A 72,089-nucleotide genomic window follows, 5' to 3' on the forward strand; every position below is an offset into this window, starting at 1 on the left:
CTGCATGCCTGATGAGTTATCAGCACTTGGCCAGTGGACTAGGGCCTAAGCCTTTCTCATTCTGAGAGGTAGACCCCATGATCTTTTGTTGGTAGTAATGGGAATGGGTTGATGATGATCATGACTCTTCAAACCGAAGATTAAGTCGTGGTATCCTTTCCCTACTCTGCAATGCCAACAAGGCTTGCTCTATTTCCTTCATTATTTATTTAAAGGTTTCGGATTAGATCGATTTTCTTAACTTCGTTAGACTGCATTTTAGCTTAGTATCATCAAGTGAGATTGGCGTCAGAATTGACAAAAATAATTAAAACGTTTAAAAGGCCCAATTTGAATAGACGATTTTTCAGTTAGAGCGATTTTTCTTAATCAAAAATTAAGACTATTGCAAAAAATGTATGCCATAAGATTTGAATTAGGACCATAAAGCGGGATCACTATAAAACACAAGTCACCGCAATAACATAAGGACAACATTGGCACGGAACGTACGGTTCTCCGAAAGTCAATTTCACGGCGTATTTGGAGCAACCACAGGTTACGATCTTATGACAACCGATCGACCGCATCAGTCATACGGAGTCATAGAAAACCGAATAGAAGAGAAAGGCGAAAATACTCTGTTTTTTACGAGAACCGATTCAAATTAAAATTCAAATTTTTTTTATTTATTCACTTAGGACTATAACAGACCGAAGCGTTCTTAGACTTAATATATATGTTTTAATTGTGAGGTGATGGTGATAACACAATTGCCAACTTAAACCTTAAGTTCCACACGGCCTGGTCTAATAAGTGCCTACAACAAACATATCCAGGTTTTTTTTTGTTATGACCATCTCCAGTGAAGTGCCTTCTATATATCATAACTAGACGGTGACCGCGCGGTTCCGCATAAAATCTCTGTTACCTTATAATATCAATGCGAAAGTGTGGGTTGTTTACTTGTACTAAGGCTACTTTTATCCTGGAAAATTTAAAATTTTCCTAAAATTTTTTTTTTGTTTATCCAGCTTTTTCTCATTAAGGTTTTTATGCTGTCTCCTCAAGGTAATGTAATGGAAAGATAGCATGCATGTATCTTATACGTACCTTAAAATATCCGTGACATATAAAAACTATGCTTCTCATTAATGTAGGAAAGCGGGAGTTTAAATAACTTCATATTATAATGTATAACATATGCATAGACTCATTCAAGTACAACTATCAGGTATGAGCCCGTTGTGCATAAAAAATCGCTCGGTAGGTTTGCAAAGTTTGTCTTCTCTACTGCCCTATACTCTGCGTACGTTACAACAATAAATACATGACGACGGCTTTAATAATACATATTTGCGGCTACTTGAGTACATAGTACATGCATTTAATTTTTGCTTTGAGTATAACTTTGAGTACAACTTTTTCGAATGACTGGCTGTTCCCCGTGGTTTCATCCGCGAGTGAACTAAGTGTTGCAACGTTACGTAATATACATATGAAACACAAACCTACTTAAAGACGTAAACTTACCACTCTGACTTAGTCACGCCTAGTGCAAACCACGCGACCGAGCCCGAAAGATTTAATACGAACTTACTCCGAATACGATGCATCTAAATAAGATGCTGTGAAGTAATAATGACTGTATAAAAGCATCTTTTAATTTCGTATTAAATCTGTAGCGTTCTTTCACGCGATTTGCACTAGGCATCGTTAAGTTAGTCGAGTGGTAGTTTACGTAGATGAGTACCTACACAATACTCAATTATAATAACATAAAATTACATTACGACTTAAACTTAACGCGGATGAAACCGCAGGAAAGAGTTTGTATTATTACTAATTTGTCAAAAATTCATGAATATTATGACCTTTCAAAATAACAGCTCACATTATGCCTCTGAGCTAATTAGGAAATATAAATAAGATTAGAACAACACAACCGACAGTTTTATTTTATCGATTTATTGCGCATTCTTACCCTAGAAGGCTAGTCGTATTTCACAATCGCGATGCTTTATTATCAATCCACTTGACTAATGAGTGTAGATTAGATATATTCAGATTAAGATACATCATCATCATGTCAACCAATTGGCGTCCACTGATGGACATTAAATTTACATTTTGTTATTATTTTAAGGGGAGTTCCAAGTTCCATGGTCTTGTGCCGCTATGATCCAGCGGCTCTCTGCGCTTGATGTTATCCGTCCACCTCGTAAGGGGTGGGTCTACTAACGCGGCGTTTACGAGTGCGAGGTCGCCTATCCAGCACCTTGAGAACCTAATGTACATCAGTTCCATTTTAGCTACGAAACTCTTTGAGCTACGTCAGTTCTTCTGCGGTTTTTCTAATTCCTGATTTGATCAAGTAAAGATACTCCAAGCATATTTGTTACCGGGCGCTGTGTGACCCTGAGCCTTCTTATGAGATCCATAGTTAGCGACCACGTTGTTGTTCAAATACTAATAGATACGTAGTTTAATTACTTAACCTAACATTCTTTAGCTTGAACAGGGAATCGATTCCGGAAACCTCGTGTAACGACACAGTAACATTTTATTATCATTTTATAATATTTCATTATAAAATTCACAAATTAAATAATAAATTATCTCAGGGAAAAGGTTGAAAGATAGAAAATATTTGGTTTACTTAAAGAAGAGAGGTCATTCCTTTTGATCCTGATGATCCGTTGCAAGCTTGTTTATCATCCCCTTATAACAAACCCGAGTCCTAGTTAGTACAACAGTAACAATGATGAAATAGTAAACTTAGCACCAATTCGGAACGCAGATAATACTGAGACGAAGTCGTTAAGAAACTAAGCAGCCATTTTTTTCAAAAACAACATTTTCCTATTTTACCATTTTATTCTTATTTTATTCTATAACTAATACCAAGCAATCATGTTTTTAAGAAATTTGTCAATAATTTGTCAGTAATTTTTGTAATAGTCAATTGTTATTCTTTGGTCGATCGAAAATAAGCTTAGGATTAAAATAAATATTAGCATTATAAGAACTTATTCAAAGTTTGCCAAATAAATCCAATCTACCTCATAAATCGAAGATGTTCAACTAAACAATAGGTAAATTATTGTGACCTATCATAGGAATCAATTAATTATATTAATATTAATAAAATACACAAGCAATAATTCATTTATTCATCAGATTTATCTCCTGTGAAGAATTCGGAGGATATTGACACAGCAAATCGTTCTTTATTATACATATTTAATGACTCTGAGCACGCAAACCATTGAAAACTCGATCCATCTGGACCATTCACGGATCTACCATTGATAAATGCATACTTCCTAAGGAGCATTTACATGCGTGAATAAAAGACACGTCAAACGTTGTCGATTTCCGAATAAACAACCTTAGGTTGCTCTCATTCTGAAAAAACTCAAACAAGTCCTTTACAATCCAGACGATCATCTTACTATCGACTATGTGTCCGAATTAGGTAATACACACTCAAAGCCTGCACTTTGTCTTTGACGGCGAAGACGAGGGCTTCGATTTCTGACGTCATCCAGAATTTGGTCCTTACACAGTCACGGGGGCATTCTTACAAAAAGCCACCTGCTGCTGTTTTATACAAGGGCTAAAAATAAAAGAGTCCAGTGGACTCTTACAAAGGAATAAGTAAAGCAATGGATCAATTTCATATCATAATCAGATAGATTGGGGATGGACAGCACCCATTGAACATCAGCTGCCGCAAAACCACAACTAAAGCGAAAAGTACAGTTCTTTCAGGTTTTTGTCGTTAAGAATTAAAAAAAACACAATAATAAACTAGAATATTCGACTGAGTCTATAACCGCTTTACAAGGAGAAGTTCTTTTAGAAGGTAAATCATAAGTAATCCTAATAAATAAACATGTAGGGCACTTATTGGCACTTGCGTCCCACCACCAATGTAAAAAGACCTTTAGTATTTTTCTGTTCCATAAAACTATTATCTACAATTATAGGTTTTCAAACGTGGAATCTGTTTACAGAAAATCTATGAAATAATCGATTATAAAAATTTATTGTCTTTACGACTATAGAAGGAAGTATTTTGAATTTTAATATTGTTATAAGCTAATGATTTCTGAATACGAATAACCAACTCGGAAATTTATGTTTCGTAACTAATTTGTCGGTGTTTGGTTTTCTGTATCAAAGGGTTTATATTGTTATGGCGCGAGATTTATACATTGTAATGCGAGTATCTTTTTTTTACAAAATTCGTGGTCTTGAAGGTTACCGCAGTGGATGCATCACTAAGGCAAGCGTAAAATCTATGCCATGGGTTGAGGTCTAGGGCTCAAAGAAATTGGAACGTTATTGTGTTACCCTTCGGCCGTGGCTAGTTAGTAGTCGGCACCTTTATGCTAAAGACAAGCCGCAAATTTAGCCTTACGGTTAGATGCCGCATAGATACAGGTACAGGTAACAGGTGAGCCTGCTTCCAGCTTAGATTATGTCACCTCTTACCACCAGGTGATATTGCAATCGAGGGCCAACTTGTAGTGAAATTAAAAAAAAAAAAAAGTGCATCATCACTTTCAGATTTCATTTTGATTTTGGATGAGGATTTGGAATGAGTTTAGCCTTCCGCCATTTAAGTATACCAGTGGTAAAATTAAAAAAAAAAACTCAGAAGGCAACATGACAAATTGCAGATTTCATTCTTGTTACGTAAACTTTCACTCAAACGACTAAGTAGTCAAAGGATTCGTGTAAAAGAGTTCAGCACCACCACCACCAGGTGAGATTGCAGTCAAAGGCTAACCTTTAGTGCAATAAAAAACATTTTGAAGTCAACATCACATATTGCAGTTGCATACAACGTGTAACGTAATTACGAAATACTGTTGAAGGGTACATAAGTATTATTTCATAAGGAATCATGCAAAAATAAAAATATTAAATCAAAAGAAGCATATTTATTTTTCTATATAAAGTAATTCAAAACATTTAAAATGTTTACTTATGACAACCCTATTGAAAATAAAAGACCGACACTTGTATAGTACCTACGCTACGCGACGCGTACTCCATAATGTGATAGGAGTTACTTGATTTTACTTTTGCATGTGATGTTAGGGCTGTATCTGATTTATTTCAGTAAAAACTGGCAGTGGTTTACTTAAAACTACTAGCGTTTCGGTTTAACAGATAAGTTTCAGAGACAGTAAATAATGTATCTCCAAAGCCTGTGAAGTATTATTTCGGTCTTCATTTGCCATAGAATGCATCTGTAGGAGGTTAGCCTGTTACCATTTTAGACAGCATCACCACTTACCAACTACTTACAGGTCAAATTTCAATCGAGGGCTAATTTGGAAACATTTTGAAGGCAACACCACACATTGCACATTCAATTTTGGTCAAGTTAACATATACGTAATCATAGTAAGTGTGTGAAAGAGGCTCATTAGCGTAACACTTACATTCGCCCACACGTAGAACGGCCCTTGTTATACAATCCTACACTCATTGCTGACCGTGTACTTAAATCCTTATTGAATGAATGAATGAATGAATAAACTTTTACTGTCCACCGCAATAAAAATACAGTAAGATTGTAAATATTTTTTACACAAAATTTACAATTTGGCAGCCTTTTCGCTAAATAGCGATATCTTCCAGACAACCAATAGCGTAAAACACAGCTCAAGAAGTGAGGTAGGTGGTGCACGTAAATATACATAAATATTTTAGCTTATTTAATATAGTTAAAGTTGTCGAGGGTTGTGAGACCTAGTCAGTATCACAGCTATATCCCTAAATAGGACTGCTCGAGGCTTTACCCGCGTTATACTGTATACGTACTTCACTCGTAATCTTGGGTACAAATAAAAATATTTTAGTGTTCTGACAATTAAGCCACTATTATGAAAAATAAGCTTAATTTGCTAAACATGGGGTACGTTGCCGAAGTTCTCCTTGGTGAAGTATCAAGATTGAAGAAATTATAAATTACACCGTACAAATTCTCCTGCTATATAGCAAATTAAGCTTAATTTTCATAATATATCATGGAATTCGTATACGTAAAGTGTGCTTCTATCCAATATTCCACGCCACGGTTCTCATACCACTGATGCCGAGATTATTATCAGACTCTTACGACATCGAGTAAGAAACATTCAGTGTGCATAAAGTCGATCTACTTTCAAAAGGTCCATATTACATTATAATTTATAACACTTAAAATTCAAAATACAAGTAGGCCTATTATAAGCACTTTTGAAACGGTAAGCATGTATGTTTATAGTGACTCTACCACCGGTTCGGATGGCAGATACTACCGAGAAGCTGGCAAGAAACTTTTTCAACATAATTTTATAGTTTAAAATTTTTTTTCATCTTATATATATCAGCGCAGCGGTATTCATGAAGAGATTCATCAATTGTACAGTAACATCGATGTATTAAATATGTTTTGATACATTGGTGAAACGAATGAGAGGGTATATCTAATATGACTTTTAAAAGTAATTAAAGGAAATAAGGCATAAATTACTGTTTGTTAAGATTTATCGTTTTCACCGTTTTCAACACTAGAAAGATCTACATAAATTATAAATAACTATAAGACAAATGAATAAAATATGACATTAAACATAATAAATGACATGATATTATTATTATATTGTACTATAGTGATACTCTGCGAATATTGAAGTAAAGGTCATTCAATATTGGATATTGGATAGAAGCAGGCGTTACTTTGCGGAAATCCATGGTATATTATGAAAATTAAGCTTATTTTGCTATAGTCCGCGAAAAACAGGAGAATCGGTATGGTTTAATTTATAATTTCTTCAATCCTTATACTCTACACCAAACAGATCTTCGGCAATGTACCCTCTACGCACGTTTCGCCCCGAAACCGGAGCATCCTCAGGAGATGTTGACTTTACAATGAATAATTGTTAAGTCAAATAAGGTCATTCAATATTCTCAAAGTATCTACATCAACAGTTCACGGAACAATGCAATTATGTGGATAACAATGCAAATATGTTCTTTTCTCAGACGATATGCAGATATCACCAATTTAGTTTATATTAAGTCGATAACTTATATCCACTTTTTTGATAAAGACTAATATTGTACTGTTTTACAAAGATGATAATATTATAAATAAATTTAAAGTTACTGTAAATTGGTATAAATATTTTTCTCGCCAAGGGAGTCGCAAGATAAACAACTTTGTTTATAAATCGGACATCTTCTTTCTGAAATATAAATATACTTAGTGTCGGTATGAACAACACACATTGCTTTTTTATTATTTTTGTATTACTATGAAAGTGTTTATGAAGAAATATTATATACTATATAATGTCAGAACCCACATCTATCCAGCATTTGCTTAATATACGCGGTTTGAGAAATTGGTAAGCTAAGAATTATTACTAAAGAGAAAACCCCAATACCAAACCACTTTTAAGCCCGTACCGGGAACCGAATCTTATAGACCTATTTATCTGTAGTCGATCAGTATTTCGGTAGTGTAAGTTTAGACATATGATAAACGGTTAAGACGCCGAGAGGTATCTTTGCATCGTCCGAGTCCATGTAGGATAGAAGTACCTATATCGATAATACAGTTGTATTTATATCGAAATACCCAGCAACTCAACGTCTTGATTTGTTGTTTAATTGTTTCTTGAAAACTATTATAACAATCCCAATCTATTTGATATAATAACTGGTAAATATTAATTTATAGTGATCAAAAGTTTAATTATTTTCCAACTTTATAAAATTACAGTTAACACATATAGGTACATTCTTTCATTTACGATTTATCCACATAATAAACGTACCCGATGATGAAAACGAATAATCGGAACAAACAATAATTTATGACTAATTTCCACTGATGACTTATGTTGTATTACGTACGATAGTCATGATTGCGACGTACCTAAGAACCTCGTGGGAAGCTAAGTGAGTTACAGTATAAAAATGTAGCTTTCCCGCCGCTCATGCTTCCGTAGGACACTGAGATTACATCTGAGATGAGATCTTTGCGAAACGGATGACTCACGTCTTCGCCGTTAAAATTATGTTGCAATGGTCCTACTTAACGAACTTAGTTGGAGATACAATGTTAATGTAGCAGTGTCTAGGTCTGTGTTAGCACCAGTGTTGGATTTTGTACTAAAATTCTACTATTATTTCACGTTTACAGTATCGAATAGAATTGTACTTACTATGATAATATTATACTACTACTTATATTATCAAGAGGAAAGATTTTTTTATTGTTTATGTGTAGAGTCGGAGTTCTGGACAGATTTAAACCATTTCTCCGCCAAAAGAAAGCTTAACTATCATAATATAAAGCATACGCTATAACTTTAAAAAAATATTAAAACTCTCTTAATTGCTTGTTTTTGTTTTTGCAGCATGTTTTCTTGTAGAAAAAAAAAATCATTAATTAAGTTAATTCTTGTAAACACTTTTGTCATTTGTTTTGTTTAGGTGTAGTCCTTAATTTTATTAAAGACAAAAGCTGCTATTGCGACCTAACTATGATCAGTGGCGTGCACTTCATACATGCGCAAAAGCACTGCCTACCCTAAAATCTATATATTAACTGGTACAAGAGGAGGATTTTTGCCTATTGTATGCATACCCTGGTAAGAAACCTAGTGCACGCCACTGACTATGATGTATCTCCTGACGGACTTTTTTCTAGTTAATAATGAGTACTTTAATTATGTTGTACATAATTTTTATGTTTCATTAATAGTTTGAATTTTATAGGAAAAATGTTGCTACTTTTTCTTACATTGTTGCAAATTCTTTTGTTTTTTTGTAAATTAATTATATCCTTATGTTACTTCGTGGTAGTTAAGCTTTCTTTTGGTGAAGTGCAATATACTAGGTTACATACAATTTATAATTCGTTTAAAGGAAATTGCATACAATTCTACAATAAACTACCCATTGACATCCTGGAGATGTATCTTAAAAAGTTCAAAGTTTGTATTATACGTAAGCTAATAGAAAAGTCCTATTATCGATAAAAAAGCTTGGGTGTAAATTATTCCTCTAACCAGGTTGCTCTTCTAATGATTTAAAATGACATTGTGAGATGGTGATAACAAAAAAAAAAAACACCCGGCCAAGTTTGTTGTGGGCTTCTTCTTAGACCAGTACGCGTTTGGAACCCTCGTAGTTTTAAGTTTACGAATGTGATTATCGCCATCATCTCACTACCGTGTAATTTTTATGTACGCATCAAAGGTGCCACCTATGGGCCTTTTTGAATAAAGATATTTTTGACTTTGACTTTGAAGAAATGTTTAAAATCAGTCCAGTACTCTCTGAGCCTATTGGGTACAACCAGCGTTATGGACTACGGCCTAAACTGTTCTCTTTCTGAGAGGAGACCCGTGTCCTTCAGTTGGCTGGTAATGGATTTATGTTGATGAGGATGATGATGATACGTCCTTGATAAGCTTAATAAAGACAAACCAACAATAAATCCACAATATAGGTCGTTCTAAACGGAATAGGTGGATGCAAACTCTTGTATAGATTCATTCGTGCTTCCGAATCGTGGACTACCCAAGACGCAGTCGAATAAAATAAATAACATCGCGAGTTCACGAAGAGACCTCATGGGACTAATTTCGCTCACGGCGCGTTGATACAATGCTCGGAAGCAACGCCGTTCAGCGATAGAAGATAAACGTGTGCTTTTATGGTTTAAACCTTTAAGCTGCTGACTATCATTATAAAGGGTGTAAGCGACATGTTAGCGGAATCTGAAACCAGGGGTTCAGTAAATTTTAACTTTAAAGCGCGCGCGGGCAGCTGTTACTCCAATAGTACAAATACTTCTGACATCCTGTTATTGGTTTCTGAGCATTTTTATTCCAAATATCAAATAAAAGGCGGTATTAGCCTAGTGGTTAATAATGCGGCTCCTATTCGGGGACCGAGATCGATTTCCTTACTTTTCCGAGTTATGTGCATTTTAAACAATCAAATAAAACTTGCTTTAACGACTCTTTTATTTTTTTTATAGCAGTAGATTGACGGGCCAAGCAATCGACCCACCTGATGGTAAGTGGAAAACCTATAAACAGAGCAGCAGTTCGCAGGGTATGCAAGAAACACGTCCTGCAACGTGCAAGCCTGTGGCCATCAAACTGAGGCGTAAATGTTAAGCCATGTATGTGTTTGCAATAATTGTTCTGTATTCGAAAATTTCTTCCCAGTACTCTAGGTACTGGGAAGAAATTTTCGAATTTCGAATTCGTTATTTAAACTCAGATCTTAGATTACGTCGGACAGGCGATGACTAACTCAGGTACAGCCAGACTGCCACCGCGTTACGCGAAAACCTGTTCGCGCAAAAACAACCGTCCGATACACGACTTTGTACAGATTATACATTCGATATTCGTCGATATCTTCTATTTGACAGGTATGATAGTAACAGTTTTTTATTCATATCCTTATGTAAGAGGTCTATTCAATAATGCACATAAACCAATAATATACTTACAACCAATTATAAAAATATCCTCACACGGTTTGTAACATAAGTACCTAAGTAGCAGGTGAATGAAAATAATATAATAACTGTCCCCAATACCAGGTAGGTTTAGGCAGGTCTAACTTTCTACATGCGTGTTAATTCTCGCAAAGCTTAAACACCATTAAATAATAAATAAACGTTTAACTTGACGTCTCGTTACCAGTAGGGCCAACATGCGTGTCACGAGATAAATATCTCTACTCGATTATTAAATAAATAAATAAATAAATATACTACGACAATACACACATCGCCACCTAGCCCCAAAGTAAGCGTAGCTTGTGTTATGGGTACTAAGATGACTGATGAATATTTTTATGAATTATATATACATAAATACTTAGAAAATACATATAAACACCCAGACACTGAAAAACACTTAATGCTCATCACACAAACATTTTCCAGTTGTGGGAATCGAACCCACGGCCTTGGACTCAGAAAGCAGAGTCGCTGTCCACCGTCAATTATTGTATTATTTCTATAGTGATAGACGAGATGCAGGGTAGACTAAATTTTTTCTTGGTTCGCATGCTTGCCCAACAATGCTATCTTTGATCTTCTATCTTCGATGATAGGATGTCCCTTGGTGATCTCCCATGGTAATGGGACATCCTATTTCCACGATTTGTCCATCAAGGCTACCATCTCTAAACACTTTTAAGATTAAAACTACTTCCATATCAATTTTTATAGCACAAAGAATAAATAAAATGCTGAATCGGTTATTTAGGAAGCGGACAGTGCGGTCAAAATTAAAATTAAAATTTAACATAAGCTATAACACAATGAATGCTCTTGTCGAAATGTCTCATTGTTGAAATGTCTTTTGCTTTCTCAAAAATAAAGAAAATTTATTAGCACGATTACCAATGGTTTTCTCGTTAAATATCCCGAGAGTCCACCTTTTTATAGTTTCCTATTTCATAGAGTGGCAGGCAGAAGAAGGCCTGGCCGAAGAAGAATATCATGGCTCAAAAATCTACGACAATGGTTTGGAAAGAGCACCAAATCATTATTTAGAGCAGCGGTGTCCAAGGTAGAGATAGCAACCTTCGTAAGGAGACGGCAGTCTAAGAAGAAGAAGATTTCATAGAGTCATGTATATTATTGTTTTAATAAAAATTCAAGTTTATGGCAGATAGGTACATCGTGTTATACCTACTTGTAGTAAGTAGAGGTGGTACCTCAAACAGTGTAAGGCAACAACACTTTATAAGGCATAAACATCTAACAGGTACGTAAAACTGTCAATGGATTTAGAATATCTTAAATACACGTCATATTTATCACCTCACAGGATACTTCACTGTAATGTTACAGGAACTTAAATTAATACTTGTCCTGACCTGGTCCTGTACTAACTGAGGTAGGTAGGTAAATGTTATACCTACCTCAATAGTAGTTTAGTACTAGAAAATGTTTAACCAACATACATTTCCTAGATCGTTGTCGTCAACGTTGTGTTACGCTTGAGTATTTGTGCACTGATATAGACTGCTACCCTTAACCCTACTTCGAATGTTCCTCTTATTTATCCATGCATATATATACACACACACACACACACATACACACTCACAAACACATGCGCACACACGCACACTCGCACACACACATGCACCGACACACCCACAGACATACAGACACGCACAGGTACACACATTAGTTAGTTGTTTCCATATTTCATTTCACTTTCTTTGTTTTTCTCTTTTTGTATTTAAGAAAATCCGGAGGTGGGCTTTAAGATGTAACACAGTTTTAAACTAATGCAGTTGTTACCGTTCCTTAGATTATAACAATCCGTTGTGTATGAGACACCAAACATCCATGTAAGCATTCGCATGTCAGTCACATTTGCTCTTCCATATTCGATACTCACATACGACTTTACGTTTGCGCGCATGCTGTTCATACTAGGGGTATTGATCCAACCATTCCTCATTAAAAGTTTTAAATCTAAGCGTAGGTGTGACACCAATAAATATTTATTGTCATGTTGGTGTGATAACTATAAAAAGGGGAAATGAAATATCAACAGTAAAACAAAGAACGTCATTATACATTATTTATTATCATCGATCTACACAATGTAATGGATAACATATATAATCATAACATTAATGAAATATTATTTTATTTTTATACAACTAAAATCTAGATAAAATATGGCTACACGACAGATATGCCTGTCACATATTGGCACATGGAATATTTTTTAAGGCCCCTATTCACAATCAAGCATGCTGTGGTCAATTTGTTTCCTTCTATGACAAATTCTTATATAAGCTGATGGAAAACTATGAAAGAGTCTTATGGAAAAGTACGATAACCTATTATGTTAGTTTACTAAGCTCACACTTACATTATTACATGACGTCGTGCCGTAAATAACAGACTCCCACCAGGCACCTCATACGATATAGAATACATAAAAAATGCGCTGCTATAACCTCAAGGCTAATCACAATCCATCCACCCGTCTATCGCGTTGAATGTGGGGCTTGTAGAGCTTCCACATAAAGTTTATAACATTATAGTATAAAGTGCTATACCAAAGTCTAATTGTGTCCTTTGACCTACGCAGGTCGCACAAAATGCTTGATCGTGAGCCAGGTCTTTAAACCACCGCAACTTGTCAGCAGAATTATTAATTATATGTTTTTAAAGCATACGATTGTTCTTAGCTTATATACTTGCTTGACAGACAGACCAAATGTCATAAACTTTTTTTACAGTAAGGGATAGCGAGGATTCGGTATTGAAAGTACTTATATAAATTGGTAAGGCTTTGCAATACCAATGTTGAATGTTTTATTATAGCTTCTAAGGATTATGGAAATCATGTAAGGAAAGAATCCGAGCCTATAGTAGCGGCGCAGTTTTAAAACTTCCTTAGATGTTTCCAGAGTAAATTTCTTGATTAAACTTGATTCTTGTCTTCTGTCACAAGTACATAACCTAAGCTTATTTTAATACGTACAAGCGATCGAGTCTCATGACAGTTCATATATAAACTTTATATTTATATATTTTGTAAAGACAATTGTTAGACGCATATATTATAAAACTTTACCTTTATTATTTCGCTCTGATATCGAAATAAAGGTAGTTCCGGATAACATACCTACTATAGTGTATTCTTATTATTTTTCTGTTTTAAAACTTTGACAAAAATATGTAAATATTTCAATGAATAATATGCAAGTTAAATTATTTTACTAAAAGACACTAACTATACTCCAAAGACGATGCGCAGCTTGAGTCTTAACTCTACGTCGCAGGGTTTACAACTGTAAAATGTTTAAATGCGAGTACAATCAAAGCCAAAAAAATATTTTTTGTCTGTTGATTTTTGAGACGGTTACTTACCAGTGCATTTATAAAAAAAAACATTTTTTTTTTAATTTGAAGTCTTTAAACAGAAAAATATTAAATAAAGTATTTCGACTTACATCTATTACTGTATATAATGTTATATAATTCGACAAGAAAACTTATGATCGACCTTGTAACTTAATTTAACGAGTTAGTAAAATATTCATCAACATTTTACTCGATAGCAAAATCTTACTTAAAATATAATAAGGCCAAGCCGTGTCAATATTAAAATTAAAACAAAATATACTCAATATTTCTAAGCATTAGGAACAACCCTTACAATGTACATAAAGCGATAGGGAATGTTATATAGAAGCTTGATATACTATATAAAGAATAAAGACGATTCTGTTTTGGAATACCCCTAGAACAACATATGACTTGGCAGAGAAAAATCAAGTTACACGCAAACTGATGAAAAACTTGAACGCTGCAGTACTTCTGCCACATACATATATGACACAGATCTAAAATTTAGATAACGTGTGAAAAAAGTGTAATAAATCAGTAAAAGATACCACTCTTATTGATAGTTTAATTGCCTCACTTTTGAAAGAACTTTGGAAATAGGTATGGTATGTGTTATTATTCTAAGGCAATCCCGACTTAAGAAAAGCTTTGGAAAATACTCCATCACTTTCACTTTTCTCATTTCCTCATTCTTCATTTATCATTTCAATACCAAAGTTACGTTCTACGTAGAAGATTATATTAGTAACAATATTTTAAATATAATATAAATATTATTTTACATAAAAAATAGCTAGCACTTAATCCGTTTACATGCTACCATCACTTATTCTAATAAATACTATTTACAAAATACCAGAATGTTTTCAAGCAAATACAGAGTTTGTAATGTTATTAGCTGTTATAATTACGCAAAAAGATAAATAAAAAAGATATATCTAATTTATCTATAATAGTGGAATTATGACGGCTTCATCAATTGTATCTATCTAAAGGAATTTACAATTTCTTTTTCCTACGGTCCAGTAAACCTTTGAATGGAAAACCATTTAAATTTTTTATTGTAGATTTAAAAATAAACCACAACAGAATATCATTTTTAACTTTTTGTTCTCTCTTAGATGTTTAAAGGACGGTAGGTGTTTTAAATTATAAATATATATTTTTTAATGATTGCAATATCCCATTCTGGTGTACAACAATAGAAGCAAGAATACTGTTAAAATTCCCAGGTGGTTTAGTACCTACGTCACGCAGTTCTTCGAGTGATAGTAATGTCAATCACCATCTCATATTCATGGTCTCCTTGTTGGAATTATAGTGTATTTCTCTGTAACAAAATAATAATTGTTATTTTAGTTTCTCACATAGCCACATTTCAATGGGTTAAACTTCGATAAATAATGTACTTTAGATATTACGTAGCCATACAAAATGTAACAAAAAGTGTCCGGCTTTTGTTTATATCTGTTAAAAAATATTCAATATCAATTATTACGTGAGTTGTATAACATGAAGCAGGTCTAAAGTTCAGATATTCCATCATTTTTATTGCTGAAGTGCGTACGTTAAGCGCACACACATAAATTTTCTCACTAGCCAACTACCAATTCGTGTGTGGGCATTCATTTTTCTCGGACACTTTTTAATGATGATCCCTAAATCTCAAGGGAAATACATCAATATATTTTCAACAAAAGCAAAATGCTTGTGGATTTTAAAATAAGCACGATCTTGTTCTAAATTATAACTGAAAGAAATAATTGAAAATTATAACATTGGAATGATATGCGGTCTCTGTATAAGTCATTTCAAAGTTCATTTTTAACGTCCTGTTAAACATGAACTATTTTTATTAATTCTAACCGTATAGATTATATTTGTTGTTTATCAATAAAGATAGGTATATGGGCATGTTGTTTAACCTTACTCTATTGTGTAAGAGAGACCGCTGTTGATGATCGTGCTACTCCATCACCTCACCGCCACAAGCATTGGCTACATCTATAACAATTGAGAAAAACATCATTAGTGTACAGTGATATTTTTGAAAATTGTTAACATTATGTAAAACAAATGGTTTTACCTAATGTTGTTACATTTTGTTAACGGAGAATTTAATTAAAATACACAATCAAAATATCTGCATACTAAGTAATCATAATTTTAAAAGATACAATACAAACATTCTCAGTTATCCAATGTTAACATTAAAGACATAATATAAAACTAGAAATCGAAGGTTAGTGAAGCGGTAAAAATTTCGGCCATCTTTTCGGGGGGTGGACTTATGTGTTATGTGTGTTATGTTTCGGAGTAACGTGACTTTCAATTTAAGCAATTAATATATCACTTGCAATGGCTAGGTAATATGATTTTTTGTGATATACTCGTACACTACAGGAAAAGTATAAGGGACATTTTCTATTTATGAGATACCAAGAAGTTCCATTATTCCAGCTTACAACACAAAGTTGTACCAAAATGTTAGTAAACTTAAGTAAGGATTAAAATAAGGAATTCCTATAAAGGAAAAAACCGCAAAACAACAGAATTAGTGAATCGTGTTAAAAAACCGTTACAAACAAAAATAAGATTAAAAGCTATCCGTGCAACAAACAGAAGATTTGTCTCCCAAAATCCTAGCTTATGTATACAGATCATGGTAGTTTAATCCTTTTAAATAATTACCTACGCTTCTATACGGTATTCTTTATCTGTGATGAATGTAGATTAATACAAAAATTTGTATGTGGGTAGATTAAAATAAATACAGGCCCATCTGTCACAGATTAAGGATCTACTTTTTAACTCTTTTTTGTTTTATTTGCTACAAGTTATTTCTTGGCTGCAATTTTACCTCGTGGTGATGTTGCAGTTATAAATAAATAAATATACTACTACAATACACACATCGCCATTTAGCCCGAAAGTAAGCGTAGCTTGTGTTATGGGTACTAAGATGACTGATGAATATTTTTTTTATGAATAATATACATAAATACTTATAAAATACATATAAACTTTCAGACACTGAAAAACAATCCTGTTCATCATACAAACATTTTCCAGTCGTGGGAATCGAACCCACGGCCTTGGACTCAGAAAGCAAGGTCGCTGCCCACTGCGCCGATCGGCCACCCGTAAAGACGGTAGCGAGAGCGGTTACCTGAGGTATGGAAGAAATGTTACTTAATCAATATCGGTTTATACGCGGCATCGTAACGAAGTACGCGAGTTTAATTTTCGATTAAATCGTGTTAAAAGTTCTTGTTCTAGTAATAATCGCCCCACCCGTGGGCGTTTTTGTTAGTTAGTGTTGGCAACAATAACAAAACTCCAAATAAAAAAGATTGAAAATTCTAAATGAAAATTAATTTATTTCAAGTAGGCGTTTGAAAAGGCAAAGTCTATTTGCCTGTAGAGTTTCAATGGAAATTTCAATGCATTAACATATTAAAAATTTACGATAATTTTTCCAACCATAATTTGGATACGGGACATTTTGATATAGAGACCTACAAATTTACCTACCTAATAGAAATATAGAGTACGACCTTCGATAGTAATGGTTTGTACTAAGTATGTACGATTATAGAGTAATAAATTGTGTTAAGTTACAAAATGAATTCATAATTAATCATTATAATAATAATCAATCAAAAGTAAACTACACTGAATTGATTATACCAATATTCTGCATGTCGTCACCTATTAATTATGTAGTCGTGATAAAGTTATTAATTATCTGTTAATTTGGCCGTGAACTCAGCAGGACTTCCTACACTCGACGTTAAAATATAATTGTAAATAGTCTATGATTGTTTTTTAATTTAAATTTGAATTTTAGAACACCGTAATTCGAATGGAGCGTGACATTGACGAAATACAACGTGCTGATTTAGCAAACCTAACGGCCAAAAAAAGCAAAAAGAAGTAAGTTCGAATAAAAATTGAAGCAATCTGATACGCGTTATTAAATTTACCTATATATTTTTTTTATATAAGTACAGTATATTATTTATAATTATGAATGTTATTCGCGTATATCTATATAATTTTTACAGTTTTGCTAATCTAACCAGTGCCTTTTCAAGATGGCTACGAGCGTTTTTTTTTTTAATAATTGATGGACCAAGAACTCGGAGTGGCTGATACTAAAATGTAATCGTATCGTAACCTACATTATTTCTCGTTAAAAAGAGTAGGCAATCCACATTTACATACAAAACGTATTTAACTACTTATTAATATTAATGGGTGAAATTTCGAAATAAGAATTAAAAAGCAAGTAAGTAAAAGCGAGTAGGTACTTGCAATAACATCAATTGAACAACATAATCCGAAAGTCAAACACGCTGTGTGGTTCATTGTAAATGTTGAACTATTCAAATGGTTCGATAGTGCAATTTACGTAATCGTAACAGCGATCGTATTCTCGCCGAATCTCCGCTGCGCAGTTAAAGGGCGTAGGTGACAGGCATTTATACTTCCGCGCGAAACAACACCGGGTGAGTTCGTGAGCGAACACCCTGTATGTGCGACTGTGGGAACGGAACGCTTTGTTTCTTTATAGAGGCTGATTTTTAATTTGCAGTTAATTTCATTTAAATTAATACTATTTTTACACTTAATTTTGTAATACAATAAATATTAGGCTCAATATAATGCTATCATCCGGTGTAATTTATATATGTTTCAGATTATAGCAAAATAAGTTATGCTGGTGTTCTTAGGAATTTATGAACAAAGCTTCTATCATTTTTCTTTCCTAAGGTGTACAGGTGTATACCTAGGGATTTACTTAAATAATAGCTGCCAACCCACATCGTCGGAGCAAAACCTCTACTTTTTATTTCTCTCAGGAAATTAGAGGACACGCTGTATTCAAAACTCACTAACTACTTATACATAGGTAATTTTTATCATGCTCTTCAAAGCTGTCATATTACGTACTTAAAAGAAGCTTTTCGCTATTTATGAAACTAAAATGAATCACCCTGTATAGTTAGCGATATTTCCCAAGCTAATTAACCGCATCGCCACCTCGGACGCGCGAACAATTGTGTACCATTGTAAAGCGAACCTACACCCGTGTCTAGATCTGCTGTAATGTCAGTAGAATTTCCTAAGCTAAGGGCATACCAGGAATTATATAAATAGCACACGTAGGAATTTGAATTTATTTTACCAAATGTGAAGCAGATCAATTGATATTTAATATAATTATGTCTCTAAAAGTCGATTGACAGTTTTTCTGGGAGTGACCTTAGATTGTTACGCGCTGGCTACGGGACAGATCACTTTTTTTTATTTGAATAAACGTATTGATAGCCGCGTCACTAGACGCCGCGCTGTAGCTTTGTGGCGTGCTTGCAATGGCGTCCATAGAGGGTATGCACAGGGTGTGCAGATGATATTAAATGAAGAAAATCTACAGTACGAGTCATAAATACTTAAGGGTAGGCTTTTAATAACTCTTACAATGTCTATCCTTAAATTTGTATGACTCGGACAGGAGATATTCTTCATTTTATATCATCTGCGGGTTGTGCATACCCTCTATGGCCGCCACTGCGTGCTTGGTTTATTTGCATATTTATTTATTTATTTCAGTCACTAGACGCTTTGCCATCGTACTTGTACATTAGCCCATACGTAATCTAAATTGAAAGAAACTAAAATGAATCATCCTGTATAGTTAGCGATATTTCCCAAGCTAATTAACCGCATTGCCACCTCGGACGCGCGAACAATTGTGTACCATTGTAAAGCGAACCTACACCCGTGCCTAGATCTGCTGTAATGTCACTAGAATTCCCTGGCTTATTTTAAATGGCAAAATAAATGCAAGAAACGCTTTAGGCTAGGTACATACTAGGTACACACTTTTTTCCGCAGATTTTTTATCGTGGTAGGTATATGAACCCGTTGAACTTTATTTAAGAAATGTTGATTAAACACGAAAATCTTAGTTTAAAATCTTTAATTATAAGGTAAATGATAAAGTGGGAACTTTATTTAGCCTTATATATGCCTATGTTTTTAGCAGTGGACGCTTGTAGGCTGTTGATGAAAGTGATGTTGAAAAGAAGTATAGAGTCAGATCCTAGCAAAGTTCTATCACAGCGATTAAATAATCATTCTAACAAAAAAAAAATGGTCTGAGAGCTGTACAATGATGTATACACGAAAACGAATCGGTCGAATCTATCGACCGATATGTATGACCGACATGTTGGTGCGGTAGGAGTTAAGGCTATTGACCATAGTCCTGTAAAGCACGATCAAATTATTACCCTATATACTAAAATATAAGCCCCTATGACTTATGACCCTATATATAAAATATGAGCGCCTATTCCGGTATATGAGATCTATAAAACGTTCATTCTAATAAAAAACGTACGTCTATCGGTCTACTCTTCGAGCGCTACGATAAATCATACACATAGATGAATCGGTCGAATTAATAACATCTATCTTCTGCAAATCAAAAAAAGAACACCAATGTACTATAGGAGTTAGGGCAATGTACTATATTCCGATACACCAAGATCGCCTGATGACCCACTAACTCAGTAGAGCATCGATTTCGCATCGCAATTAAGTCGAGTCCCTTTGTTATCGATACGTCAAAGGCTAGCCTTAATTACGATTACTGGAATCGATAAATTATAGTTCAGATGTACGCTTAATTAAGTTAGCATAAATGTCAGTGACAATTCCCATTGTTACTCGGGATTTCGCCGATCCTATCGTGTTTCGATAGTGAATTGTAGGTTTATAGCAATAATTTAAAGCAAAGTATAATTAAATACATATCTGTAGATAAATATTTGCAGTTAAATAATAAATTAATTTGATCTAGTTACTAAATCCTTTATCTTTCTTTGTTACTGTTAATTCATATTGATCAAATACCTAGCTGTTAGCCGAGATTTCGATTGCGTTTTTACGCTTTTTAAAAATCCTACAGGAACTTTTTAATTCGTTTGAAATATTTTTTCTTGGATAAAAAGCATCTTATTAACGTCTCTACAATGCAAGCTACAACAAATTACATGAAGATATATAGAAAAACAAATATGCATTCTGACACGATTTTGCATTTATGACATTAGTACCTATAGATGGATTATAAAATTAATTTGACTATTTGTCTTTATTTTTTTTATATAGGTATGGTTTGTCGTATGTAATTTGTAACGTAAACCTATATGCTATAAACTCATCAGTAGGTAAGAAATTATCAAATGAATGAATCGTTACCTACGATTTCATTTCATCATTTCTTAGATTAGGTTTATTATTGGCTTTTTCAATAAAAAAACCGGACAATCATATCTATAATATATGCGTATTTATAGGCATGCGTATAAGAAAAGAAGCTGCAAATCGCTTTGTGCGAGTTGTTTTAGATATTGACAAAATTGAGACGAAAACCCTCCTGGAATCATTTGCTGTTGGCTCCTTCTTAGACATCACAAAAGAATACATTAGCGTAGGTAAACTAAAAAAAAAATATGTCGATGAGTACAAGCGTCGACCCCAGCCAGTATTTTACACAAACAAAACGTTTTGCAGTGAACACAGTATTACACTAAAAGACACCTATGGTTATACCCGTATTCACTAGATGCGGCAGTCGTGTGAATCGCACCTCCAAACGTGAGCGCCGATGGCGGTAAAGTACCGCTACCGATTATTTTGCTAAATGACTATGTACTGAGACCTGCAGGTTTACGCGGAACTGCGTATGAGGCCAGTGCCTTGATTCTCTCATCATCTACCTCCGTCTATTAATATCCAACAATTCAAAGGCGCATTGGGTTTTTGACCAGGGAGATGCCATAAAAAAGCGTAGCTCTACAACCGATAATCGCAAGTACCCATTCGGATGCAGCTTACATACAAAACTTTACGAGACTATTTTTTATTAAATACAACGTCCAAGATATTTTTAATAGAAAATAAAGCACCTATGATGTAGGCTTACCTATTCTGCGAATTTGATTAATAATTGTTATTAACCAACCATTAACAGATAATGATAAAAGAAGACGCCCTGGTCGTTGTAATTCAAAATTCATTTTTGTTTAAAAAAATAAATAATTGAAGCGTCAGGTATGTATATTTGTAGTGACTCTACCACCGGTTCGATAAGCAGATTCTACCCTACAGAAACTCAGTAGTTACTCTTTTCCAAAATCAACATTAACAATCATTTTTCTATCTTGCGGGAGATGAGAGCGAAGCTGGCTGCTTCCAATCTACCTGGTCATTAAGAAATTCATCAAATGTATAGTAACATCGCTGTATTAGATGTGTTTGCACCTGTTTTAAATGTATTTATTGGTAGGTCCAGACATCATGTTATAAAAGCGTAAACTCAACTCCACATAGGAGTTCTGCACCTTTCGCAGACGATATGCAGATATCACTAATTTATGTCCGTTTCCGGTTAGTCGATTTTTAATATGAGCTTTTTGTTTATATGGAGTAATATTGTGCCTCCCAAAGACTATATTATTATAAATAGATATAGTAAAGTATTTTTGTAAAAAAAAGAACATGGATATCATCAGGGAAACGAGGAAACGGCACCAATAACCTATCAAGCGTTTACCGTAAACCACCAAATAGGTAAAGCGATGCTCGAACCGCAATACGAGTTCGGCGGGTTAAGCGGCGTGCACACTGTTCCTTGTACGGCAACTGCAAATTATACGTTCACGTGTGGAGCTACCGCGTTCGCACAGTTTCGGAAGCATTAGGGGCTATTAAGCACCGTTAACACACGGGCTCATCACGAGCTCACGAGCGTCGTGAGCGATCTATCGAAGATCTTGGTAGCCCGGATACGGAGCAAGGTTTTCACACGGAGTACGCATGTATAAACTGCATATTGTGTTGTGTATTTTTAAAGAGACACAAGGAGTTTTTGATGTAAAACTTCTTAGGCGCATGCAATTTTTTAATTTTATTGAGAATTAAATAACAAAGTTACATATGTTTCAAGGTTCATGAACGTGTTGTGACACTATAGAGGAAAGATATAACTAATAGAGAAGGAGAAGGGAGTATAGAAGTACATACATATTTAGAACTATATTTAGAAGTTAACGACAAGGCTGGACTCCGCTCTCATATCTCACAAGCTAGAGAAATTCTAAAGATTGTCAACCTATAAAATTATGTTGAAAAGGAGTTTCTTGCCGGCTCTTCTCGGTAGCATCTACCATCCGAACCGGTGTTAAAGTTACTACAAACAGACTGACTTGACGTTTCAAAAGTGCTTAAAAACTAGGCCTACTTTGAAATAAAGAATTTTGATTTCCCGAGAGCATTGGTGCGTTGTCAGTATGTATTCTGAATGCATTTTTTTTTAATTCAAAATACTGTCCGTCCGTCATTCGCCAATACTCTTTTTAGCCGCGTAGGTGTTTTAAAAGATCTTTGAACCCTTTCTTTAGAGTTAGACCGAATTTACGAGCTTGTTTTAATCATCAAGTATTTCCGTTTATGGTGACTTTACCAATAGTGAGGCAGATTCTACCGAAATTAGCTGGACGAAAACCGCAATATTTTTATTATAAACAGTCTATACCCTCCAACCAACATAAAACAGCAATAATTGCTATCTGTGAGTTCCCAGCAGAGAGGCTGCTGTTTTTTGGTATTTAGGATTTTATGTAAACCTTTATTAGGTTTTAAAAAAATACAATTACTAAATAAAACTATATATTATATATATATAGGCATAATATTTATGATATTACTATGTTAAAACGTATAGGACTCTGATATGTGGCTAGACGCAACATGCGATTTCGTTAAAGTAAACCCTTAGACAAGTTTCGTTTAATTCATAGTTGAGTTTCATGTAAGACAAAAACTACATAAATCTGTCTACACATATTTGTAAAAGTGCTTAGGAGACAAGGGAATCAAGAATTGCACTGTGACCCTGTCAACTCGTAGCTACCACTACATTGTATGGTAATTATCTGTGGGCGACATTCTGACAGAGACGTGTAAATACATCATTAGTAAATGGGGTAGGCGCGTGTCGTGACGCATGTATGTCCTCGCCATTATTAAGTTTGACACCCATTTTGTAGGCTGTTTTAGTTAAATTTTTACCCAAATAGTTTCAATTAACTTGCCATTTTAATTAATTGTATTTAGGGTCAAATTAAAATTAAAAATTGAATTTGAAAACAACTGTTAACATTAACAACCTATAAGTATATATATGAAATTTTCATACACGAATGGTAAGGATGACAGTGCACTGTAGGTAAATACCTAAATTCAATATGGCGGACTCCCGCAGCAAACTTTTTTTTATTAAAATTCTAGCCGCCGAAAGTAGACCAAAATACGCCTGGTTCTTCTAAAAAGTTCTATTGAATACGACTCAGTATTTCTCCCTGTAAATACTCTACTAGAGCATCCTCAGGAGATGTTGACTTAACAATTATTCATGACAAAGTCAACATCTCCAGAAAATATATTATGGAAAGTAACCATCCTCCATCCTCACAAAGTCCTCTAATTGTACAGCGCTGAAAGGCAGGGTGTACAGAAAGACAGATTTAAATCGTTCTTTAAAGGTTTAAGCTATCGTTAAAATATTCATTATAATAGTATAAGGTTTATATGAGACATTGTATACTTACTTCAAAATTGCCGGAAAATAGCGGTTACATTTATTAACTTTTAAATTAAACATATGACGACGGCTGATTGGCGCAGTTTGCAGCGACCCTGCTTTCTGAGTCCAAGAAAATGATTGTGTGATGAGCATGAATGTTTTTCAGTATACTGAGTATTTATGTATATTATTAATAAAAATATTCATCAGTCATCTTAGTACCCATAACACAAGCTACGCTTACTTTGGGGATAGATGGCGATGTGTGTATCGTCGTACTCGCATCTCAAGGCACTCGATATCAAAATTAAGATTTTACCTTACCATAAGACAATATTGCATTTCAAGGAAACAGGAATCGATTTTCTGGAAAACTATTGATTTCTTTAACGAAACGATGTTTTTATCGATATAAAAATTTGCATCTTCATTATGATTTTTATGTCCACATTACTTAGTGATGATAAAGTAAGTCTAGATAATTAAAAAGTATATCTAGATAATAAAACCGCTTGGTAAGTATACGCGAGTAGCATAACCAGAATGAGTTAAGATTAAAACTTAATCGTTTGCTTTTAATTGTCCAGACCTTGTATTTAGTGCCTTTTCTCAGATAATTCGGTCCATTTCAGTGTCCCATATTAAAAGTTATCTCGTATTTGGTATTACGATTTTAAAGTTTATTATAGTTGTAAACGTGTATGCAATTATGACTGGGGTTACAGGAAAATTAAAATTAAAGTTCTCTTAAAGGTTAACACAATCACTGTCGGCGTCAATCAAAATGAAAATGTAATGTTAAATGAATTGTTGTTGATGATTTTTATGAGACGACTGGCTGAAACCGGCCGCTTAACCGTTTCTCTGTAGCTCCGGTTGATATTACATACTATATAACTACATTTAGGAACACAATTTACAAGTGATATTATTTAACGGTTGATAGGGTGATGATTAGAAGTGCGTGGCGTGGAATTCGTTCCGCCCGAAAGGGAGACTTCTTTTCCTACCTAGCTATTACCAAGGTATATTGCCCAGGTTTTACATAAAACCATTTTCCGTGACTCTTCATTGTCTGAACTGCGGTTATGAATTGTAACAGTAGTAGCTAACAGCTGATGTCTCAGTATACAGTATAACACAGCTGAATGCCCCCCTGACAGTCTAGACCCTAATTCATAGCGACTAGTGTGACCGCGGCCTTGTGTCCCGTGCCTCAACCACAGCCTATGTAGGTCGGTAGGCAAGTTACGCAATAACACGAGAACGTGGATTTTTCAATTTTTTTTTTATAATTGCAGGCCGATTGGCGCAGTGGGCAGCGACCCTGCTTTCTGAGTCCAGGGCGTGGGTTCGGTTCACACAACTGGAAAATGTTCATGTGATGAACCTGAATGTTTTTCGGTGTCCGGGTATTTATATGTATATTATAAGTATTTATGAATATTATTCATATAATTAATCATTAGTTATCTTAGCCATAATAAAAGCTACGCTTACTTTGTGGACTACATGGCGTGTGTTTATACTCGTATGTATATTATAAATATTTATATTCATAAAATAATCCATCAGTTATCTTCTTAGCCATAACACAAGCTACGCTTACTTTGGGGACTAGATGGCGATGTGTGTATTTTCGAAGTATATTTATAATTATTAATTTATAAAACAAAACATATTTGTTGGTACAAAATTCGCTTATTAAAAAAAAATCGCATAATTAAAAATAAACTGAAATAGTATCCACTGACCTGTGCTGACGCAAATTGTCCTGCCTTTTGAAACTCTTCCCGCAAACCTCACAACTGAAGGAGAGCTCGGGGCTCTTGTGGGTGCGCTCGTGTATCATCAGGTTGTACGACTTGGTGAACCGACGTTGGCAATACTTGCAGACGAACTCGCACTTGGGGCGCAGCTTACGCCTAAAGTCCCTAGTGTGATCCTCGTCGATTTGCATCACGGCGAACATTTTGTCTGGTCTATGGTGCTCGCTACGGGCGGGGCTACTGCGCCTGTGTGACAATGACAGCATATCAATAACACGTCAAACTAGCATGCATAGAGGGTGTGCAGAGGGTATGCAGATGATATAAAATGAAGAAAACCTCTAGTAAGAGTTATAAAAAACTTGAGGATAGGTACTGTAAGAGTTATACAAAGCCTGATTACTCCACTGCTATGTCTGGCCGGTAGTTTTATATGTTAGTGAAGCTTGGACTCTAAAAACCGATACTTAGAAACCTCTCAAAGCCTCTGAGATGTGGTGCTACCGTAGAATGCTCCGCATTAGCTGGACACAGAAAGTTTCTAACGTGAGAGACATTGTTTCGCTTGGCGCAAGACCGCGAGAACTGCCCTGAGCTGACGGCCAACCTCAGGCACAAAAAGAGAGAGAGAGAGATAGTAAGCCTACCCTTAAGTATTTATAACTCGTACTGGAGATTTTCTTCATTTTATATCATCTGCAAAACCGATGCATACCCTCTATGCAAGCCACTGCACGTACAGTCTTCTTTTATAGTAATAACTAGCCCGTGGCTTCGTACGCGGTAGTTTGTTTTTTCATGAATCATGCGGGAACCATACATTTTACCGGGATTAAAAACAAGTCTATGTATTCATCCAGGATATAATCTGTCTCCATTTCAAAATTCAGTCAAATTGGTTCAGTAGTTTTTGCTTGAAAGAGTTACAATCCATTTATCCATCCATACAATTATAGATAGATAGATAAAGTAACTTTATAGCAACAAAAACACAAAGAAACAATACTAAGAAAAACAAAGACAAAAGTACACAGTATTAGGGTGTAAAGGCAGCCTTATCATTAATAGAGTTAAATACATTAGCAGGATTGACGTAGTAGAAGTATTTCGATACCCAAATACGAGTCGTCGATTACGAGCGAGCAAATTTAGTACTGAGGGTACTGAGCAACACTGCGCAGGAACACATTAATAAAGGAACGCCTTTTGTATCCTGCTTCATTCTTCATGTGTTTGAGCTTTTTTTTTCTCGTCTTTCTTAGTAGTATACAAATAAAGAGTATAAATACGAAACGAAATGGCGCCCTATGTCTATCAACGTGAGGCATAGGTGTTTAGTCTAATGTGCCTGTAATAACAGACTGGAACACAGCAATGCTTTTTGGTGGCGGAAATAAGCCTGGCGGTAGTGGGTACTACCCAGAATGGACTCTGTCACAAAAAGCTCTGATACCATTAAAGTATATCTATACAAATACTAAACTCTAACATGCTAACGACAAAGTTCCCACACCATTGGAATTCGATAAGAGTAGTTCCTTATTTTCTATATTACTATACTACTACTAAAGAAGGTACATGTCAGAAATATAAATATTATTAATGCAAGTGTGTCAAATGGTTTGTCTTTCTTTCACGCAGCAACGTATTAAATAAGAGTGATAAAGGTTTATTTTTTATCCCAGTAGAAAAGCAATGGCTCCTACAGGATAGATTAAAAGTAGGTAATTCTGCTAAAACATCTTCATGCTAAATTGACCGGCAGGATTTTCGTGGAATTTCATAGGGTTTACGTTATTCTAGGTCTTTGATTATTTATTAAATAAAGAATACTGCTGTAAACTTGACGGTTTATAATATTAATAGTCTTTCTTTCAGGTACTTTAGCTTTCATAATAATAGTAGAGAAATAAGGATAAATTAGAAGGGGGACAAAGCCGCAGGCAGAGCTAGTGAGACGATTAGATTATAGCATCGACTACATAACAATATAATAGCTGGCTAAGTATCGTAGTGTTAATGCGCTTTTTACGATTAATAAATCGTTGAAGATATAGTAATTAACACGTATAAATGACTATCGAGACGTTAAATAAAACGTTTTCCTATTTAATACGCACCTTCTAATACGATGTGAGCCGGTAATGCTAACACTTTCACTGTACTTCTTATTTTAATAACACAGCAAGAGAGCCTTGGTTAGGTTTATTGGTTAAACGCGCTGTCAAAATACACGGAGAGCTGGTGACTAGATGTGTCACGGTAGACGTGCGACGTAGACCGGGTGCGTTTGGCAACTGCGCTGGCGAGAGGGTGCGGAAACTACTGATAACGTTACGCGGAAGGCGCGTAGCCCCCACCATGTGCGCTGCGCTCAATGAACAGGTAGCGAGACGGTAGGCTGGTGGCGCGCACCATGGAAATTATGCACTGTCTCACGAAGCTACGCGGGCGACATAATAGGGCAATATTTTGTAGAGATATACAAATAAATTGCATCAACATATATCAATTAGTGTTTCTGTATCTAGTCAGATATAGGTAGGTATAGTTTATTTCGCACAATCCATTTAATATATTATTGTTCTGCCTATTTTTCTTTCGTTTCGAACTTAGCTATTGCCAAAGCTAACTGGAGAAGATCTTGTGTTAAAGTGGTCCCTTGTGTAAATTTTTCATTGTAATTGAGATATTTTTACACATACTAAATAAATAATAATTCATTTACGTATCAACACAAGAAATGAATGCTATATTTTCCGAATAGCTTTATTAAAAATACATTTTATAAACATAGAGCATAAGATATTCTTATTATATCGGGTTTTCTTAAACTCTTGTTAATACAGGTTGTAGATAATAGTTTAATGCGTAGTTGTAATGATAAACTGAGTAAGTTTTTCGTAGACATAACTCTACGAGAATATGTTTTTTAGTACACATTCCAATGCGATTCGAACGCTAATATTTCATAATTCACCTTCACTTTGCTCATTTCTCGCTAGCTACCTCTATTTTACCTCAAGTACTAAGTATAATTACGGGTACAAGCATTAAAATGGCACCGATTACAGTACAGTACTCGGTGGGAAAGCCGCGGGTGGCTCGGGGCTACCGTGCGTGCGTTCCACTCACGATATTACTTATTTCGGCACAGGCGCGGCGCTTGCACCCGCTAAATTACCGTTTGCTCGGCTTCTGTTATTAGCCACGGGTTGCGGTTTCCAGTTTATATAGTTCCGCGTAATTCGAATGCCAATCATGAAGTTTTAAAGTCGATTTCTATACTTTTACTTCAAGCTAGGTAGTATATGACGACAATGCAGGTAAAATAATGTTGTCACTTTATTGGTTTTAGCTCCATTAATTACCATATTTTGTTAGTATCCAATATTTTATTTCTTCAAAAGTGTAAATCTTAAAATTCATTTGTATTATTAATATTAACTTTCTCCGTGTTTCATAAGAGGCATTTTTTATTATCATATCATTCGTATTAAAACAAGCAGATAGTATTTAATAATAACTTTAAAAATCAAAACGGTTTGTTGCAAATTGTGAGTTTCTAGTTATATCAGCTAACAGTTTTTTTAATTTGTTTTATCAGAAACAGACTTGTTATGAATTCTCATGACATAAAAGATTCATGAGTTATTTTTTGCTAACATTGTAACTGCAATAAAAACTATGCATTATCGTGGTATCACGAAACGATGGCACGCAAAAGAAGCTCCGTTGTAGAGATTTCGACATTTTAGCTACCATTTAGGGTTACAGTCTGCCGGTACCTTTTGATAAACATCTGATAGTCACGAAGTTCCCTCTTTAGTAGCAAAATAAATGCCTCTTATGGTATGAGAGATGGTCCCGAGTTTATCTTAAATTTACTGCTCATCTTGAAGAAATTATCGTCATTCTAAGGTAACAATAGCTGTTAACTCAACATTCATGTTCAAATAAATTTTGAAAATTTAAAGGCTTTATGGTTTAACGATACTGATACAGCCTGCAAACGCTGATGTCACTAAACTTTGAATTACTCAATTCTTCAGTTACTTATACCTATTCATTTTCTTAACGTACCAACCGAATACGAGTTAGTTTATTACAATTCAGATTGGTCTTATATCTTTTTTAAATTTCTCTACAAGGTATCCCTTGCAATCTCACCTGATGGAAAGTGATGATGCAGTCTAAGATGGTAGCGGGCTAACGTGCCTAATTGACTTCTACGCGACATCGTAAGGGAAATTTAAATCGCTTAGCGGCACGTCATTGTCGGTAGGATGGTAACTAGCCACGAGTGATGCCTCCCAACAAACCAGATCAAAGAAAATTCAGAAATTATAAATTCCAAAATTGCCCTTGCCTCTATATGGCTTGTATTGGCACTATTTGTTGTAAGAATATGATTATGATCCTCCCTGACATGATATTGGCGGAACTAACTTATGCAGGACTGGGATTAAGGAAGCGTGTCTAGCAGTGTGTCATAAATAAGCTGATCATAATGATAACTACTTATCAATTATAGGTAAACAAACAGCATTGTTGAAATGACGAAATTATTAACATAAACACTGACTAATTGTCAGTGTTTTATATTTAAAAAAAATTGTAAACGTGCCTTCAACGACTTGAGTAAAGGTTCCGTAGCCTTACCACTAAAGGAAAAAATCTAAAGCAAGGCTAAAGTGAAATCAGGAATTAAAGCATGCAAAGTGGGTTCACTGATGTGTTATCTCAATTTATATATGGTTTGGTTGAGTTAGAAACCACGGTGGATATACTACATATTAATTTAGAGTCTCTTATTTATGATAAGGAGGGTAGATAAAGTCAAAAGAAGGCAGGTATGATAAAACTATGTTAGGGTTAGACTATACGCTATTTCCGATTAAGGAACTCTAAAAATTTACAAAGAATTCAATAACTTATTAATATAACAATAGGTATCAGACCACATACTGTGAGGCAGATATTTTCCTTATAAACAAAAACGTTATGACTTATATCTGTGGTCACCGAAACGAATGCCGAAAAAATATCATATCTAGTTGCGATCTATCCGTGTCATTTGTTTTAAGGCGGATCTTTCGCATGAATCACGGTCTAATTTAAGCTCATCATTCTCAGGCAATTTGCTTCCAATCGATCGCTGCGATCGATCGCTATGACTCGTTTGCATCGGGACGTCGAATCACAGAAAGCTCGTGCAAGTAAAAGGACCGGATCACTAACTTATTGAAAATCTTATTGATGGATGGATGCAAGCATGATGGATGAAGATGGCATACCTGATAACAACTGGAAAGTCATCGTCTATAAACAAAGTGACACTTCGAAGGGCATGCAACGAACACGTTCTTCAAAGGCCGCCATGCGTCCATCAACAAAGGCTTAGGTTATAAGCCGCATGTCACTGGCAAGTAGTAATAAGCATGGCGTACTTCCCCGGACGAGTCCCTCTGTCACAAAAAGAACTACTACTGCTTGTGCCAGTATGCTGTGCAAGTAGCTCGCACCAATAACACGTGCAATATATAGATGGTATTCGAGGAACTTCCTGGCCGAGTGGTAAGCTGTGTGGAGCATAACGAGGCGGTCCCGGTTCCATCTCTGGCCTGGTAGAATGTTAACAGACGTACCGTCAAACGATATAGCGTTCCGGTACGATGCCAAGTAGAAACTGATTGGGGTTATGAGTTTAATATAACTGTCATACCCTAGCAGGTTCATACGCTACTATCTTAGACTATAGCAGCATTAACGAGGAGACCAGTCACCTAACGAATCCTTGTTAATATTATAAATGCGAAAGTGTCTTGGTTTGTTTGTTTGTCCTTTCGCTACGGCCTAATTAAGCAACGAATCAACTTTATTTTGGCATAAAGTTAGTTAGTTAATAGGACAGAGAGTAATGTAGGCTACTTGTTATTTATTTATTTATTTGTACTCTTTATTTGCACACTACAAGTAAAAAAAATAAAAAAAGAAAAGGCGGCCTCATCGCTTAGTATCGATCTGTGCTCTTTTTATCCCAGGGAAACAATCGTATCCCACGGGAGTTGTAAAAAACCTTAATAAACGGGCGAACGAACAGCTAGTTGTTTTTAGTAAAACTCGTGCAAGACTTGTACAAGTAAAACACGCGAGTGTACTTGTTAGTGGAATTGCACCAGATTGCATGCGATCTCCTAAACCGCGTGCGATGCAGATATAGGTATGGGCATACTCTTGCGATCCATGCGACGGGTTGCCAAGCGATTCAATGCTCTGTGTATTGACCCCTTTAAACTTTAAGTTGCGTTATATTGACGTACGTTCTACGGATTTCTGATTCATAAACGTTGAACTACTGACCTCTTGATTCATACCGTTCGCGGTACAGGTGCTGTTTTAATTAGAAATTTAATCGAACATTTGTTAAGTTAAATTGGCAAATTTATTTCGCCGAAACAAATCGTCATGGGTTTTAACAATAATAACATGTTAAGTAAGGTACAATTTAAGTTGTAAAATTCCATCGCCAACTATGTCACAGAATTGATAACAATTCAAACGTTGTGTTCCTTCTTATTCTGTATAAGCAGGTGCCCGCAACTTCGTCCGTGTTTTTTTCGGGGATTACTTTTCCCGGGATAAATCCTAACCTATGAAGTCATGTAAAGGTAACAAAGGCTATTTTTTTTAATTTTCCAGGGATCCTGTTGATTTTTTGGCTAAAATGTAAGCTGTGTCCATTTCGAGGATGCGAGCTTGCCAAATGATATGCGAAAAGTCATCAAGATTGTTGAGTTTAACAAACAGACAGATACATTTTCGGATGAACTCTATGGTTTTTATTTATGTTCCGTTAGTGACGTGGTTACGTATCACAAGGTTTAGTGTTAGATATTTTGTCACATAATATACCATGTAGAGTGGTTGCTTAGTCTACTAAGCACTGGCATTATAAGCTGCCCAATATTTATCACTATGACACGACTATACCTACGTGCTCTCCGAGGCACGGGGTGAACTGCGCTAATTTCCTTACTCTGGACTTATCCCGTATTGCTTTTTTACACAAAAAAAACTCTTTTGTTTAAATCATCATCATCATATTAATTCTCAACTCATTACCGGCCCACTACAGGGCACGGGTCTCCCCCCGGGTGATAAAATATCTCAGCAAATTAGAAAATCGTAACATATTCAGTCAGGCGAACCCATAATACAAAATTTATAGTTTTCTTAATTAACTTAATTTCAAATTAGGCAATTTATTTATATAGGCGTAAATTGAAATTCATCAATTTAATAAAATACTTAACAATTATTCGACTGACCGGGAATCGTACCCAGATACTCGAACAGGCTATCCACCAGGCAGTATTTGGATGCCACTGAAGAGCTACTTGACAAACTTGAAAGACTTCAGAATTTGTGCATTCGCTTTATCTTCGGATTGCGCAAATTCGATCACGTTTCTGATTTTCGTCGTCAATTAAAGTGGCTGCCAATTCGTTTTCGCCGGAATGTGCATATTTTAACTGTCCTTTACAACATCCTATATAATTCTTCTTCTCCTGGATATTTGTGTGAGCGTATAAAGCTATGTCTTCCGCCTACGAGACCCTTGCGGTCTTGCGTGTCAAAAAATCCTCTTGATGTCCCCTCATATAATACTATTTTCTTCCAGAAATCTTTCTCCGTCCACGCTACACACCTTTGGAACTTACTACCAGAACATATTAGACACTGCCGATCGGTGCACTCTTTTAAACACAATGTAAAGGAGCATTATCTATCGTTGTCATAGTATATTTATAGTATATTTATCACTGTTTACTTATTATAGATATATATTTATATTTATATTATATAAATATTTATTATATTATTTTTATGTATTTTGTATATATAGTATATTCGAATGTTATTGTATTAGTATGTAGAATTTTGTTATTATTTAGATATATTAAATATACTTAGTAGTTATGAAATATATTGTACCTTTATTTGACCTATACCACAATTAAATCATCTTACTCACATCCTGGGGTAGCTGGAAGAGATCTCTTATAGAGATAAGCTTTCCTTTGTACACTTCATGTATCTTATGTTCACAATCACAATTTATGGTACATAAATAATAAATAAAATAAATAAATAAATAAGTAATATATAATATAAAACAACAACATTATGCGTCACACAGTTTCGTCTCGAGGTGAGAGGTCTAAGGTGTGTCAGGTGTCTTAAAAGCTTGAGTCAACGCGTTCATTAATATCGAACTTCGGTGAAAGGGATTTACAGGTGTGTACGACGTTCTAACCAACTTCCTATAAAGACGTACCTTTTTAAGCGATGATAGCCTGGTGGTTTGACTTCGGCTTCACTTTCGGGCGGCCGAGTTCGAACCCCGGCACGCACCTCTAACTTTTTTAAGTTACTAGCATACCCTAGCATACCCAGGCTAGATTTTGCTTTAATTTGTTTAAACAATAAATTTTTAATTTAAGTCTCATAATATATTAAATGATTTATTTCTCTCCGTATTCATTATCTTCTATTCTCTTCTCGAGCGGGTAAAGATCTTTATCTACACCCATGTACACCCAACGATAGAATATCATCATATTAAATAAAAGCTGTATTTGACAGTTTGTCAGTTCAAAAATAGGAGTGCTCCGATCGTTACCAAACTTTACAGGATTACTCGCCAGGTCAATCCGGAGATTCCCTGAAAGTTTCATTAAAATCGGTCCAGCCGTTTCGGAGCCTATACGGAACATACCCACAAACTTTCTCTTTTATATAGATAGATGTGCGTTTTAAGCAAATAAATATCACTCGATGATACGGTGAATGAAAACATCGTGAGGTCACCTGCATGCCTTAGAGCTCTCCATAATGTTCTCAAAGGCGTGTGAAGTCCACCAATCCGCAATGGGCTAGCGTGGTGGACTATGGTCTAAGCCCTCACCGTGGGAGGAGACCCATGTCCTGTAGTGGGCCAGTAATAGGTTGATACGAGTACATTTTAATGAACATGACCCTAGGTAAAACTCATAAAAAAGTTGAGGATAAAGGTTCAGGCTGGGAATAAAGGCTACGAAAAGCTATAACTATCAAATCCGCGATTTCTGATATAATCTTGACGTTTTATTCCGCTTATATCATGTAGATAAGCCTAAACTGTCTTAAAGTCACCGTTGAATCCAAAGTTAATAATAATCAATGGAATCCAAAACCATGCATGACAAAAAATAGTGATCCTTATCTACAAAAAAAACTCATTGCGTCGCCTGCGTTCTGTTCTTCCAATTCCGACCAAAGTTATGTTGGCACATTCTCTTATTCTCTCTATTCTTGATTATGCGGACGCAAGCTATCTTAACCTGACCGAGGACCAACTGAACAAACTTGAGCGTCTTCAAAATCTCGCTATTCGGTTCATATTTGGCTTACGCAAATATGATCATGTATCTGAATTTAGACTAAAGCTTAAGTGGCTCCCTATTCGTCGTCGCCGGGATCTGCATGTTCTGTCGCTTCTGTACTGTGTGTTATTTAACCCTAAAACTCCCTCTTACCTAAAGGAGAAATTTAATTTTCTTGGAGTGCAGTCAGATATACGTTTTTGTCGTACGCTGACTTTGAGCATGCCGTTTCATAAAACTATGTTTTATAAGCATTCATTCATTGTTCAAGCTACTGAACTGTGGAATGCACTCCCAATAAGCATACGACAGTCAAGGTCACTAGACATATTCAAAAATGCTGTTAAAGCCCATTATCTTGAACAATCAAGACGACAGTGATTAACTCTTACTCATATTTAAGTATGTTTTAGTATATATTAGTTTATTATTTTTTATATTTATTATTATTAATATTTTATGTGTGTAATCTTGATAAGTATTAGTGTGTAATTGTTCGTAAGTATGTATATAATAATAATACACCCCACCAATCGGTTTCCCTTGGTTTTCCTAATCCTAAGGTTGCCTGGAAGAGATCGCTACTAAGCGATAAGGCCGCCCTTTGTATCCTACTTTTTAAGTTTATTTTTGTTGTGTCCATTGTTTTTTTTTTACTATTTGTGGTTTACAAATAAAGTGTATAAATAAAATAAATAAATAAATACAAACTCAATCTGCCATCTACAGATTCTGGATTAGATAGACAATACGTAAACCGACGTCCGAGCTTCACACGAGGCAATAGCATTTACCTTCGTGTTAATGTCTCCGGTCCCAAACCTTAAGGGGTCAACGTGAAGCCAATTTGGAAGGTAATTGCAATTTGGCTTCACGTTGGCAAATTGAAACTCAAAAGCTAAGATAATGTAATCATTGTGCCTATTAAAAAAAATGTACAAAAACCAGTATATTTATAGGAAAAACAAACTGTTAATTGAAGCGGATCTTTTTGCTAATGCCCGTAAGTTCATTGGAACATAAAACAAACCTTCAGCTTACAGTTTATACTAAAGCCAGAGATCGCTACTTAACCTTCCTACTACTTAAAGTGTCTTTTTTTGTTTCTCTTAACTTGTTAAAAGAAACAAAAAAAGAAACAAATAAAGAGTTTAAATATATAAATTACTGAGAGTTCTCCGTACTATATTTGTCAACTTTTACACTACGCGTCGCTTCACCCGTCCCTTGCTAGAATCGTAGCGTGATGTTATGTTTATCACCTTTTTCAATAAATAGACCTTTAAATGCAATAAAAGATTTTTTAATCAGACAGAGTAGGTACTTAGTTAAAAAAGCGCGTTTAAACATACAAACGAAAAAAACTCCATAATTACTATTAGTACGGATATCTCATACAATATGCGCATCAACATAATTCCATACATCCGACTCATTACAACGCAGGTAATCTCGCACCGGCGTTATTGTATGCAGAGCTTAAAGAATACAGAATACACCCTAATGATCTCCACAAAAACTGCCACTTTAAAGTTAATTACGCAAAATTCCACAAACGTACCGAGCACACGATTGTTAACAACATAGTAACGTAGCTAACCTCCGCCAATAAACATAAAGAGCTTTACACTACTTGTTTTCCATCGATAACCATTAATAAGTTCAGTACTTTGCCCGTAGTGTATAGGCTTCACATGTTGTAAAAAACTAAAGCAAGCAGTAAATTCAGAAATCTATCAAACTTATTCATTCACTGAACTATCAAATCAAGGATCAAACGTTGTAAAATAGCTATTAAGATGTTTTCACATGCGCAAGTACCTACCTATCGTGTAATTAAAATTTATCACTTACGTCTTAAAGGCGAATCGTTAATTTGAGCGTATTCATAACTCGGACGGGCGCACTTTTTATTGGCTATTATGAATTTGAAAAGGATTCCTTTTTTAAACGGTAGATTAAAAATTATTATAAGCTAAATTTTTCTTTTAAAATTGTTTTTAGTTACCGTTACAAAAATTATATCACAGGTTGTTGTTTTTATTTAAAAAAAAATATAAGAATAAGAAATGATGGAATGAGTAGATTGCCTATCTTATGGTGGCCCATCGCCAATGAAGCGTAGGTGTTAAGACTTTCTAAGTTGTGTCTAATGATGTCTTCATTGATTACGTCTTCCCTGATTATACCTACCCTGATTATTTATTCCCTGATTATGCCTACCCTGTTTACGCCTACCCTGATTATGCCTACCCTGATTATGTTTTCCCTGATTAAGCCTACCCTGGTTATGCTACTCTACTACTCTGGTTATTCCTACCCTGATTATGTTTTCCCTGATTAAGCCTACCCTGGTTATGCTACTCTACTACTCTGGTTATTCCTACCCTGATTATGTTTTCCCTGATTAAGCCTGCCCTGGTTATGCTACTCTACTACTCTGGTTATTCCTACCCTGATTATGTTTTCCCTGATTAAGCCTACCCTGGTTATGCTACTCTACTACTCTGGTTATTCCTACCCTGATTATGTTTTCCCTGATCAAGCCTTCCCTGGTTATGCTACTCTACTACTCTGGTTATTCCTACCCTGATTATGTTTTCCCTGATTAAGCCTACCCTGGTTATGCTACTCTACTACTCTGGTTATTCCTACCCTGATTATGTTTTCCCTGATTAAGCCTACCCTGGTTATGCTACTCTACTACTCTGGTTATTCCTACCCTGATTATGTTTTCCCTGATTAAGCCTACCCTGGTTATGCTACTCTATTACTCTGGTTATTCCTTCCCTGATTATGTTTTCCCTGATTATGCCTACCCTGATTATGTCTTCCTGATTATGCCTACCGTCATTATGTCTGGTCCCCTGGTCTCAAACATTGTGCCCACCACTGCAGACAAAACAGACGCAATGGTAAAAATCTGTCAAATCAACCATACACTCGATTAAAAAGAGAACAATGTAAACTTTCATAAAGGGCGATTTACACGCGTCTCGTTCAAAGGCAGTATTTATCAAGTTATTGTGTCAATGCCTTTATGCGCGCATCTAATACGGTCTATTACCGCGCTTTGAGGCCATTGTTCGTCTTTCACGAGGCTGAGTGCCGAGTCAGCGTGAGTCCATTCGGCTTTCGGCGTCCGCCTTCTTGGAATTTGAACAAACGTTGGCCCTGTCAGTGCATGTGCCGTCTTATTTGTGCAATTGTCTATGTTGGTGCTTTATTGTTGGGTGATTGGATGTGTGAATATTTGTCATCCATTATTATTGCATGGTTACTTGTAATGTAGGTAATTTTATCATCATCGTCCAGAGCCTACTTTGACATAGACTACACACTTTTTTTTTTATTCTACTACAAGTTAGCCCCTGATTGCTATCTTATCTTCTGGTTCAAATGGTAACAGTCTAATATGTTAGGGGTATCAATAGTTACCCATAATCGGTTTCGTACCAAGCGACGGCTGAAGCTTCCTACGAGACCAGCCAAAAGAAAATTCAGAAATTGTACTTTTAATATAAAAAAACTATTAATAAAACAGTTTCAATTTTATATTAAAGTGTTTAAGTTTTCGTAAATTGATAAATGGGCCTCATAAGAAGGCTTAGAGTCACTCAGCGGGCGATGGAGAGAGCTATGCTCGGAGTATCTCTACGCGATCGAATCAGAAATGTGGAGATTCGTAGAAGAACCAAAGTTACCGACATAGCTCAACGAGTCGCGAAGCTTAAGTGGCAATGGGCCGGGCACATAGTTCGGAGAAAGGATGGACGTTGGGGTCCCAAGGTGCTGGAATGGCAGCCCCGTACTGGTAAGCGCAGCGTTGGTCGACCCCCAACGAGGTGGACAGACGACATTAAGCGCGTCGCAGGTAGCCGTTGGATCCAAGCGGCTCAGAATCGTGGAACTTGGAACTCCCTACAAAAGACCTATGTCCAGCAGTGGACGTCTATCGGTGGATGTGATGATGATGATGATGATGAAATTGATAAATAATAAGACATTTTATTGATTGATATAAACTTTCATCAAATAGATTGCTGGATTAAACGCTGTGTAAAGGAGCATTAACAGACATTTTTTTTATCCTTATGTATTTTGAACACTAGAACTTTTTCAAGATTATATTTAGATTATATAAGAATATATTTAGTCAAAAAAATGCGAGATCTTAACTTTTATTAATTTTATTAGTACATTAAAACTGTACAAATGCTAAATGCGTCACAATTTTTTTTACAAACCGGTGTTCTGTTATATTTAAAATTATACCTATCTTTCATTATTCCCTAGAGCTTCTAGACTCTGTTCTACCGCTAAGTACGATTTCATTGTTAAGGATGTACTTAATTATTGTACACTAAAACAAAGAATATGGTTTTCCATAACGAAACCTATTTTACCTATTTCGACGGCCGATTGGCGCAGTTTGCAGCAACCCTGCTTTCTGAGCCCAGGGCCGTGGGTTCGATTCCCACAACTGGAAAATGTTTGTGTGATGAGCATGAATGTTTGTCAGTGTCTGGGTGTTTATATGTATATTCTAAGTATTTATGTATATTATTCATAAAAAAATTCATCAGTCGGGTACTAAACCCATAACACAAGCTACGCTTACTTTGGGGCTAGATGGCGGTGTGTGTATTGTTGTAGTATATTTATTATTTATTCATTATTATTATTTAGTTTACATAACACGACTAAATTTTTAGCATTTCAAGTCAATGATTAACCACCTTTTTTCGTAAGCTTAAGATCTATTCGCTTTTTCCTGGATGTAACGAAACGAAACTAGCTATGCTCGCGGCTGTACCCGCCAATATCTTAGTGTTACAATTTTTTTTGGAATTCTCGGTTTTAAAAGTATATACTTTGTAATACTCCAGTATGCAATCTATTTCTAATCTAATTACGTTAAGATTAGTTTAGTGGTCGAGTCAAACATAGGTAATACCTATATACTCAAAACCCATGTTATGAAGGATCCACTTTCGTCCGTCCATTCCGAACCCTTTATTATTTTTATAATCCCGGGATGAAAGTCTCATATGTCTGTCTCCATGATGCAAGCTATTTATGTACCAAATATCAATAAGATCGGTTCAGTGGTTGAGCCGAACGTAGCAAACAAACAAACAAACTATGGCAAAACGAAAACAAGAATCACTTTTTATAGTCGTAGGTTTATTCACAACCAGGGTAATTATAAAACCATGATTCAGCTCATGCCTGGCATTCTATACTTATGGAAAAGCCTCACAATAGCTCGCTGTCTCTTTCTACGTTTCAGAGATTGTGATCGGTGAGAGAGAGAGGAAGAAGATTGTTATTCATTGTTCGTAAAAATGTCAAACAGAATGATAAACATAATTTCGTGTTGAAATACTGAGACATGCGCGGTACGATATGAATTTATTTTTTTTGTTTCCAGAGTTCCTAATCTCAGAATGGAAAAATGTAACCCTTAGAAAATCATTTTGTTGTCCGTCTGTCTGTTTTACCAGTCTGATTATGGCAGTTATATTAAACCCATACACCTAATCAGTTTCTACGCGACATCGTTACGGAACGCTAATACGCTTAGCGGTTCGTCTTTGTCGGTAGAGTGGTAACGGCAGAAGCCTCTTACTATCGAAACAACCACATTAGCCATGTGCGGATTACTAGATTTTGCGAACGTTATGGGGAATTGTCGAGCGTGCAGAATTGCCGACGATGTTATTTTTCACCTTAAAGCAAGTGATTTATTAATTTCTTTAATTAAAAGCTCATGACTCTGAAAAATTAGAGGTGCGTGCCGGATATGTAACTGGGCCGTCCCCGAAAGGAAGGCCAAAGCCCTAACGACTAGGCCACCACAGTTTATCCCTACTTCCCTACTAATATTATAAATGTGAATGTAAGTTTGTTTGTTATGCTTTCATGAAAAAACTTCTAAACCGATCATCGCGAAAATTTGAACACATATTCCTGAAGGTATTACAAGTAATATAGGATGCTTTTTATTCCGAAAATAAGCTCAGTTCTCTTGGTAGAGGGAACGAAAGTGTTTGACGATTTTACAGCAGGCTTAGCTATCCTAAATACATAAAGTGCTGCCACATTTATGAGGCACATGTCTTTCGAAAAACAAAAACAAAAGCGGACGAAGTCGCGGGCAACAGCTAGTATTATATATAAATATACGCAGCAACATTTGAAAATTCATTTCGATTTCCTTATTCAAAGAATTCCAACTTTCCAACAAACGGGACCCTCTGCACTTAAGTCCGACTGGCACTGGTGTTTAATTTATCATGCTAAGAAAACAATCAATCAATAAAAAGTAGGTTTAAATAATAAATAAATAAAGAAAAAAAAAAAAGTTATGCTATTTCAGGGGTTAGGATGATTTAGCTAAATAGGTTATTAATATAAAACCAATTAGTTTTATATCGTAACCCCGATTCCCGCGATAGAGAGGTTTATATTAAAAAAAAAGTTAAATACTCTATACATATAGACGTAAAATCACATTTTAAAGTATGAGTGCGAACATGTGTGTGAAAACAATGTTTTAATATTATCTAGGAGCTTCAGCTTAAGAAAAGGATATCAATTATCGGTCAATATGTGCTTGAGACCGACTTAAGAACCTAGCTCAATGTCTGTATATTAATACGGACCCTAAGTAAAGGAGGTCAAAATAAATATAGACGTCCGCATCTTTTTCACAACAGTCAATCACTTCAACATATTATTATTTAAAGCACATAATACCAGCATAATAGCAATTTAAATCGAAACAGGTTCTAAGCGGGGCCAAATTATAATATACAAATGAGCGAGTGAGCAGAAATAACGAAACAGTTTATGTCCCGCGCGTTCCCACAGGAACGGTATGCGCGCAGTGAAACAGGGCCGTGGGTGGAGTCGAATATAAAATATTCAATTCAAAAAACTTAAAAAAAATTACACTTGACCATAAAAGTCGTGATATAATACCATCTGTATGAGTTTTTTTTCCTAAGGATATTCATCTCAAGCCTGTTAATATAAAAATGCCTGCCTGCAACATGCCTGCTCTCTGGAATTAAGAGCTAAGACTAAGCACACGGCCGCAATGTGGATCAGTTTTAACGATTATTGCATAACGATGTTAACTCCGCGTACGTATTGAAAACTCCAATTATAGAGGTGTTACCACGATGACAAAAAAAATATCGTTTAACACATTACTGTTGGTATGACCACATATTCTCAATCCATTTCAATCCCAAAGTTTTCTTATATTACATAAGTGAACCAACTTCTCTTATAAAATATAGAAATAACTTCCTAGATGAATTAAATAATATGCGTTGCCATTGCCATGCCATTATCATGCCATTATCATGCGTTCTCCAAAATACTTTATATTTACTGACGTTGTTTTAAATATTACTAACTGCATTTAAACATCAGTATGTAAAGTCAAGGGATAAGAAAAGTTGTATAATATTCGTGATAATAAGGTATAATTAAGGAAAGGTATAATTTTTATTATGCATCGGGAAAACAGTTAATACTCATGCGAGTGACTGACTGGTCCTTTAAAAGTATTTTTTTAAGCAAGACTGTAGTAGCAGTAATTGTTTACTCTATTGTTTTACCGTTCCATTAATCGTAGTGTGGGCCGATATATTGGTCGCTCCGTATCGTTCAAGGCAGAGAGCTTTCCTCTAAACCCGATCGCATTTTTTTTATTGAGGTATATAAAAACTAACAATTTTTAAGTTAGATAATAAAATAACTCTGCAAGGACTGTCTTAAATACAAGTCCACGTTGCACCGCAGGAAAAAAGAAACACTTAACTAAGTGCCGGTGCTTGCTGGTTTTAACATAAAAATAACTTATAGTAACACTGTCTACTCTATTCCTTTGCTGTGCCGAGAATCGTAGTGTCGGCTGATATATTGGGCGCTCCGTATAGCCCCCGGCGGAGAGCCTCCCTCTGTACGCCTGATTGCTTATGTTTTACCGAGGTATATAAATGCTAACAACTTTTTAACTGTAATGCATTCCTTATTAAAATATACGTAACAAATAGTTAATCTATAATTATGAATTAATTTCGAGATCCTATAATAAATTATAATAAATTCTGAAATAAAAAAACAAAAGACTGCCTAGGTAAGGCAGTCTCTTATTTTTTCGTTCTTTCGTTATTTCTATCAAATAAACGTAAAATGTGAAACATAAAATTAAATCTAAATTCAGAATCTCATACAGGTTACAAAAAAAAAGATATGTGGCTGTAAAAATATCTATTTATAGCTAGTGAAGAAAATGAAATGCTAGGTACATGTAGGAATACAAACGTGCATCAAGTTTTAACGAATATAAAGATATTAAACCTTCAGTGAATATATTAAACCCTAGCTTCGTTGAACCATTATATTTTTGTTTTTTTATGGTTCTACTTAATTGATGGACGTAGCAGAGTTTCCACCTGATGTTAAGTTAGAAACCATCACCTTTAAACGAAGCAACACTTTGCATATCATGTGAGGCGTGGGTGTTAAGACTCTTGTGTCTGTACCTACTTACACCAGCAACCAAGATCTTCAGACCTTGATATTGGCTGAAATAAGAATAGCGGTGGTACCTCCCCAAACGAATTCTGCCACAAAAAGGTCTATTACAACTAAAACCTCTACCACTACTACACTACACTGATAATATAAATAAGTAAGGCTATGAAAATTATCGCTCTTATAATCTGTGAGTTTTACACCTACCTAATTAGCTCGTTCGAATTTCGATGCTTAAGGGAATTCATAAAACCCCTTAGTGTACTTATAGGTAGGTACATTAAAAAAAAAACTTTCCTGAAGCCACCCAAGATAAGTAAGCCAACCAATATGAACCTCTTTTGAAAATAACGCATTTTGATCCTCTAACGAATTTTCCACGACCTTCCTGGCGCAACGGTGAACGCTTTAAATTTAAGAAGAAGGTCCAGGGTTCGATTACCAGCAGGGGTAATTTCGGAATTCATAATTTCTGAATTTTCTCTGGTCTGGTCTGGTGGTCTGGCTTTGGCAAAGCCTAGCTACCACCCTACCGACAAAGACGTGCCGCTAAGCGATTCAGTGTTCCGGTGCGATGTCGCGTAGAAACCGATTAGGGTAAGACTACCATACTCCCTAACAGGTTAGCCCGCTAACATCTTAGACTGCATCATCACTTACAACCAGTGGCGTGCATTGGGTTTCTTGGTTATATATCAATGTTAGGGTATTCAGTGCTTTTGTGCATGTATGGCAAGCCACTGCTTACAGCCAGGTGAGATTGCAGACAAGGGCTAACTTGTAGTGGAATAAATAAAACAAATATAAAAACCCTTAAAAACGTTAGGGTCAATCCACCCTTATCAACTGAGCTAAGCTATGAAAATGAACGGTCTGATACCCATCCGGGTTTCTCATTTGAATCGCATGTAATATTAATACCACATGACAACATTCTATACAGAAATATTAATATAGAATTTTGTTGTGTGGTGACAGCAGATCAGAACACAGTAATTGTCACCACCTCTCCTCTTCCCGCGGGTCTCGTACGAGGCGATTAAGGGTATATAACAGATATCGGGCAGCAGCGTCCTCTGTGCTACTAATATCATCTACTGCGATAACACGTCCAGCGTGGTGATTATGGGCAAACTCTTTAGAGTAGAGGGAGAGGCCTTTCTAGGATGTTGATGATGATATATAGAATTATACCTTCGTTTAACCCTATACCACCTAAGCTGAGCTATTAAAATAAGGCCATCATTTTGAAAAATGACTCGTTATGCATATGCGTACGTATGAAGTAGAATTATCGACCTAAAACTTATATACGCCCTTGGGGGATACATACACACTCATATATAGATATATCATGCGTGTGTGCGAGTCGGCTACTGGTTTACGCGGCAGCCAATCAAAGCCGCGGGAGAAATCGAGCACTGTTATTAACAGTGGCTCAACTCATTCGTATTTATTTATAACTCGTGATTGGTCGATTCGAAAATGGAAATGGAAAATTCTCTACTTCTGCGATAACAATTTAAATATGGAATACAAGCATTAAACATTGAAGAAGTATTCATATAATATAATGAAATTTTTTTAAGATTAATTTAGGATAACAAGAAAACATGTACGTTATCATTATTATAAAAACAACACCAAGTTTGTATCTACTGTCATTTAACTTAAGTGTAGGTATAAAACTTTCATAAAAATATAAAATTAAATTTACCTATAGAAATCGTCAAAAGTTGCAATAAAAATGTTGCAATTAAATTGAAACGGTGCATAGGTACTAAAATCAAATCTGTTTAAGTCACGCTCTTAATGCAATGTCACAATCCCATGCAGTCAATATCATTGTTAATTAAGACATACACAGAACTTTATTTCGCATAGGCACTCAAAAGGAATTGACCAATCAAAATAGCAATTAAAGAAGAGTTAAGGGCCCCGCTTGTCTCAAAGGAGGTCGTATTATTATAGTTCGTGACCAAACATAACGTCTGCGTACATAATTAAAACATGGGTGCCCCTAAGGCTTCATCTCATGGTCTTGGTTGTAGGTCAATATTCAATTCGATGATGGATGTTTTTGATCGGGTTTTCACTGTACAAAAAGCGTTCGTTAAGTTTTAACAACTTAACAATGTTACTAACGCTTCTTATTAGCAATAAAAATTACCAATATAACACACTAGTGCTTGTAACTTTTCAATTTTTTATTTACTGTTGTTCCCAACATCCAACCAAAGATTTCTTATGTTCAATTTACATATGTACTATAAGACCTCAGACTAAAATGCTATTAAGTAAGTTTCATTTAACTACATATTAGCTGAACACCCCAAGCTCTTCTATAAATTAGGCTCATATTTGAAACGTTATAGAAATTAAACGTTGTGTGCTTTAAGTCAATCCTTCTGTTACTTTTCAAATTTTGCGAACCCTAACACCCTAGGCTGCAAGAATTTTTATCAATAGAAATCTATTTTAACAACACGTTTCTACAACAGATTTTTGTTTCTAATTTTTATTTTTAGACCGGTTGATATTTATTTACATCGTACAATAAGTGGATACATCCATAGCTTAAGAAGCCACCGCTTAATGTATAAGTATAGTAAAACACTCAAATCTTCCTTTTTAACGTTATCTATCAAACACGTAGATTATGCTCGTACACGGTGAAAAAATTTAATCCGGCTACTGTTCACCAATCAGAACGCGGAGGCGTGGCGTGTAATTCGGTGGCCGATTGGGGAATTCGAAAAATGAATTTTAACTTTTTTATTTGCCGTGCCGGCGCGGCGTGGGAGGAACTTTCTTCTGCCTGAAGCTCGGAGGTTTTTTCATATGGGGCGCTTTTATCATTTATTTTATACTACACTACTACTACTACTATAATTGAGCCTTAGTATTTATTTGAACAATTCATACGCTATTTCAGCTGTGTCTTTAGTTAGCTGGGAACTTGATACTAAATGCAAACATGTCTAATTAAAATTATATTGTTATAAGACGGAAAACCAGAAAAACTAATTTTTCATTCTCGCAATTTAGCCTCATTTTACTGACTTAAAAATTATTTATTAAGGCATGAGCTATTTAGGTAGGTACATAAAAACTTTTGATAATTTAAAACCTTTGTTCAATTTTAATCACAGATAAATTTAACCACTTGGGTGATTGAACACAAAATATCCGTAAGAACCGAACGCTTTAAACTGCCTTAATATCAAAAGTTAAAATGCAAGACGCTTCCTCTCGCCATAAAAATCAAACCATGAGCAATCTCAATTCCGGCGTCAAAAAAAATCAAAAGCCAAACAGCCATTAAACACTCCAAAATATGACCGCAAACATCCAAACAGATCTAACTCGCTGAGCACACAAAAAGTCAGGTATAGTCACCTGTGGCGCTATCCACCATGTTATGGTCAAATAGCGCCGGTGTGAACTGGCCTTAGCAAACAATCGGCTGAATGGACTACAGTTTGAATGAACGTGCAAAGTGCCTAATCTTTTACGGGTAGGGTGTGGAATACCTACAATTTAAAAATTAATATCAGTTGTGAGACTATTCGTAGTACTTTAATTTTCATGTTGCAATGAAGAGAAATATTTATGTTGATGAACCCTAAGATGTAATCATATCTTATATGACGTACGTAGACGTACACATAATGACTAATGACAATGTGAGATGGTGATAACAAAAAGAACACCCGGCTAAGTTTGTTGTGGGCTTCTTCTTAGACCAGGGCGCGATTGGAACCCTCGTAGCTTTAGTTTTAAGTTTACGATTGTAGTTATCGCCATCACTACTCACTGCTATGTACACATTTTGTATATAATAACGCATCAAAAGTGCCATCTATGTTCCTATTTGAATAAAGATATATTTGACTATTGACTATTTGACATATAAATCATTTTAATCTTGTATCACCCCTCACACCAATGAAAGTTTCGCGGGTAAATTAACCTAGATCAGTCAAAACGAGAATCTTTACAGCGTATTCCTTAACACATTTAAATTAAGAATATATTCAAAACAATGAATAAAATTAATTAAATACAATAGACACCTATTTAGATTACACGATAAGAATGTGTAAGATTCCTATCATTTCACGGTCGCGTACACACGTATTGAAATGACTACACCATAAAATAATAATAAATGATAAACGATAACACGCGAGGCTCGGCGTTACTGCAAATGGTTTTAGTATTTGTAAAGTTTATCGCTGAACAAAGTTATCAGTCGGGATAGTCAAAGAGGCGTCCAACAAAACGTTGCCCGTGTCTGGCCCGTGCGCAAACATAGATAAGGTGGATATCGATAAAGGAAAAGATTAAAAAGAGCGTATTGAACAAAGTGCTTTTGTACAAATGTTGCAAATTTGTGCAAACAAATACATACCTACTTGTGGGAACTCATTAGGGCGGTAAACGTTTAAGTAGGGTTTGTTTCAAAACATAAAGGTTGACTTAAGATCTTTTTGGATTTCATTTATGTTTACTTTCATGTAGGAATTTAACAAGCTCAAAGAAAACGGATAAGGTAGAAAAGATGATAGTGGCCAAAACAAGTGGCCAAGTGGTTATAAAACTACCTAAATCTGTAGTTCAATCGAACTACAGATTTAGGTAAAAATAAATAAGTAAAAAATTGATAGTTAGGGTAGGTAGGTACTTTACTATAAGAGTTTTGATTTTATTCAAATACTGTTGCAACCTGCAATACTTTAAGTCTGTTTGGTTAAGTTTTATCACTAGTCAAAAGCACCTTCAGGATTTTAGAACAAAAATAAATAAGCAGGGCTTTGCAATTGTTCAAGTTAAAATTATTCTACTCCAACCTTCACTACTTTTAAACTGTTTAGTTAAGTTGCATCACAAACGCTCAACAAGGATAGAAATCTTAAATACCTAAACATAGTTCTATTTGTTAATATTTAACACATCCCAGAAAGGAATTCGTTTATCTATTGTGGTAAGGCAGATAAGCTGGACCGAAACTCGCCCAACCTTTGTTTTTTATCTCCTACAAATAAAAGTTTCCTGCCATATTCTGGTGCTTGTGCTAACTGAAAAATTATGTTAAGAGGATGCTATATACAAGTACATTATTGACTTTCGTACAGACTGTGTTTGCATGTGTTTCCTGTACATAAAGAATAAATTAATTGTTAAATGATTCATGTATGACTGATACGTTTTAGTAACTTTCTACCTACTGGTTATGTAATGAGGTTAATGTTGTCATTATACAAAAAAATACCAAAGAAACGCACAGAACAATAATTGAAAGTGTCACAATAGAAAAATTACGAAATATGCATCTATTATAACCTTTTAAATAATGTAAAACCAAACATAACAAGGAACCTCTGTGCTGTGCGAGACAGTATAATCAATTTCATATTCCCGATCAATATTTAAACATCGAAGGAGAATTAATGGACGTATGATCGCTCCGGTCCGGTCGGCGTTATGACAAAAGCGATTCTGACGATAAATAATCATTGTCTCTGGACATTATTCCAACTTGTGGCTCGTAAACATTGTGCAATGTGTTAATAACATAGACATTTACATGGACAGTTCAGTTGTCAAATATGTAGTAAGCTGGAATGTGGAATGAAAGTGAATTAATAGTTTTAATAAATTATTCAAGTCTTAACGGATAGCCAGCAAGCACAACTATTTTTCAATGTATTTAACACTATCAGTTAAATTTTCATAATATATTTGAATGCACTACAGCTACAACTACAATTTTTTCATGAAATTTACTATTTCATTTTAAATTCTACATACATATTAAATCTAAACATCAAACAAAATTAACATCATAACACCATTAGAAGATAATAAGTGAATAATTATTGTCTATGGACATTATTACATCTTGTAGCTATTTAATATGGAGCGAGGTAATAACATGCATATTTACATATACAGTTTAGTTTTGAAATATTATATTAGCAGAACTCATATTGATTGAACACATTCATACACAGCTAAATACAATCGGTAGATAACGTCATTATTAGATAGATCCTTAGGGAACTCTGTGAAAATTCAGTCTAATTTTTTGTGTAAAAAGGGCTACAAAGCCTTACTATAGGTCGGGTATATGACATAACATTTTGTATTTTAATCTTATACAACGAAAACGTGCGGCGAAGTTAAAAGAAAGTGGCGCGATGAGCACCCCGTAGTGCGTCCTCGGCATTCCGAAAAAGTTACAAACACAATTTAAATTTTTTAACTTGTTGTTTGGTGATTTTTGTGCAATCATTTACTGTTTAGGTTTTGTGCAACTACCTATTTCTTCAAAATGTAAGGTAATTGCATTTTTACCTTAGGCATAGACCTACCCAAACTATAAAAAAAACTTTGACTATCTTTTAATTTGTACTACTTACGAATAGGTTCGGAGAATCGACTTTCGATGGTACCACCTCTAGTCTAACCGATAATCAAATTACCATTGTTTTGAATAATAATATATAAATAATAATATGCATAGTGCATAAAACCTTTGTGATGCAATAAAAATGATGATTTGAAGTGGTTTTTGTTTTATAATTCGTGTTATTTGCATTCTTCAGACACCAATGAATGCGAGCGCGATATAATTATTCACTACCGACATACGCTTTCCGCCCTAAGAGCTGGTTAGCTTTAATTACACAACCAAAAATACAACTATGAAAATAATAAAGAAATTATACAAGACAGTATTTAAAAAAAAAATACCCAATGACGTTATTTGGACCTTAGCTCTTAGAAACTAAATCGTTTTAAGTGAAATTGTAAGCTAATGATGACAAGAAAAGGAATACCAGACTGAATAAGGCCGGAGCACGTTTAAAACTCTAGTAGCGTTACTTTTAAGTAAACACAGTAATGCGAACAACAAAGGAATTATAAGAGCATGCCATAGGCCTATTTAGATTAGATTCACTGATTTCTACAAGCTTTATTACATTCTACCTCAAGGAGTTTTTCATTAACGTAGCTATTTGATTATTAATTCATCCTTAAGTGAAAAACTAATAGTCCTTATTTTGCAATTTGTTAGTTACAAAATAATTTAAATACTACATAAAATTAATATCGACACAGAAATTAGCACTACCAGCTCTTTGCCTATAAAGGCCGAAGCCAGTAATTACAGATATGTTTTTAACTGCCTTTGGCATTGTATAAGCATGTGAATTAGCCGAACATTAAAGGTATAAAGATATTAAGTATTTTCCTTGTGGTTTTATTGTTAACTCATTTTGTTCGTGATTTGTAATCAACCGTTTTAGTGCATCGATTTTTTTTTAAGTCTTAATGACTCGGTATTAAGAATAGATATTTATAAGAACAGGAGCTAGAACTTATAACCTAATAACATCAATAATACAATATATTGTTATGAGGATATCGCGTAAATAACTTAAGAAATATATATTAACTATCACGGATATCTTACTTAGATTTTAAATGTTAGCCTTAAATATTCAAATCAGTAAAATTGCTGAAAAGCAGTTTTAATAAAAATATTCCACTAACTTAACCTATTAGCGACGGTAAAACATTAAAAAGGGTTTATTTTCAACGATGACAAATTCCCATTTACGAAGATCTCACGGGAACTAAATATTCCAAGGTGTCAAAAAGCATATTTAATGATGCATGCACTCCAAAGCTCTGCCTGTACAACAATGCAACATATTAGCCCATACCGAATTCTATAATAATGTGAACGCCAGTTTTTTTTTTCAATACTATTGAAGAATGGTCTTTTATTGTTAAATAAACCATAAATCGTTATAAAATGGACCTGATCGGACACTCAATGGTGCTTAAGACGGGTGCGAGTTATTTCATAAAAAAAATGTATAAGGACAATATTTTTGGATAACTTTTTTATTTCTAATGTCAAGAGGCGCTATCGTTTTTATTATTTACATAGTAATGAAGGTTCTTATAGAAATAACTGCAGGGATCATATTTTTTGTTTAATACAAGGTATCTGATCCGTCATAATTTATACGAAGCACACTTTTTGACATATTAAAATGTTTAAAATTCAAATAAAATTTTTACATTACCATAAAAACACCTAAAACGTCGGCGTTTTTAAATTGCTTTCAAGCTAAATTTGCACATATGATAAATTTTTACACCTACTGCTCTATTAATCTTTAATATTTGCATTAACTTGTAAATGCTAATAAGAAAGTATTTACATCTTAAGACTATGGATATGGACGATGCATGAAAGATTGTGGTTATTGCTTGCTTCTTAATAATTCTTTGTTTTATGAATCTATTATTTTGGAATCATAGTAATCTATGATGACGTTTGCAAAGTTACGTATGATACCTAGTAAAATTGTTACTGTTAACTGTTTGTTCTGTATTGTTTTTATTGAATTTAATGATTTTGTAGTTTTGTTGATTTATTATTTATTTTCTATGGAACACTGAATAAAATTAAATAATCACAAATACCTATTTCTAAATGATTCGCAAATGAAGACGTTCGCTCCCTTCATATGTCAGATATTTTTTATTAGTCAATTCAATTGAGCGAATTCGAATCGCCTCTGATCTGCGCAACAATCGTCAATGTTGCGAATTAAGAGAGCTTCGATTAGATTAAGAATATGCAAGAAGAGGATGCTGTACTCACAGTGTTCGGGGCTCGGGCGCTAACAGCGGCGTTTATTGCTGATTGATGTTTATTTTTACGTATAAATTAGTTGGCTGCGCGGCGGAGACTGTTCGAGTGCAGTAAAAAACAGTAATTTATTAGTGGCGACTTCTCGTGTTGGCACGGGCTTAACGAGTGTGTGGCGTGCGGTGCGGTGGAAAGAAAAAACTGGCTTGCTTGGTACGTAGCTCGAGCAGCAGTGGCCTGAGGAAGAATAACCCCAGGAGTCGATGGGAGCTGCCACCGCTTCCGAACGCGCCCCGCGCCCCGCACCTCGCGCCGCCCGCTCGATACAGATCACGCATTCTACGAATACCTTTAGCCACGGCGCTGACGACCGCCTGCCATCTTTTTCACTCTCTTGCCTTCACTGATGAGTCGGAAGACCACGATCGCGCGGGATGAAGGGGGTCTAATGAACGTTTCACACCGAACGACGCTTCCTAAGTTCACCAAGTAAAGGTCACACGGGCTAAGCGAGCCGGACGACGCAGCGTGAGCGTAGAACTCGACCGTGCCGAGGTAGCTGCGCGTGCGCAACACCGGCAGCGCCCACATGACCGGCCGTTTAACTGCGCGCCCTCCTCGCGAAACGCTATCCGTCCCGCTCGCACACGCTCGCGGGGCGCGCCTCTCGCTTGCGCAAGGCGACGTGTAAAAATGTATCTAGTTCTGTGGAGGCGACGCGGAGTGCAGTAGCAGTTGAGCTTTTTTTCTTTTTAATAAATTTGTGGTCGTTCGTCTCGCTTAGACGCGCGCCTGCGGCGCCGCGGAGCGAGACGGTAGATTGCCACCGAGTTACGCCTTCCGCGCGTTCTCGTTATTATGTAGGTTGGGCGCGCATTAGAGCCTCCGTGTATTGCGCGAGCGCATGTATAAAATATAATAATGTAGTAAATACGTCGTTGTTTGCGGTGAAGCCGGTTATTTATGTGCGCCCGAGGCTTCCGCGCTACGCGCCGCCTCTTGACGTTTAGCTCCCACTCGACATATTCATCAATCATACCTAAAAGGGTTATATATTTACTTATAGTTAACCTATAATAACAGAATACATTATGCTTTAGTTAATATTGCCCCTGTAAATTTAATTATCAATTATTATAAATTGGATAGAAGCAGGCGTTAATTTGCGGAAATCCATAATATATTATGAAAATTAAGCTTAATTTTCTATACATAATTTATTAAAAAATTTATATTTCAGATTTAGTAACCTAGTAAATTAATTGTTATTTATTGTCAGCATAAAAAATTGATAGTTTTTTCTAGCAAGTGCCAAAGTAGATTACTATATGCAAATGTAAAATGTAAGAATTTTAATTATTTCATAGTAGTTGTATTATCTACTAAAATTCACAATCGCTTCAAAATATCCAGAATTTTTATCTGAAAAATAATTTAAATAGGATAGTTTCATAAAATTCTTTATTTACTGCTAGAAGTTAGTAATCCAAAGAAATAAACTGTTCTAAGACTTCAAAAGGGATAATATAAACAAGACTTAACGGTACACGCGACATGCGTGAAACACCCAGTTAGACGAAGTTTAACAAACGAAAATTTCCCCCAAAAAAACAACCCTCACAAATCTTCTATTAAGACCAGTCATAGATAATAACGTCTAATCAAGCGTGGACGGTGACAAAATACGACAATACCCAAAAACATCAAAACATATTACGGGATTCTTTGTTTACGAAATTGGAATTCATTATGGCGAGCGACGGGAAGCTCATCGACACATTGTCCTATATTATGGACTACGAAGTGTGTCCGCACGAGCGTAGACAATGGTGTCGCTCAAAGACCGAATGTTTGCGCACAATGGCCAGAAACAATCGAGAATCGGTAACTTTATGGCGACACAAAAAGACATCAGATCCACTATTGTTGAGAAAATGAATGACTATTTGGCCACACCGAGTGACATGCGTTGCTAATTTCCTAATTCAAAATCCAATTACTCAAATCTTTGTTCATGTCCCTTCTGCCTATACGATGCTCATAAATTTACATTTTTTTTTGCTTTCAGTAATGAAGTTTTTGGTCAATTTAACACTGCTATCAATTAATTTCCACCGTTTTCCTACTATGGAAAGAAAAGAAGAAGCATTAACACAATGCATGCATTATAGACTAGAAAGTGTATCCACAAGAATGTAGAAAATTGAGAATCCTTAACTTTGTTACAAAGTAAAAATACATTAGATGCACTTTTGTGGACAAAACTAATAACGGTCGGAAACAATGATTGACTAGCGTTGCTAATGTCGTTAATTAAAATCCAATCTTTCTAATATATATGAATGTTCCTATGGTTCGTCAATGCAGTATTAGAAAGCATTTAGGACTAATACTTAAATTCTAGTGAATCGTACGAACATAATCCTAAAAAATTGTGCCCATAGCACACTGAAACTGGGAATTTATAGTCAAAATAAAAAAATATTTCCCTGAACCTATGGAAAGTGCTTTTAATGCGTAGGTTCATATTCTTTCTTACCAAATAGGCCGCGATCTAAGAAAACCCTACAAGAAACTTAACCTTCTTTTAGTTATCACTTATCCACATATTATGACTTCTAAATAGGTACCTACCTATTTAGAAGTCATAATATGTGGATATGTAGGTAGTACAAGTAATTTTCTTTAATCCTATAGTATTACACAGATTATAATTTTATGAAGCTTACGCCACTGCATATTTTATTTTGCTCCTAGTTTTAAGATATTTAAAGTGTTTCTTTTGATGACTCTCTTGAATCCATTTTATAAATTTTAAGTGCAGCCCCTTTCTGAAGCATTATCAGAAAGTAACTAAACTTCACTAGCCTATAGCAGTAGCCTGTATTAAAGGATGTAGTCATCACCATAAAAGACAGCAGATCTTATAAGGCTCACAAATAATTTAAATGAAGGCACCATTGAAGTTAAGCATCTAACGTTATAACTTAAATCGTATTACTGAGGACCAATTCTTCAATATTTGGTTTTACAGTGATTTTTCATATTTAACCTTTCTAGTCACCTATTTAGTTGGTCAGATTTTCAGAATCAAATTATTAGTTTTCAAACATTCTACCTCTTTAGCGAGAGAGTTATTTATATCGCATCGTCCAAAGCTATTCATGTCGATCACAGTGTGACTATCTTTACAATTATAAGCAAGAGCATTAATGTGAATAAGGAACAGAAAAGGTCCTAATACGAGTATATAGCTCTGAGGAACGCCAATAACAACTGACCAGTCGAGAACACTTTCCATAGTATAGGCTGGAATCCCAATACCTCGTATCCTACTCAAATATGCTAACAACTAGGACTAAGTAAAGTTTATAATCAAACTACAATTTATACTTGTCTCGTAACAGATGTAAAATGAATTCGTGTAAGCTGTCCGCTCATTTATCCGATCGGATCAAAGAACTAGCATGCTACCGGCACCATAAAAGCGGATTATAATCTTAACTGTGATCGTCTGTAGACCTTATAAAGCCTCGTAGTATAGCTAGCCGTGCCTCTTCTAAAAATATAATGTTTTGGCCCATCATTAGCTTCACAATGCACTGCGATGTCCGTGCTTTGTCTTTTTAGTCGCTGACGCAATTCATACTCGAATGGAACAATAAAATACCATTAAACCACCGCACGATTTCCAAACTTACTCTTCAACGTATAGAGTACCATCTTGTATTACAATTCGGTTGATCTCCGAAAGAATTGTCCGTTGACAACAGAGACATCGATGCTATTCTTTTTTGAATATCGATTGTAAAAAGCATTCTCATGATGCTGTGAGAACTTTCGAGCCGTGTACAGTCGCGGCTTAAATTCTTTAGCCTATTCAACCGCGCTGTCTTTGTGTCAATATTTCGGATATGGAGTTAGCTTGTCAAATAGCCATTGGTAATTTTAAACGCGACGGTACAGTGCAGATCGGTAGACGTTTAGGAGATTATCAGATATTTTCCCGTCGGCTCCGTCAGTATGACAGACTAAATAGCGTTAGAGCCTTGTATAAACATAATCGGTTAACAGTTAACGTTTTGTCTGTAAAGGATAACGAAATCTTTTAAAATAAAGATTATATGTAGATAGCAGACGATAAGTCTTGTTTTTTTTTTTAAATCTTAATAATTTCAACGTAAGAAAATAAAATCGCTTTAATAAAATATCTGCATATTATTAGCGCAGCTATCAAAAAATATTCCCAGAAGATATTTTTAAATAAAAACAGAAAGTGAAACACCGCCGTAATAATATAACCGAAAAATAAAATATAAAACGCGTTTCTCAAGAAGTCTTTTTCGCATTAGAATCAATTAAAAAGAATATGGTATTTCAATGCAAATATTTCTGAATGATTAATGCTATTAATCTGTAATCTGCCACCGAATTCCTCGCTACATTCCCGCAGAGGTTCAACGCACAACCAGTAAATTTAAAGTCGGTTCACCTTTTTTTTAAATCATGCATATAAATAACCAGCGCGGAATAAAAATATAAAGTAAGTCGTTATCGAATACCATCCACATTCAGTAACATTATAATATAAAGCGTAATAAAGAAGGCTTACCCATTTGTATTGTTTGTTAAAAACGGTGATTAAAAAAAAAAACAGCCACTGGGAAATGTTCGCGGGGAAACTTAAAAAAAATTCTCTAAAACATATAAATGAGACCGAACTATATCAGCGCTGCGAGGCAACTGCTTGTAAAAGAAATCAGGAAAGTATGATAGCAATTTTTTTTTTGCTTTAAATATGTGAATTTACAGGACGGACCGATTCGGACTGATACCAAAAAAGACATCGACAGTTGACATTCGGCCGCCGAATAATTGTGTTTTACAAACGGAGCGAATAATAAATAATTCAATTTTGCGGGCCGGCGATTAAATTACAGCCTTTATCCATTCCGTATGATGCAGGCGACAATAAAAATGCAAATGACGTCCAACGATGCTGTTATTTACGGTGCTGACACATTGAAACAATCCGCTGACCGGCTGCTGCCACACTGGCCTACGGTTACTGAAACGATGATCAACGATCGAATTAGATCATGCCCATGAGACATTTAAAATACACATTGTTAAGCAAAAAAGTCCCAATCGAAACTGAAATAAAGAAAGTTGTCTAACAGTTTTAAACCATAAATCATGAAACGTTGAATATAATACCATGTATTTTATAATGTTTAATATCATATTTTATTCATTTGTCTTATAGTTATCTATAAATTACGTACCTAGTTCTATCTAGTTAGTGTAAGTGGCCCTGACGTACTAACAAGATATAAAATAAATAAATAAATCATTTCACCAAACAGGTTACACTGGTCTTTGAGTCACATTTTCTGTCTTTAGATTTCTCATAACAACAAACACACGAAATAATACTATAAGCCTAGCCTTGGAACCTTTTCAAGAGATTTTGTTGGAATGATCTAAGATAGCTGTGTACAATTATGTACATTAGTATTTTTAGTACACCACTAATAGACATACTAATGTAAATACTAATGTGTACAAAGCACAAGACATTACAAAAGAGACCGTATCGCTATTAGCGATCTGTTTGATGAAACGTTACTCATTTTCAAATTGAATTGCCAAAACCGGGATTGTTTAATAACAAATTACTTTTACGAATAGAAAATAAAATAAGACGTCTACTAAAGATAATAATAATATAATAAAGATAATACTCAGTCGCTAAGACTGGAAAATTACAAGCGGTGGTAGTCAAGTAGTTCGGTTAGCTTCGGTTTCACTTTCGAGGGGCCGAGTTCGAATCCAAGCACGCATCTGTTTTTTAAGTTATGTAGCTTTAAGAAATTTGAAATATGATACTGAAATATTTTTATTGACCGTTGATTCGAACAGCGTTTTAGAAACTGGGTATGTCTGTTATACTAGCCGAGGTCGCGGATATGTTTGACCATTTACGTCAAGACTATAAAAATATATCTTTTAATTATTTATTAGAACGACGGCTACTCCTGACTTGTCTTCACATGCCTACGCTTTAACAAAGTGGTAGAATCGCGACAAATAGACTTTGAAAAGCTTGTAGATGTAATTCTGCATTCAGTCTGAATTAGTGGCTGTAATAAAATACATAGTGACACAATAAACTATTCACTAGACGATGGTGGAATATCGTAAATTATAAAAATTGCTGAAGACATTTGTTATATGCCTAACTTATTTTGTACTATAAATATTACAATCCAATAAAGTAATTAATTGCGCTAAGAGTTCTGGCTGCATTTTTGCGCTGAGCGTCAATAAATGAGCCAGTTCTTCTATTACCAAAAATTATTAGGAAAATATGATAGTGTGTATTGTAAATTATTATCACGTAAAAATAGTAATTGTCGATAATTATTTGTAAGAATTATATTATAAGGTATCACCACAAGGTTTCTAATTTACCTCTTTTCTCATCAGTTGGAGGGCTTCCAGACATACCTACTCGTACAATTAATTCCACGACCCGTTCGACTTTCAATTTAAGACACTAAGGGCCAATTTCACTATCACTCAATAAACTGATGGATAAAGTTGACATATTACAACATGAAACCTGTCAAACTGTCTTTATTAATCATTAAGGAGATTGTGAAACAACCCTAAAACTAATGACACTTAAAATAAAATGATAACCTTACGGATAGATTTCGGTTTTGCGAGCAAAAAGATGAAGTGCCTACTTACACTATTGCACGCACAAAATATATCAGAAAAACAATAACGAAAATACAAAGGCACAAATAATTGAAGGCATGTAACGGCGGCCTTATTTATGCAAGCAATCACTTCTGAAATAAAATAAAGTGACTTTAAAATTCAGTGAATTTCTGTCTGGAAAATCAAATTAGAGATTTTCAAGTTATTTAAAATTTTATAATTTGTATTTTTCTCTATTACAAATATAATTAATAACCCTGTCATCACTACATATTTTTTTTTTTGCGAATTTTTTTTATAAATGTGTTTATATTGATTTCACAGAGCATGCGGGGGTACACCACATGCATCTAACCCAACCTATCGGCTAGTAAATTAGCCGCGAAAAAAACAGCATGCGGAATACCGTCCAATAATAGTTACCATTTGATATTCCATATATCGTCATCAAAAAAAACATTATTCCAAGAATGTCAAAAATAATACCTACCTTGAACAGGTTATTTAATTTCGAAGAAACAACTTCGACCAGTTCACTGCTATAAGAACTGTAGCTGGGCTGGACAGAATTTGGAAAATTGTGTCAGGTCTTCAACTTGTCGATACTTCAAAGACGGTCTTCAACGAGTGTGTTCTGTCTATTGGCAGATGGAGCGGTAACATGGACACGGATTGCAGTTGGTCGCATGTGCTTCATAGTTGAGCGTGCTATGGAGTGATCTGTATGCAGTGCTTGCCTCTTATAACGGCAAAGTCTGCTATGAGAAAACCCATAAGATAACTACAATCACCGACAGAGCCCAAACGTTTAACAAGCTGGAATAGCAGGGAGCACAACCGATGGCAGCTCGATGTTTTCGTGAGCGGAGCCCAAGTCCCGGTAAGCACAGTACCTTGGAGTGTACTGTAATTGTAATTACGATGGTACGACGACCTTTTAAGGGATGCAGGAATTGGTAAGATAATGGTGTGGGAGGATAAGTTTTTGCAGAGCATTATAGGCATATGAGGCTGAACACTTGCGTCTCAGGTTTATGGACGCAAGACATTCGCAAGGCATGCAAGGAACTAGGCTTTGTAGGATTTATTCCTTACAAGCCTTGCGAATTGTTGCTCTCTTTATACGAGATGCTTTTGTCATGCCAATTGTCCACCAATCCGCACTGGGCCAGCTTGGTGGTCTACGGCCTTAAGCCCTTTTCATTGTATTGGGCCGGTCATCGGTCGATATGATGATGATGATGATGACCTGTATCAATGGGACATCGGCTCGGTCCGTCAATTATTGTTATTAAAAATAAAAGAGTTTATGCAATGTTACGCTTTCTAAATGTGTTAGTTCAGCAGTGGACACAGGATTCTGGATTGATTGATTGATTGAAATTTCATATTATTGAAATGGTTTCTAGAATTCTCCCGCATCGTAATTTACCTAATTATATATAATATATTAATTAAGTATGCACACCTTTTCGTTGGTAATTTACCTAATTACCAACGAAAAGTTGTGCATACTGAGGTAAATTTTTACGACTTGTTCTGTGACATTATAATACTTTCATGTTTCGCAACTAACAGAATTGCTAATCATTGAATTATCAACTCAAACTGAAGTTTGAAAAAGCAATAGTTAAATACCTAGCAGGACTATAGAATATAGTTGCAAGGTGTTTCATAGGAAACCCAGAGAGTGAATTTCGTCAATCGTTTCACCGTGAGCCTCTGGGCATAACCCGTGCTAGACCGTGATGATTGGAAATTACTAAGTACACAAAAAATAAAAAATACCTATGTCCAACAGTGGACAACTATCGATTGAGATGAGATGATGAATTATAAAACTGGTAAAACCCTCTGACATCACTCCATTGATAATAAAACAATGAAGTCATGATGCCTACCTACCTAGTGGCTATTTTTTTCTATGGTCATAAAATATCTATTATCTATGGGCGTTTTAAAAGTCTACAATCTATGAATCACTTTACAATGAATAGTCTAGCTACGCCTCAATTGACCACACACCTAGCCTACTGCTGATTAAACGTAGGTAAATGATAAGTTATTATATCATTATAGTTATATTGTACTGATTCTAGGTATCACAGTAATAATTATTTCCTACCAGTTTAACGCCTTGTTCCTGATCATGCCGCCACCAGATCATTTTGGGAAACTATGTGAAAATTTATAAATACAACATTAATTAGAGTTGTCAATTAATTATATACCATTATTATTAGTTGAACTGCTGAGCAAAGATCTCCTCTTTCACAGAATAAATTCCTCTGTCATAGAAAAGTCAAATTTAGAGCTGTGATGTTGTTACTAATGACTGGGACCGACGTAGATGGCTTAACTTGCTTCAAAGTATATTCAAAGTATAAAACGCTGAAAAGCATTCTAAAAGATATGCTTCATTGTTGTAAGAGTTGTGTAGACGTCAACATTTATTTGACAGTTTTGAGTTTTAAGGTCTAAACCAGGAACACTGTAAAGATTTTTTATTTTTGCGTTAATTATAAAAGTAGCATTAAATTAACGCATCTACGAATCTACGCTACATTGACGTCAATCTAAGGATACATAAACCAATAATTTTTTTTTCAATCACTTTATTGCACAACCAAAAAAACAGTTTACATTAGGCGAACTTACCTAATGCTAAAAGCATTTTATTTATCCCCTAAGAGTTAGTGATACGTAGCTTTTTTTTCTTTAGGCATCGTTTAAATCTTTAGGCACTGGATTTACGCGTTGCCTAGGTTTAGTAAATACGGGCATAAGAGTGACACAGTGGGCGATGGAGAGAGCTATGTCCGAAGTATCTCTACGTGATCTTTCCAGAATTTAAGAGATTTTAACAAGAAGTTACCGACACAGCTCAACGAGTCGTTAACATGTGGGAATGTACGGGGCACATAGCACGGAAAAGCGATGGAAGTTGGGGTCCAAAGTCGCTGCAATAGATTTTCCGCACTATTAAACAAGCGTTACTTTTGACCCCTAACTAGCTCAACAGACAAAAACAAGTGCGTACAGGGAGTCGCTGGACGCAAGCGACACTAATACGTGGAATATTACTCCGTATACCTACCTACAAAAGACCTTTGTCCAGTAGTGGACGACCGCTGGTTAATATGATGATGAAGATGATGATGGATAAAATCTTTGAACAGTGCTTTGTTGCCTCTAAGGATTTTTTCACTAGAAATGAGCTGTTCACTTTAATCATGCCTGTGGTCTAAGATGTTAACCGGCTATTACAGTAACATTGATGCCCCCTTATCACTTTTTACAGGACATCATACCAGAACGCTAAATAACTTAGCGGCATGTCTTTGTCTAAGTTATGTACGTTTTAAGTAATTAAAATATCCCTTGCTTTAACGGTGAAGCAAAACATCGTGAGGAAACCTGCATGCGCATACGTATGCTTATTTGAATATTTTTTTTAAAATTGATTTGGACTTTAATGGAAGAAAAATCTTCAAAAAAGTTTATAACTAGATAATTCGAAAATTTGAGAGCTTCCTTTTTCACATGAAAGTTCTTTAACGCCATCGTTATTTAAGTTATATTCTCTGTTTTAGATATCTCCAGCTGATTGCAACTACGGTGAGACGCTTTCAACGTTGCGGTACGCTAAGCGCGCCAAGAACATCATCAACAAACCCACCATCAACGAAGATCCCAACGTCAAGCTCATCCGAGTTTTCCAAAATGTTCTCAAAGGCGTGTGGAGTCCACCAATCGGCACTAGGCCAGCGTGGTGGACTACGGCCTTAATTCCTTCTCAATGTGGGCGGAGACCCGTGCTCTGTAATGGGTTAATGTGATGATGATGACGTCTTTGTCGGTAGCGTGGTAACTAGCCACAACCGAAGCCTCGCACCAGACTAGACAAGGTTCAAAATGTATAAACTCCCAAATTACCCCAGAATATATAAACTCCCAAATTACCCCAGTATATATAAACTCCCAAATTTATATATTCTGGGGTAATTCCCCTGCCAGGGATCGAACCCTGGACCTCCCCTGACTTAAAACCTCAGCGCTCACCGATACGCCAGGTCGTCAAAATAATTACGGACCTCTGGTGCTCGTTATTTTTTCCTTTACTCTTGGCGAATCGTGGACTATACTAGGTGGATGTTAATTCTACCTAGTTTGCTTTGTATAGGTACCTAAGCTCTTTATTTTTGTTGGGTATACGTAATTAATTCGGACGAGAAACCCTAAAAACACTAAAAACAGCCATAAAACTCGAAGTGTAAAATTTTGTGGTGTTTTGATTTCGCCATTTATTTTTATACTCACTTAAGTGCGCCTTGGAATCATATTTGACGCAATAAATGGGAATTATCGAAAAGTGTTTTTATTTCATAATAGGTCACACTCGTGAATGGCATGCATTCCATACTGGCAAAATGGCAATGGAGACTTTAATGTGCACCTTTTTTCTAGGTATTTATAGCTACTTGACGTATCGTGTGTGGTCTAAAATTGACCTTTGTGTCTATAAAATTACGAAACTATGCTTTCATTAAAATGATTAAAGCATTCACTTTATTTGGCAATTGCCTCGATGATCTAGTGGTTAACATGGCCTATTGCATATCAATAGGTTAATGTTCGATTCCCGGACCGTTCCAATCATGTATTACATACTCATTGCGTTTTTCTGTCAAGAATTTTTGCCACTGAAGCGCAAGTAAAAATCCCCTATTTGTTCGCATGAAAGCTCCTGAAATAAACATAATTGATAACAATTTCATTTTCAGAGTTGCCTGTAAACAGTATTTGTGTATATATAATACGTCCATTATTCAGAAGGTTTAGAGAGCTGTCAGAGGAATATAATATGGACAGACATTTCACTCATGCGAATTCTGAAACCTCGCTTTACTCGGTAAACACAAAGATTCTGATAAATGGGTAGGTTGATCAGACTTATTTAGCGGCAATGTATCATGTACCTACCACGAACAGACGGACAGAAATCCTCGAATATGTACCTATAATTAGATTTAATTTAGACGAGTAAACCTAATGACATTGATAAATTTCAATAACTTTTTCAACTCCTAATAAACATGGCAGTGTATCTATGCTAAGATAGATTTAATCTATGACACCTGGTCCCAAAGACTAGAGTAATATAAAGTGTATATATACATTTTTTTCGGTCTTACATAAATTATAATTGAAATGTCACCAAGAACGTTTTAAAGACGTTTTTTGTTGTCTTATTTCCTTCCTTATCAATCTATAATCCCAGATGTTTCTATTTCCATTGGCCGCATCGGGGCGAGATGCCAAAAAATCAATTTACAGGTTATTTAATGAATGTATTATGCAGATTTTGTCGATTTAGTTTCGCGTGTATCGATAAATCTACGCTGTCGAGACAAATAAGTAATAACATTGGCGAACAAGGTAAGGACAAGGCAAGATTATTTGTTTTCTGGGTAGTCGATGCAAGAATCGACTTGTTGTCAAATAAAAAATGGTTTTCGTCAATATATTTTTTTACAAATAGTCTTGAGCCTTTTCATTGGCGCATTAGGCCTTTTTTATTCCATCTAAGGCGTCCGTTGATGCACTTTAACCAGATCCTTTATTGGTTAATGAATCACGTGCAATTAGGTTCGCTTACGAATCCCAAGGTTCTGGTACTGATTACCGGGTTGGTTAAAAATTGTAATGATTCGAGGGGTAGACACGCGGAGGCACTACGCCAAGTTACAGCTCCAAGCTGATGTTTTGTAGACAATTGTTGGCCAAACCCAAATTTTTATATTTATTTATTAATTGTATTATTTTAAAATTTGTACCACCAGCAGTCTATTCTCCTCTTCTTATTTTTCCTAATTCAAAGGTTGCCTGGCAGAGATCGCTATTAAGCGATAAGGCCGCCTTTTGTATTCTACTTCTTTCGATATGTTTCTGTTTTTATTATATTTGATATATTTTACTGTTGTGGTATATAAATAAAGAGTTTAATAATAATAATAAACCCAGGAATTGAACCCAGGACATCATAATCCGTAGGTATAAACATGCACTAGGCATAGGTACAATTAATTCAAATAACATTAATTTTATTTACTAATCAAAACAAATGACGATCTCCTCTCAGAGTTAAGAACATGCAGAACCCTCATTCAGCCATTATCACATGCACTGTATTGTGTCCAAAAACAGTGAAATCGCCCCGCGCACATCTCACTTCACACCCGCAGAACGTTGCTAGCTCACAAACTATTCCATTTTCCACTTTTTCCCTATTTTATGGTAAACGTTTAAAGGCAAAATAATTAATGTCGACTGCTAAATGGAATTAAGTTATTAAAAAAAACCTATTCGAGAAACACTTTTTAAGTGGAGTAATGCGTGCCCGAACTCGGCCCCCCAAAAGGAAAGTGAAGTCCGCATTAATAATAATAATCGACGTAGTCATTTAAAATTCACAAATATTATTTAAAGCCAACGCTGAAATTATGATCAATCTTATATCTTTAAACGAGCAATTCTTGTTTACTTATACATATATAATTGGAATCTCGGAATCGGCTCCAACGATTTTCATGAAATTCAGTATAAAGGAGGTTTCGGGGGCGATAAATCGATCTAGCTAGGATTCATTTATATTGGAATCTCGGGCAAAAACTGCCAAACCTTTGGGACTTACTACCAGAACATATTAAACACTGCCGATCGGTGCACTCTTTGAAACACAATGTAAAGGAGCAGTATCTATCGTTGTCATTGTTTATTTATCTCTGTTTACTTATTATAGATATATATATAATTTATATTTATATTATATAAATATTTATTTTATTATTTTTATGTATTTTGTATATATAAAATAGTATCTTCAAATTTTATTGTATTAGTATGCAGAATTTTGTTATTATTTAGATATATTGAATATCCTTAGTAGTTATTATGAAGTATACTTATTGTACCTTTGTTTGACCTATACCACAATTAAATCATCTTACTCACATCCTGGGGTAGCTGGAAGAGATCTCTTATAGAGATAAGCTTTCCTTTGTACACTTCATGTATGTTATGTTCACAATCACAATTTATGGTATATAAATAATAAATAAATAAATAAAAATATCCTTTTTGAGGGATTCTGATGCGTGCGATGCGTGAACGGTAAACGTTACGCCAAACGTGTAAGTATATCGGAATTGTCGGAATTGTTGTTTCTTTAAAGTTCTATAAAACAGTCCGCGACAACATACGAATATTTTTTTAAGTCGGCTCATTCGCGGACAAAGTCTGACAAAGTCCGCTAGTTATATTTATTTTAGGAGCTTTCAGGCAAACAAATAGGGGATGCATTTTTTACTGACGCTTGTGTGGCGAGAAATTCTTGACACAAAAACCCAACGAGTACCTCAAATTAGTCGTGCAGATGGTTTCTGTTCGTTCTTTATTCTGTGGGTCTCCTTAAAAGTGGGGAGGTACATTATGTCGATCAAATGTAAATTGCCCTTTACCAATTTTGTAATAATGTGCCACAAACAACACTGGGTCGGGCGGTAAGATGTAAATAAACACTTTTAGGTGATTTTAAAACACCTCAACGGTCCGTAATATGATCCTCTGGCCATTGCGTGGACATCTACATAATTATTTGGATATAAGTGATAAGTTGCATTAAGTTTGTGCTATAAATATATCGCTTGTAAAATATCTAAATTACTTTTGGTTTTATTTATACTTTAATGCTCACTGGACTTCATCAAATACAAATAAATATATATATAAGGTAAGAATATTTCTTTAATTAATAATATTTCACAGAGCAACGTAAAATGTTTCTTTAAAAGTATTAATTTATTTTCAGTATAGATTATTGACTCTCTAGCCTTCTAGCAATATGCGCGTTGTTTGTACCTGCCTATCAGTGCCGTGCAAAGAGGTTATGCACAGGGTATGCAGATAATATAAAATTAAGAAAATCTCCAGTACGAGTTATGAATACTTGAGTGTAGCCTTTTTATAACTTCTACAATGTCTATCCTTAAGTTTTTTACAACTCGTACCGGAGATTTTCTTCATTTTATATCATCTGCATACCCTGTGCATACCCTCTATGCACGCCATTGCTACCTACTGTGACTAGAATTACATTCCATGTGATGGCTTCATTAGTGTTTTTGTCTGTTTTGATTTTCCATTAGGTAATTATCTATGTGGGGAAAGTACCGACCTACTCAATTATCCTCAAGTTAATAAGTAGGATGCCCGTTTTCACTAAACGTAGGAAACGCCTAAATAGAATGTCTAATGATTTATATGAAGACTATAGAACAAAAATTCTTACCAACTCTTAAGTGATAATTATTGGTCAAAGATGATGTCTAGGAATATCCTTAGATTAGGCGTTAGGTACTCATTTAAGCATTGACTTGCCCGTTGTTAGTAAAATCGGCAGGGTGATTACGTATCTCGCGACAGGCTTGCGACAGGCTTAAATCTTGCAATCACTACTCTCAAACGTCACTTTTGGTATGGAAAAGTGCGGGAAACACTGGCCTACTGCAGATCTCGGCTCCTCTCAGACCGAGCAAGATTCGATCTGTTAGAGACCAAGCTGGATAAATGCGGGAGTAGACCTCACACGCCTTTGAAAACGTTATGGGGAACTCTCAGACACGCAGTTTTTCTGATGATGTATACCTTCACCGTTAAGAAGAGTTATATTTAAATTGCTTAAATTTTGAGTATACATATTATATATTAGGTACCTAGGTAAATACCAAGATATTAATGTATAGGTACCAAACTACGGTAAGCAAACACATAATGTGTAATCATTGACTCATTAACGCCCAGCCCATATATGTACATAAGACAGATAGTAGATGATAATTATAAATTACGATATATCCTATCGAGTTTGGAATGTTATATATCTTTACTGACCTACCTAATACAAGGTAGGTATTTAGATATTTAACGTAAATACAATTAGCTCAGAAATTTAAAAATAAATATGTATGAAATTTTTTTACCTACCATAAGTGAAAAAGGGGCCACTTAGTCATAAAAAAGCATGTTTAACACAAGTTTATATACTTTTACGTTTACAAAAACTTAGAGGATGTACTAAGTTTAACAACGGAAAACGTTTACACAATCACACAGGAAGTCTTTGTTTGTGACCGACAAAGTTACAAGACATACTAACGGATAATAAAACATTAAAGAATCAATACTTTTTCCCGGTACACTGCGGAAAACGTTAGGGTGCCATTTGGGTCTAGCTTCGATGATAAAATATATGGTTGATATATATACTGTCTCGTTAGTCTAGTGGTGAGCATATCCGAGTGCAGATCACAAGGTCTTGGGTTCTATCAAACCTCGGGTCTGGCTAACCTACCTACCGGATTTTTCTATTAAGACATTCTTAGTACTAGCCTGGAGTTTAGGAATTGGTGCTGAGTTACCAACGTATATCGGAAAACACGTTAAGCTCTCGGTCCTGCACCTAATCTCTTTACAGCTGTTTTGGAACTGCCTAGGACCTCCTTCCCTGTTCTCTGACCGCACCTCACGCCGTAGAAATAAATTCCACCCTCATCATCTGGATGCCTGGTATTCTTCTACTGTTCGAAATACCAGATCATTTCTACCGCGCACTTGCAAATTATGAAACAATCTCCAATCTGATGTGTTTCCTCAAAAATACAATCTAGGGTTATTCAAGGGGCGGATAAACAAATTCCATAAAAGCCGGCAACGCATCGGTGGCTCCTCTGGTGCTGCAGATGTTTATGGGCGGTGGTGATCACATATCATCAGGTGACCCACTTGCTCGTTTGCCCGCTATTAATATTAAAAAAAAAAAAAGACTACTTCACAGGGCATGCAAGGAGCACATCCTGCAAAATGCCGCTCTGTCACCATCAATTTGAGGCGTAGGTGTTAAACCTCATGTGCCTGCAATTACACCGGCAACTTCGCCCTTCACACCGGAACACAATATGTAAGGTTACTTGAATTTTCGTCACAGATAAATTCCATTCTAAGCTAGATTCTCAATACGAGATGATATGCAAATCAATAAAATGAATCCTTTTGATAAAAACAGTAATGGATTTGGAGTATTTATATTTGATAAGAAGGTGCTGGCACGTTGGAAAGTTGGAAGGACTGGCGACTAAAGCGACGCGGGGAAAAAAAGAAAAAAGGATAGCGTGAAAAGAGTGACATAGGGCGTTTGGGATGATTTGGGAGATTTTAAAAAGGAAAAAGGAAAAAGGGAAACGAATATATTAGTAAAAGAGTAATTATTTTAAGACTCTAAATTGGAAGTATATTGTTTGCGTAATTGACAAATTATATGATAGTGTATTCTGAAATTGGTTTTTATTTGGACTGGAATATTTTTACAAATTGTAATTGCAACAATACTGTTTAGCGGCAGAAATAAGCATGGCGATAGTACCTACTTCCCCGGACGAGAAACCTCCCTGCCACAAAAAGCTCTTCTAACATTTGTGCACTATGCATATAGCTCCCGCTTGGTTAGAAAATCTGCTTGAAGATTTACCACCATGGCTAAAAACGGAGCGAAACTGGGATGAGAAATATTATTTTAAAACCAGTGACATGACCGGATTCGATTTCAGTGTGAAACGTTGAAGTTTGATTTTTTTCTTGCAATCTTTGTTTATTTCTAGTTCTATGAATTATGTTATAATAGCGGACCCTCGTGACTTCGTCCGTTTATGAGTCCATCGAGAAGCTAGAATATGTACCTACTATTATTTTACGTGGTATACTGAGTTAGTAAATTGTCATTATTTTAATTGATACATACATACATACATACATCCATCCATACATCCGCTCACAAGCTTTCGCATTTATAATATGAAGTAGTAAGGTACCCATGTATTCGATCGTTGTCCCATATGCCGAGCTACTTGCTGTTATTTGTGAAGAGTTATGTCCTTTATCTCCGACAATATTAATCTAATCGTCGAGGAAACTTATTGTTTATCGGGATAAAAGGTATCCTATATGTTGACCCGGAATATCGGCTACCACTATACCAAATTTTATTTAAATCCGTTCAGTAGTTTACGCGTGATGCCCGGACAGACAGACAGACGGACAAAAATACAATAAAAATCTGTTTTGGACTCAGTATCGATTCTCCAGTTACAGTTTTATTATAAGTAAAGATTAATGTGTTTATATGATGATGAAGAAGATAATAACCTTTCAAATTCAGCTGATAATATTAATGGTGGATCTGTATTACCGTGTATTAGCTTGTTCGGTAAGCGTACTTGCTAGAATATAAGACACACATTAGCATTTTAGAAAGTCTAACTTGTTTGCATTGGAACTTTATTGAAGGCGGAAGTTTAATCGATGTGGAAAGGGAACTCTGATGTATGATCTAATACTAAGACTCTTTCCTTGAACTCAGTCACAACCTGGGCGGTCTAGGCTGCTGAAGTGAGCTCAGGAAATTCCAGTAGGGATTTTCGGTTCCTAGAACCGAAAATCCCTACTGGTTCCGTCAGTGCGGCTAACGTGGTGGAATCCCCTTTAACTGTTCAAAACTATGTAATTAAAACATCGTGAGAAAACCTGAATGGCTGGGTGTTTTCAATAATGTTCTCAAAAGCGTGTGAAGTTCGCCAATCCTTACTTGGCCAGCGTGGTAGAATCAATAAATCAAGCCTATAACAGTTCACTGCTGAACTAAAAGCCTCTCCCAATCTGTCGGGTTTGCCAAGGATAAAAGTCGATGGTATTTTCCCTTATACGCCGTTCTCCGTGATATAGCCTTAGTCGTCTCGACACTACGTACGACACCCTTGAAAAGAAGAGGGATGATGACTACATTCTGATCTGCCGTCACTACACGTTCTAACAACAAAACTATAAAAATTGACTGGAAAGAAAAAATATTATTGATCAACTTAGTATCTAAAGAGGTAGTATTCTCAATGGAGGACAGAATCAACTATAGTCGTAAAAATGTAATAGGCCCGTTTTGACATTTGTCATCGCGACGTAACTAGTTATGTAACCATGAGACTCTGTACTCGATACTCACGATAAATCAATTCAAGTTTGTATCAGTACTTGATTGATATTATTATGTATTGTAAAGTGTTCGTTCGTTCAAAGTATTCCTTTAACTTCACAACCAATACGCGTGACTGGCTGTTGATTATACGTCCACTTTTCAACATGTTGAAACAGAGTTAGTACTATATAACAACAAACACAAAAACCGAGTCAAATCACTATGTTTAAATTAATGTCCAAAATAGAAGAGCCATAGTTAACGTAATAGTAAACAATA

At 35.4% G+C, this 72,089-nt stretch overlaps 1 protein-coding gene across 6 annotated transcripts; it reads right to left on the reverse strand.

Moving 5' to 3' along the window:
* Positions 1-12,612: 12,612 nt before the first annotated feature.
* Positions 12,613-57,676, reverse strand: LOC120631177 (protein drumstick). Of its 6 annotated transcripts, none has more exons than XR_005659048.1 (4): positions 53,012-53,228; positions 26,324-26,584; positions 15,835-15,913; positions 12,613-15,239 (listed from the first exon to the last, which is right to left on the reverse strand). XR_005659048.1 is itself a non-coding variant. In XM_039900642.1 (4 exons), the coding sequence occupies exons 2-3, from the start codon at positions 26,539-26,541 to the stop codon at positions 15,889-15,891; spliced, it is 243 nt and encodes an 80-aa protein (XP_039756576.1). In that variant the 5' UTR covers positions 26,542-26,584; positions 57,612-57,676; the 3' UTR covers positions 12,613-15,239; positions 15,840-15,888. The 6 variants fall into 6 exon arrangements, 5 of the variants coding, with proteins under 5 accessions (XP_039756576.1, XP_039756575.1, XP_039756574.1 ...); XM_039900642.1 differs by lacking the exon at positions 53,012-53,228 and adding an exon at positions 57,612-57,676 and having other exon boundaries at positions 15,840-15,913; XM_039900641.1 differs by lacking the exon at positions 53,012-53,228 and adding an exon at positions 53,349-53,557 and having other exon boundaries at positions 15,840-15,913.
* Positions 57,677-72,089: the final 14,413 nt, after the last annotated feature.

This window comes from Pararge aegeria, chromosome 17 (assembly GCF_905163445.1).
Source record: "Pararge aegeria chromosome 17, ilParAegt1.1, whole genome shotgun sequence".
Classification (NCBI taxonomy): domain Eukaryota; kingdom Metazoa; phylum Arthropoda; class Insecta; order Lepidoptera; family Nymphalidae; genus Pararge; species Pararge aegeria.

Coding starts and splice junctions, on each gene's coding strand:
- LOC120631177 (XM_039900642.1), bottom strand. CDS start 26,541: ATGTTCGCCGTGATGCAAATCGACGAGGATCACACTAGGGACTTTAGG. Junction 15,914..26,323: donor GACAATTTGCGTCAGCACAG/GTCAGTGGATAC, acceptor CAATTGTTATAG/ATGTAGCCAATGCTTGTGGC.